The 62,500-nt window shown below is 44.2% G+C and overlaps 3 protein-coding genes across 3 annotated transcripts; all 3 read left to right on the plus strand.

The window, feature by feature from the left end:
• Positions 1–15,677: 15,677 nt before the first annotated feature.
• On the plus strand, positions 15,678–16,586 carry LOC308334338 (UV excision repair protein RAD23 homolog A-like; the record flags this gene model as incomplete). Its single annotated transcript, XM_080791047.1, has 1 exon — positions 15,678–16,586. The coding sequence occupies one exon, from the start codon at positions 15,678–15,680 to the stop codon at positions 16,584–16,586; it is 909 nt and encodes a 302-aa protein (XP_080647173.1).
• Positions 16,587–22,397: 5,811 nt separating this feature from the next.
• Positions 22,398–31,040, plus strand: LOC308324203 (uncharacterized protein). Its single transcript, XM_080776187.1, has 4 exons — positions 22,398–22,519; positions 25,928–26,036; positions 27,695–27,824; positions 29,592–31,040. The coding sequence occupies exons 2-4, from the start codon at positions 25,956–25,958 to the stop codon at positions 30,743–30,745; spliced, it is 1,365 nt and encodes a 454-aa protein (XP_080632313.1). The 5' UTR covers positions 22,398–22,519; positions 25,928–25,955; the 3' UTR covers positions 30,746–31,040.
• Positions 31,041–32,233: 1,193 nt separating this feature from the next.
• Positions 32,234–45,944, plus strand: LOC308328100 (intermediate filament protein ON3). Its single transcript, XM_080781805.1, has 10 exons — positions 32,234–32,764; positions 39,064–39,272; positions 39,738–39,798; positions 39,964–40,059; positions 40,495–40,659; positions 42,037–42,162; positions 43,313–43,456; positions 43,616–43,692; positions 45,636–45,682; positions 45,821–45,944. The coding sequence occupies exons 1-10, from the start codon at positions 32,444–32,446 to the stop codon at positions 45,922–45,924; spliced, it is 1,350 nt and encodes a 449-aa protein (XP_080637931.1). The 5' UTR covers positions 32,234–32,443; the 3' UTR covers positions 45,925–45,944.
• The last annotated feature ends 16,556 nt before the right edge of the window (positions 45,945–62,500 follow it).

Genomic DNA, 62,500 nt, shown 5'->3' on the forward strand with positions numbered 1-62,500 from the left:
TGGTTCCGTAGAGCAGCTAATCTAACTGCTGGTTCCGTATAGAGCAGCTAATCTAACTGATGGTTCCGTATAGAGCAGCTAATATAACTGATGGTTCCGTATAGAGAAGCTATAATTGATAGCTTTTAGCGGCTCTCTGAAAACTCGCAGAGCACATTCTCTGACAACAGCAGCAGCAGCAGCCGATGCAGCAGCACTGAGCTCCAATGAAACGGAATGCGTTGTGTCGCTGTCCTCTTCAGCACCGCTCATACATCACAGCCAGGCGCTGTCCGTTCCAGCACTGCTCATGCACACACACACACAGATATTCTCTCACACACACACACACAGTGCAGAGAGAGAGAGAGAGAGAGAGAGAGAGAGAGTTCTTTCAGGCTGCTTAGAGCAGACTCCAGGCTGCTGCTGCTGCTGTTGCTGATGATGACAAAACATAAGGAGATGCTCTGAAGAGAGGAGGGGCCGTTGGGTGGGGGTGGGGGGTTCGGCGGGGGTGGAGTTGAGGCTATACCTACATGTCTGTCTGTCTGTCTGTCTGTCTGTGGGAATTGCCCTCTGCAATGCATGAGCTAACTTACTGATCGGAATGTGTATGTGTATGTGTATGTGTATGTGTATGTGTATGTGTATGTGTATGTGTATGTGCGTGCGTACTGGTATATTATACCATAGCCTTGTGGAATCATGAAACAAACAACCCATCAACCGGGATATACTGTTACAAATAACCCAACTGTGTTATAGACTAGTGTTACAAAAACCCAACTGTGTTATAGTGTTACAAATAACCCAACTGTGTTATTGTCTCCACCAGGCCGAAGGCATGAGGAGAGAGTATGTTTTGCACTCCGTCCGTGTGTGTGTGTGTGTGTGTGTGTGTGTGTGTGTGTGTGTGTGTGTGTGTGTGTGTGTGTGTGTGTGTGTGTGTGTGTGTGTCCTTCCGTAGGTCCGTCCGTTACCAGCTAATCTCCGGCACCGTTGGCCCGATCCATGCCAAACTTTGCACACGCACTCCCTGGATGCCAATGACGAACCTCTGCCCCAAATATTCCTCAACGGCCTGTTATAGCGCCACCATGAGGCCGATTTAGGCAAAACACATTTCTGTAGATAACTCGTACACATTTTATCCATACATCACACAATTCGGTATACACTATCTCCATAGTCATGTGATCAACACAGATCTGCACAATTTCCCATCTTCCATCCTGATTGGCTAAGATTGGCTTCCAAAGCTCACATGATTGGTCTGTTTCGAACAAAATGCAACAAATAACAAACACAGTGTCCAATTTCCATGAAATTATACACGCACATTTCCACTAAGCCAAGGGCGACATACCACTATTTATTTCCCAAATCAGCCTCATGGTGGCGCTATAACAGGCCAGTTCCTGTTTTTACCTATAACTGCATTGATCTGTATACAACTTATGTATGCGCACTCCCTAGAGGCCATGGGGAAAGAAATCCCTGCATCCCTCCACATCTACCGGTTATAGCGCCACCATGAGGCCGATTTCTGCCAAACACATTGTTTATGTTAGTCGCACAGATTTCATCCAAATCTCACACAAATCGGTACACATGATCTCTGTAGTCATGTGATCAAGACGGGCCTGTTGGATTTCTCAGATTCTACACTGATTACCTAAGATTGCCTTCCAAAGTTTTCAGGAGTAGCCCGTTTTGTACAAAATGCTGCACATGTCCTGCTCATCCCGAATTCTATCCTTTAAGAGATGCTATGGGTGATCTGGCTCTGCATTTCCTCAACAAAATGACAATTGTTGCAAGAAACAAACAAACAAAAAAACATCTTTATATTACTCCTAAACATTTTGCCAAACATGATGATATGATGATAGCCTCATGGAATCATGAAATAAATGACCCAACAACTGTGTTATACTATATAGTGTGTGGAACTACACCTCCTGAATGTTATACAAGTCTGGAACTACACCTCCTGAATGTTATATAAGTCTGGAACTACACCTCCTGAATGTAGAGTCTGGAACTACACCTCCTGAATGTTATATAGAGTCTGGAACTACACCTCCTGAATGTTATGTAGAGTCTGGAACTACACCTCCTGAATGTTATGTAGAGTCTGGAACTACACCTCCTGAATGTTATATAGAGTCTGGAACTACACCTCCTGAATGTTATATAGAGTCTGGAACTACACCTACTGAATGTTATGTAGAGTCTGGAACTACACCTCCTGAATGTTATATAGAGTCTGGAACTACACCTCCTGAATGTTATATAGAGTCTGGAACTACACCTACTGAATGTTATGTAGAGTATGGAACTACACCTCCCCAAATCCAAGGAAGCTCACATTTCCATTCACAAAAACACTGAGGTGAACGAACCTGAGTGTCTAGGTGGAACAGGAACTCCAGAAGTGGAGGTGGAGGTGAAGGGTTAGAAACCGCGTTTGAAACTGCAACACATTGTGCAGAATGTCCAATTTCATGTTTACAAATGTATAAAAGTCTTTAGAAATTATAGCAATTCTACAAGCTCTGCAATGTAATTAGTGCAGGACCACACTATAGTGACTGTAACACTATAGTTTCATAAAAAACACTAGGAGTAACCCAAAACTTTGGCACGCTATTGACTCACAGTTTTGCCGGCACGCACTTGAACCATATGTCAAATTGGCCGGCTTCATCGGAAATGGCGTGCTTGCATTTTTGTTTAATTGATATTAATTCATTACATTTCTCCATTGACATGAATGGGAAAATGCGAAAGCTCACATTGAATTGTTTTTTTCTCTGAGGCCGTAAGGGCTATAGTTACAAAACTTGGAGGGAATTGGTTCATAATAATTACAAAAAAATACTAACATATAATTACATCGGTCGGCCTCATGGTGGCACAGCCCACTTTATGTTTTGCCACGGCCATTTGCATCAGGATAAATCTTCCGCCATTTTGAATTTTCTTCAAAACACACTTTGTGATCCTCCACCTATACAAATCAGAGAGGTCCTCCCTTTGTCCAAATCTCACAAAATTGGTACACATGATCTCTGGACCCATCCGTTTAAAACACCACAGGCAACATTTTGATAGTCCAATGTCCAATCCATCCCAATTTTTAATCACATGTCGCAGGTGGCTTCATCAACAGAGGCAAAAGCAATTCCATTTTCATCCAAAGGGGCGCCGCAAATGCAAAAAATGTAACCGTTTGTTGCAGGAAAATAATTTTTTGGGAGATAAATCCCATTACACATGATCACAGGGGTGACGTGACATTGTAATTGGCTAGAAAAATTTGTGGGAGGGGCCTATATTAGCGATTGAGGCAACCACACTTTGCAATTATTCCAGAATTGCATCTTTCTAGTTGTAACCAATGACTCTACAACTCCTATCTGTAAAAACCTACTATAACAGCCTTTGACATTCCATACCATATGGCTAACAAATGGAAAAACCTTTGTTTTATACTTTAAAGCTAAAATAAATTGAAATGTGAGTTGTTAATGGGGCCTAAATTCCCACACTAACTCCTAACCACATTATTGCTATAGTTTTTGTTTCCAAAACTGCAACCGTAAGAATCGTGGATGTCCACACTATATCTGTCTGGTCAAGCCAGGGTGAACAGAGCCAGCCTCCAATTCTGTCATTCAAAATGTACTTGAGTAAAATTACAAAAGTATTGGCATCAAAATGTACAAAAGTACAGTCATTGTGCAGAATGTCCAATTTCCAACGTTTACAAATATTTAGACAATAGCAGATCTACAAGCTCACAATGCTATTGATTCCCTGACATGCATAATGGGTGACCTTTTTGTAGCGCTTTTCCCAAGTGCTCAAACCGCTTATTTACAATGGTTTATTCATTGGGAGGTGAAGCGGCGAACAGTTCTCACTTCCCACATTCAGATGGTTGGCAAGATCAGTTGCCAGGATTTGAACCGCCGACCCACGGATCATTGGATGTCCTGCTCTACCTCCTGAGCCACAGCCAACACATGAGCTAGAGATTTGTCCACACTGCAGAGACAGTGCAGACACGTGTCTGCTGATGACCGTAAAACTCTTGCCTTTTTGCCACGAACACCAAGTTCAGTGGTTCACAATTAAACATTTACCAATAGACATTAGATGTCTCCTCGGGAACCAAAACTAGTGAAAATAGTAATGCAATCTGAAAGGTTTCGAGATCTGGTTTCAGCACTATTTGGCATGACCCTCTTTCATAAGCAAGTGACTGCATGTATATGTATAAGGGGCAGAAGAATAATTTTCATAAAAGTGCAATTTTCATTGGCTCATAAATGCTTCATATTCAAACATTAAAACAAAAGCGAGACACAATTTGTCAGATATTGGTCCAAAGTTCACGTGTAGCAAGTTCCGTGCATTTTGATAAAAGATTCCGGGAAGAGATAGATTTTAACTGTTCATAAAATTCTAAATGGTGGAAGATCTAAAGTAACCTGACTCCAGTTCACACTCGTTTCAAAAACTACTTCCATCTGGGATCACTGTAACCCAATCGCTTTAGGCGGAACCTTTTTTTTTCAAGCTACTTGGCAGGTGATTGTCAGATCCCGCCATTCGGTTCATCTCTACTGCGTCAGCGATTCCAGATGGAAGCTGTGTTGTGAATCAATACCGCCCCCATCTGGCAGTCAGGTTAGATCTAAAGGTCAGAGGTCAAAAGTCAGAAGACGAAAGTTGAGGCATAAGGATACGCACGGTCAAGCGGTTAATGAGCTATGCCTGTTCAAAGTTTGCATTTCCAATTGAATGCTATAGCTCCACCCTTTGGCCTCTATGGACTTCGCGTCTTCACCGTTTGGCATGGCCCTCTACCATGTTGCCAAGTTTCATGAAAACAGACTGCACGGTTAAGTCAGAACTGCTATTTTTGGCGGAAGGCGAAGAAGGAGAAGAAGAATACAGACAAATACAATAAGGGACCAAGAAGTCCCTCCGGGATTGGTCCCTTAAAGGGACACTTCACCCTTTTTGCAAAAAAATATATGTTAATGACGTTTAGGAGCTTTAGAACACTTTCCTGGGGGTCTTTATGTGTGTAATAGTGGTTTTAGATATTTTAGATTGTAGCAGTGAGCCTGTTGTCTCTGATGTCATGGACACTGGGCTCACTTCCTTCCTGGACTACATGTTGTCTCAGTAAGACAGCTCTCCCCCCTATCCACAAGGAGGAGCAGTGCACCAAAGAATTATGGGAATTGTAGTCCAGGAAGGTAGTGAGACCAGTGTCCATGACATCAGAGACAACAGGCTCACTGCTACAATCTAAAATATCTAAAACCACATATTACACACATAAATACCCCCAGGAAAGTGATCTAAAGCTTCTAAACGTCATTAACATATATTTTTTTGCAAAAAGGGTGAAGTGTCCCTTTAATAACAATAAGACTGCGACCCAACAAGAGCCCCAAATGGCATGATGTTTTTTGCATAGTAGGCTACTGCATATTTTGTGTAATCATTAAATGTTTCGATGAATTGAGAATGAAGGCCCTCAATGGAAACAAGCCTATAGTTTGTCTTGGGTTTAAATCCTCTTCAATCAATCAATCAATCAATCAATGACATAAAAAGCCCACTTTGCAGATAATTTACCCGCCACCATTCTGTGTGATGTTTGAAATTGTACATTTTCAATGGGGTTCATTTCACCCCATGAACCCACTGTAGTGTGGAGCAGTATGGAGACATGGATTTTAGATGGATCCAAGGGACATTTTATGAGCTAGTCTTACTTCAATTATGTTATGAGTAGCCTATACAGTACTGAGAGTAGGCCTATTGCATCCCAGGACCCCCGGTGGGTGACATGATTACATCCTTTCTCAATTTGCATCTCTGATAGTCCATACATCCAAACAGAAAAGTCCTATCTGATTGACATTTGACAGTCCATACTGTACATCCAAACAGAAAAGTCCTATCTGATTGACAGCCCATACATCCAAACAGAAAAGTCCTATCTGATTAACAGTCCATACTGTACATCCAAACAGAAAAGTCCTATCTGATTGACAGCCCATACATCCAAACAGAAAAGTCCTATCTGATTGACAGCCCATACATCCAAACAGAAAGGTCCTATAATCTGAATGCATTAAACATTGAACTCGCTTTGCCACTGGATTTGCCACTCACTTTATGCATGTGCATACCCTTAAAGAAGGTCTACTAGGAGGAGATTTACTACCCGTTGGGTTCCTTCATAGTCATACTCAATTCATCTGAAGAGGACTGTCCCTTATAGGCTATAGGAGGGCTCCATTCTCGCCACCGCTAATCCCTAATCCCTAAACTTCTTTGCTTTTTTTTTTTTTTTTACTATTTTGCTAAACATTTTTGAATAGTTAAAATGGCCAGTCTACAAGCTCACAACGTGTCAATGTGTAGATTGGCTAGTTGAACTACCGATATTCAAAAATGTTTTTCACAATAGTAAAAAAAAGGCAAGATGTTTAGGGATAAGGGGTTTAGCGGTGACAAAAAATGGAACCCCATATCTCTGATTCAAGCTAATACAGGGCTGAGCCCATGCAGGCCACAGAGAGCATCGTGAGAAAACACAAACCATCCTAGATGACACACAGACACACACACACACACACACACACACACACACACACAATGCTTCAGCCGGACGGAACGCATCGACAACATCTTTAAGTCATGCTGATGGACGTGAACTAATAGCCTAATAATCCCCATATCACCACCATGCACCACAGCACCACCACCACACCCGTGGGACAGTATCACTATCACATGACGTGGTGGGGAAGGGAGGGGAGGGGAGGGGGGAGGTGGCTGTCCCGAGGCAACAAATTAGCATGCAGGCCGCTGACATAAAAATATATATACAGTAGGCCTGTGTGTGTGTGTGTGTGTGTGTGTGTGTGTGTGTGTGTGTGTGTGTGTGTGTGTGTGTGTGTGTGTGTGTGTGTGTGTGTGTTGACTGTGTGTTGTGTTTTTGGTGTCTCCGTGTCTAGTTGAAGGGAGGAGACTGTGCTGCAGTTCCTCTCTTCCTTCCAGAACTGAACTGCCAAAACGCTAGACGCAGCTTCCTCTCTCTCTCTCTCTCTCTCTCTCTCCCCCCCCACCCCCCCCCCCTCCCCCTCAGCACCCCTCCCCCCCCCCTCTCTCTCTGTCTCTGTCTCTCTCTCTCTCTCTCTCTCTCTCTCTCTACGCAATCCACTCTATGGAGAGAGGAGGGGAGGGGGGGGAATAATGATCATCCAAATGACGGGGGCGGGCGGCGGGCCGGGTTGGGGGGGGGGGGATTGTGTGGGGGGGGGGGGGGGGGGGAGAGCGCCGTTAGAAATTACCCAAACGAATTACAGATAAATAATAATCCTACGGCCTTCTTCTTGTTTCCGGTCCATGCCGTATATCATCATCACAACACTATAGGGTTATATAGCTAGAGAGTTGATTCATCATCCCAGCACGGCCACGCACAGGAACTTTGGACGTGATCCCCCCCCCTCCTCCTCCATCCCGCGCCCCTCTACCCCCACCCCCCCCACCCATCCCATAGCCTATGCGTATGTACGTGTCACATTGCACTGAAATGTCACTCCACCCATCCATCCCTCCATCCATCCAACCGTGCATCCATCCATCCATCCGTCCGTCCGTCCGTCCATCCGTCCCAGGACAGGACAGAAGGCAGGCAGGCCAACACCCTACACTTACCTGGCATGAACCCCCCCACCCCTCTCTCTCTCTCTCTCCCTCCCCCTTCTCTCTCTATATCTCCATCCACCCCCCCCCCCCCTCTCTCTCTCTCCTCAGCTCCCTCTCTCTCACTATGCACCAATAACACTGAAAACAACACACCGTTTCCACTTCTCCAAAATATGTTTTTTTTCTACCCCCCCAAAATGCATAATACGACCGGTAGGCTATGTCTGTCCGCAAGCCTGTCTGTCTTTCTGCCTGCCCGCCTGTCCGTATGTCTGTCTGCCTGCCTGCCTGCCTCTGCCTTCCTGCCTGCCTGTCTGTCTGTCTGTCTGTCTGTCGGCACTAGCCTACACCGGGCTCTGCGGCAGTTGGGATGCATGCAGGTATACAGAGCCTAGTACACACACACACACACACACACACACACACACACACACGGTATGATGATGACTGCATGCGATGCCACAAACCACACGCAAAAAAAACTCCCCCCCCACCCCGCATCCCACAACGGTCAGATATGACTTACTTGGTGTGGGTTTTTTGGGCGATTAACAGGAATCGCTGGCGGACTGCAGATGCTCTGAGAAGGAGAAAGACTGCAGCTCTGGAGGAGAAAGTGCGGCTGTCGCCATATTGCTTCTGCTATGCTAGTATATCTCCCCCTAGCTGCTGCTTCCAGAGCGGCGGATCGCAGCCTGCCTGCATAATTGATGACCCTCAGCACATTGTTAGGGAGTGTCGGAGAATGCCGAGGCTTCCAATAGCGTATAGCGGAGAGACACACGCGCACACACACACACACACACACACACACACACAAACACACACACACACAGGACAGGACCGCAGCAGCGTAAGCAGAAAAAAAAGAAAGGAATAAGAAAGAAAGAGAGAAAAAAAGAAAGAAAGAAAGAAAGAAAGGGAAAAGGGGAAAAGAAAGAAAGGCACAACAAAGGGAGCCATTATTTATTTGTGATAATTGAGCAACATATAGGCCTAAAGAAACACATAATATATAGCCTAATGATTTATGGTTATTTTTCATTTATATTAACAGTCATTGTATGTTCATCTTTACCAAGCAAATATTAGATTATAGGCCTAAAACACCTCTTCTATAACATTTAACTGTGTTTATACATGTTATTCCTTATAATCTTTTTTTGTGTTTTTGTTCCTTATACATCTGAATTATTATTATTATTATTATTATTATTAAATTAACTTTGTACTTGAAGGAAACCCCCCTGCTAAATGTGTGATGACGGTCCCTAAGCCACATGCACATCCACACAGGAAACACCCCCCCCCCCCCCTCCGCCCCCCCCCCCCCCCCCCCCCCCCCCCCACACACACACTTTTTGGAAAATGAATAGATAGATAGATAGATAGACAGACAGACAGACAGACAGACAGACAGACAGACACGAAATAATTCAGTTTTCTTTTTCTCTTTTTCTTTTTTTCTTTTTTTCCAAAAATGTTACCACTATCACGGTAATCCTTAATCATATTCCATATCATTCAATGGCCCTTGGATAGAAATGAAACAGACTCCATGCTGTCACTTTCAGTTAGTGTCTGTGACCAGCTGATGGTCGTTGACGCTTAATTAATTGATGCATCAAGGAAGGCAATTATGTTTCTGCGCTGTCAATATAGGTCTACATCTATTCTAAGATAGCATACATGTTGTGAAAATGTGTAAAAGAAAAAAAAAGCCTCTTAGATGTAAAAGAAGAAGAAGTATAAAATGTGTAAAAGAAAAAAAAAAGCCTCTTAGATGTAAAAGAAGAAGAAGTATAAAATGTGTAAAAGGAAAAAAAAGCCTCTTATATGTAAAAGAAGCAGAAGTAAAACTAATGATTGAAATCCTTTTTTTCGCATAATGTTCACCTATACTCACAATAGGGATGCTATAGAGTTCATGTATAGGTACTTACGGTATGCTTAGCCTATTGTTAACTTTTTCCTTATAATGACGCTTGATTATTTTTACCTTAAATGTATTAATCTAATCTCTTCCAATATCATGGATGAAAATTGAATATAGTGTTACAAGCAAAAGAAGAGCAGTGATGGGAGCTTAAACAAGAAATGATCACATATGGTGAAAGAAGCGCTGTCTCCGTTGTCAGTACGGGGCAGCGGTGGCCGAACGGTTTGTGGAGCGGTCTTGATATCGGAAGGTCGCTAGTTCGTATCCCCGGACCGGCACGTTAAAATTACCACCGTTGAAGTGCCCTTGAGCAAGGCATTGAACCCCTACCATGAAATGTTATATGAGCAGGGCCTGGCTGTAAACAAGTTCTTGAGCTTAGTCCAGTTACCCTGGGTAAACCTTTTAGTATGATTATTATTTTAGTAACGTGTAGGCCTATGTTTGTGCGGCACAACCTCGCGCCTCGCGGGCGTTGTTTGCGTTCGTTTCCGACGTTCTGTGCGTGGTTCAGTGACTGTTTTTTTTGGGGCATTGCATTGGCTGCGCTGTTTCAGCTGCGTTTGGTGTCAAATGACTGTAGTATGCGCTGTGTCGGTGTGAGCTCTTCCTTCCCCTTCCCATTGGCCAGAGGTAGCTTTGCCGTTGCTTGCTGTCCCATTGGCTAGAAGCAGCCAATCACGACTAGGTGGCGATCTGGTCGTCTATATTTCATGAGCTTTCACTAGTCAGGTTTCACCTGACAGAAAAGTATAGGGTCTGGATTATGACCCATAAAATAATGTCCCCACCTGGTGGACACTCCAGGAAACAGCAACCAGAGTAAATCTGAGGAATCTACTTCACACAACCATATGGACCCTTACAGGTCTGTAACTCTGAGAGTGTTAGGTCTGTAACTCTGAGAGTGTATATACGAATAGAACCAAATGGACCCTTACAGGAATGTAACTACCTTGAGGTAACGCAGAAAGAAACGGGAGGAGGAGTGTGTATTTTTGTGAATGAACGGTGGTGCAGGGATTACACACTGAGAGACTCCTATTGTTCAGAAGACATCGAACTTCTTTCTGTCTCATTTAGACCGTTTTACCTGCCAAGAGAATTTGGTCAGATTTTCGTTACACTGGTCTATATTCATCCCCGTGCGAATATGAAGGCAGCCGCGGGGGTAATATATGAGACAATATCCAAACAGGAGAATATCTCTCCTGACTCGCCCAAGTTCATACTGGGGGACTTCAACGGATGTCCGCTTAAACAGACACTGCCCAATTTCTACCAATACGTGACATGCCCAACAAGACGTGAAAAGACTCTTGATTTATGCTTTGGAAATATAAAGGACGCGTACGGTAGCCACCGAAAAATGGAGCTCGGGAGCTCCGATCATAATGCGGTCCACCTGGTCCCACGTTACAAACAGAGACTCAAAACAAGCAAACCTGAAGTGAAAGACATTCTAAAGTGGAGTGAGGAGTCACTCGACTGTCTTAAGGGGTGTTTTGATTGCACTTTATGGGACATGTTTAACGACACATGTGCTGATCTTGATGAACTTAACTCTGTTGTAACGCAATACATACAGTTTTGTATAAATAGCGTTATACCATCCAAACGGATCAAAGTGTTTCCAAATGACAAACCATGGATGAATAAGGAAATGAAAGAAGCATTATATAGGAAAAAACGTGCTTTTGAACAAGGGGATCTAGTTCAAGTGAAATTAATTCAGAAAGAGATCAAACGGATAACTAGTGAATGTAAACATAACTACAAACTTAAAATTGAGAGGCAAATGAGGGATACCAATGTACGTCAAGCCTGGAAGGGGTTGTATACAATGGTAGGAATAAAGGAAAAGAAAGAGGTCATCAACACTAGTGATGATATGTCTTTTGCCAATGAGCTAAATATCTTTTATGGCAGATTTGATACTTCAGACTTTTCCACTGAACGCAATCTGTTAAGGGAACAATTCAGCAGTAGTGAGTCAATTACTATTACAGAGGAGGAGGTGCGTAGAACCCTCAATAGAATTAACCCACGCAAAGCACCGGGTCCCGATGGGATAAGGGGTTATGTGCTTAAGGAGTGTAGGGAGCAGCTCAGCCCTGTACTGAGACACATGTTCCAGGTATCGCTAGATACACACTATATACCAAAAGCGTGGAAGACCTCGCTTATAGTTCCAGTGCCGAAAATGTCTAATCCCAAAGTCCTTAACGACTATCGGCCAGTTGCCTTGACATCATTGTTAATAAAAAGCTTGGAGCGCATTATCTTAAATAACCTCCTTAATAATGTGCAACATGAAATGGACCCCTTGCAATTTGCATATAGAAAGGGGAGGGGCACTGATGATGCTCTTCTTCTTATGCTTAATAAAATCTACTACCATCTAGATAAACCTCAAAAGAAACGATATGCTCGAGTACTCTTTGTAGACTTCTCCTCTGCGTTTAACACAATGAGACCTCATATTTTGATGAGGAAACTATTTGATATGGGTGTTAACACCAATATCATCAGGTGGGTGGAGTCATTCCTGACTGAGCGGGTACAACAGGTCAAGGTGAATAAAGCAATATCTCTCCCCATTACGACCAACACGGGGGCTCCACAAGGGAGCGTGATTTCACCAGTACTGTTCACGCTGTACACAAGCGACTGTAGGAGTGAGTCAGATAACACCTGTATTGTTAAATTCGCAGACGACACAGCTATTGTTGGTCTGATTGAGGATGATGAGATAAGCTATAGAAGAACAGTGGACGAGTTTGCCGGTTGGTGCAGGAGTAACTCCCTCCAGCTTAATATCAAAAAAACTAAGGAGGTCATATTGGACCTTAGGACTGGTGCCCATGCACACCAGGAAATAGTCATTGGTGGGGATGGGGTAGTGATGGTGGACGAATATAAGTACTTGGGTACAACGATTGATTCCAAGCTGACATGGAATTCCAACACTCATTCCATCTACAAGAAAGGTCAGCAGAGGCTGCATTTTATGCGCAGACTGAGACAGTATAACGTTGAAAAAAATATCATGGCACTCTTTCATCGATCCTTTGTGGAGAGTGCATTGACATTTTGTTTTGTTTCATGGTATGGCTCATTATCACTGGTTAATAAGAACAAACTCCATAAAATCATCAGCGTGTCCAGCAAAATAGCTGGGGTACGATTTGAGAGTATGACCTCAATGTATGAGACCCGGGTACTCAGGAAGGGGAAAGCCATTACTAGGGACAACACACACCCGTTACACAGCCAATACCATCTTTTACCATCAGGGCGACGGTATATGGTACCTTCCCTGCAGGCTAGGGCCTCAAGATCATTTGTTCCCATAAGTATAGGACTTATGAACAAGCAGGCCCCATCTCAGTTCCGTGTGATGTGATGCCTCTTGGAACTATGACTGGTGGCCTTCTGTTGGCACTGTTTCTTTATTGTCTATGTACTGTCTGTGATCTGTTTGTTTGCATGTTTTATGTATATCCTGATGACTGCTGTGCACAAAACAAATTTCCGAAAGGACAAATAAAGTATCTATCTATCTAACTATGAGAGTGTACACATGGAACCAAATGGACCCTTGTCACCCTTACGGGCAGGGGGGCAGTGAAGCCAATAGTGTCTGAAGCCAGTAGGAAATCCTGACTTCCTTAAAGTTCATATAATGGCCTGTTGTGGCGCTGTCATTGGGCCCAAAAAACCGCATAGCTCCATAGAGGTCCATGTATTTGGGCCATAGACTGTAAAAAAAAATATGGACAAAGCGTTCTCCGGGTCTGATATGGAAGATGAAGCCAGTCAGTCCTTTAATTGTAAATCGCCATCTTTCTAGATCCGTTTGGGCCCAGCTGGCCATTGGCTGGCCCAGACAACGAGGCGGGACGTACTTGCCCCCTTCTTCTTCGTTGGTTTTTATTTTGACTCGAACGGGGGGGGGGGGGGGGGGCGTCTCCCGATCATAGACTGTAACGGTAGCCACGCCCCTCAGAACATACGCGACTTTATGGTCATTTTTTAAATAAATGGGACCATAATTTTCTAGTGACTAGTGACTGGAAGCAGAAAGTATTCATGACCATGTTTATTAAGGTAATACAGGCCCAAATGCATGGACCTCTATGGAGATATGGGTTTATTTGAGCCCAATGACAGCGCCACAACAGGACATTATATGAACTTTCAGGAAGTCCCGATTTCCTTAGTGGCTTCACAAATGAATCATACTAGCCTGTCCTAAACAACACGCAGTTATCTGGCGCCATCTACCGGTCAACTACAATAGTCTTCCACAACAATAAAAAGGTGTAGCCTATACTTATCAGTGTTAATTTTGTTGAGTAAGGCCTCGTTGCCGCACGTGCCAAACACCAATCAAGGAAATGTTTGGTCGTTGCTTTTCCAATGGGAGTCACATGGTTTGACCAAACATTTTTGTTTGATGACGGGGGAGGGGCAGAACACCACCAGCAATCAGCAATCAAACACAAATGTTTGATTAAACCATGTGACTCCAATTGGAAAAGCATTGTGGTGGCCCAAAAATAATGACCAAACATTTGTTTGATTGGTGTTTGGTATGTGTGAATGAGGCCTAAAACTAGACTAAGACTAAATAACAATCCCTGATGAAGGCGACCTAATCAGTTACATGTGTGTATTTATTTATTGATTCATTAAAGGAATATTTCACGTTAAAAAAAAAACACTTAATTTCATTGTCTACTCAGGCTTATGTGAATACCCCAGACAGTTTTTAAGTTGCTCAATTCAGTAGACATTTGATATTCATTTTAGCTGCCCCGCCCCCTTACTTTTTAAATTTATTTCTAATATAATTTTTCAATCAATTCTTTCCAGGCTCTATCAGGCTGCTGATGCTCATTTTCATTGTCTCCACCAGGCCGAAGTCTCCACCAGGCCGAAGGCATGGGGAGAGAGTATGTTTTGCACTCCGTGTGTGAGTCTGTCTGTCAGTCTGTGTGTGTGTCCATCCGTCTGTGTACAGCTAATCTCCGGCACCGTTACCCAGTCGATGCCAAATTTTGCACACAGACTCCCAAGTTGCAAACGATGAACCTCTGCCCCAACATTTCCAGAACGGCCTGTTATAGCGCCACCAGGAGGCCGACTTTTATAAAACACATTTTTTTATATTACTCCTCCAGATTCTGTCCAAAAATCCCGCAAATCGTTACACAGTATTTCTATAGTCATGGGTTCAAGACTGATCTGTCCGATATTTCATATTCCATCCTAATTGGCTAACATTGGCTTTCAAAGTTTGCAGGATTGTGTGTGTGTGTGTGTGTGTGTGTGTGTGTGTGTGTGTGTGTGTGTGTGTGTGTGTGTGTGCGTCCGTCCGTCCGTCCGTCTGTTAACAGCTAATCTCTGGCACCGTTAATGTGGTGTTCAAAGTTGAGGTCGGGATCAAAACTGACACCTTTGAGGAAGTTTTTTAGCATCCAGCTTTTGAAGGCAAGGCCGTTGTGTATCTCATACCTTCCTCTTGACAATACAACCTAGATTATCTGTGGGGTTCAGCTCAGGCCAGTTGGCTGGTCAGTTAAACACAGTAATACCATGGTCAGTACACTAGTTGTTAGTAGTTTTGGCACTGTGGGAAATAACATTGGCAGCTATGACAGGAGACGGAAGCTTGTCCAACCATCATGCTAGCTTGGCAACCGTTGGGACAATCGCTTTTGGGTTGCATGGGATTTAGCGAAGGGTCTACAGTTCGAAAAGAGTGCAGCTCCATAATCTCCATGAGACTGACAGATGTCAATGTGGATTCTGGGCCTGAGACTCTGAACACCCCATATATGGACGGTCATCATACATCACCAACCAAGTTGACTCAGATATAAAGTCCAGAACCGGCTCAGCTGGTGCATATACAGTAATTTCAAGAGCACGCAGTATACGTGCAGGGTAGAACCACAGAGTGTTTCTCTGGTGAAAAAAAAAAAAAAAACAACAAGGCAAGAAGATGCAGATCACCTTGAAGACGCTCCAGGAGGAGCAGACGTTTCAAATCGACATCGACTCGGAGGAGACGGTGAAGACCCTGAAGGAGAAGATCGAGCGCGCCAAGGGGAAGGACGCGTTCCCGGTCGACGGGCAGCGGCTGACGTACGCCGACAGGGTGCTAAGCGACGACGCGGCACTGCTCAGGGAGTACAGGATCCACGAGAAGAACGACGCGGTCACGGTCACGGTGGCCTCGACGACGCCACCGTCGGGCCCCGCCAACGATGCGGGTCCGCATCCCAAAGACGACAAGAAAGGCGGAGGAGTGCCTTTCACGGCCGCGGCGCGAACCCGGAGCTCGTCCGGCGCGACGCTGCTGGACGACGCCATTTCGGCCATGGTGATCGGCAGCTCCCACGAGGCCACGGTGGTGGAGCTGATGTCCATGGGCTACGAGAGAGAGAGCGTGGTGGCGGCGCTCCGGGCGAGCTACAACAACCCCGACCGCGCCGTGGAGTACCTGCTGACGGGCATCCCGTTGGACGCGACGGAGGTAGGAGGGGACGGAGGAGGAGGAGGAGGTGTCTCCGATGACCTGGAGGACTCCCGGGGCAGAGGAGGAACAGCGGCCGCTCCCACTCGTGGTGCTGGCGGTCTGAGTCTTTCCGACATGATCACCGGCTCCTCCTCCTCCTCCTCCTCTGCGCAGCAGCAGTGGCGAGGAGGCTACGGCGGCTGCGGCCCAACGCTCAAGCTGCCCGGGCAGCCCACGGCCGCGGAGACGAAGGCGCTGGAGAAGCTGAAGGCGCTGGGCTTCCCCGAGACGATGGTCGTGGAGGCCTACTACGCCTGCGACAAGAACGAGAACATGGCCGCCAACTTCTTGCTGGAGCAGAGCTTTGACGACAGCGGCCACGCCGAGCCGTAAGCTCGTCGCTGTTGTTGTCGTCGTCCTGTCCCTCGATGGGTTCTCTGTGCTCCGTCGAGCCATAAGCTCGCAGAGCACCATAAAGATGTCTGACGTAATCCGATCATATGGTCGCCGTCCATTCTGAATTCCCATGGACGTTTTCTTGTGGGCTCGCTCCAGTGAGCACACACTAGTTCTCTACAGCTACTTGCCATCTCACTATACTTCCACACACTTTGAGCTAGAAATCTAGTTCAAACGTCAAGCTTCATGCAGTTATTTATATAGTATCAATCTTTTTACAATATCTTTTATTTTGTAAAAGTTCTTGCATGAGGAAGGGTCAGATCTTTCCGTCTGTCATGACAACACATTGTGACTGTGGGGTGAGTTTCAGCAGGAACTGCTGTTTTCTAGTTTTAATAAATATCGCAGGAGAGAGGTATAGGGATTGCAGATTAAACTTTCTCGTATATGTCATAGATAGCTTCATATATACTTAATTGTTTGCCATACATTATCTGTTCTACTGATATGTTTGATTCATGTCGATGTGTATTTTTAGTCAGTTAACCCTTTTAAACCATAACTATTGTATTTAGTCAACTTGACCCATGGGCTCGGTACTTGGTCGGCTCTTTTTCCCCCTCTACATCATCATTCAGAAAATAGTGGAATCTACATGTTCACAATGCCCTGTGCTGTGAGGCAATTTTTCAGCCAATGTTCTCCCCATCACACAAATAGTTGTGTTACCCCACCTAAAAGACCACTGTGTCAGAGGACAGCAACACTCCTGACGGTGACTGACCAACCAGAATGCAGGACCACTTGAGGCCCCGCCCCCAGCTGAAGTTAAAGGGCCATACTTTCACCCCTTTTGCAACCAGTGTGCGCATTTCTAATTGTGCTATACTGTTATCTATACTACAAATACTATTAACATTGAGTGACTGCAGTTTCTTCCAGCGGTGAAATGACCCTTTAAGTCAAAGATTGTTCATTTTAGGAAGATAGTTCATCTCGGTTGGAGCCACTAGAGGCCGACATGGTACACATTAGTCCTAGATCCAGTGAGAGAGGTCAATAATATAGACTTTCTCCTGAAAAAGCAGTTTTAGTATGAACATCTTGTGAATATTAATTGTGGCGATCGGGTCCAACATTTAGTTCAGTAACCATGGAGCTAAAGAATATGGTTCAGATGTGTATTTAGTTTTAGTCGTAGTCTTTTGAATAAAATCTCATTTAGTTTTAGTCATCTGAAATGTTCTCCACTATAGTTCCTCCCTAACATTTTAGTTTAGTTTTTGTTTGTTGACGAATATAGTTAGTCTCAGTTTTAGTCATCATAGCTTAGATTTTCTTCATTTTTTTATTTCATTTTCGTAAATGAAGAAATTAAGGTAGTCGACGGACATTTTTCATAATAGTTTTAGTCAACAAAATTAACACGGCTCCCAATCACTCTAAGGGATTGATTGATTAATTGATTGAAGTATTTATCAACAGTTTGTAGAATTACAGTACATTTCAAGCACAACTCGACAACTCGGGACGACGCCATAACGCATTACACTTGTTTACATTAGGGTCCACCATTTTCAATTCATCAGAACATTTAGAGACATACAAATATACACTTATATAGATAAAAATCACACCTGTGTGAAGTGAGGGGCGCTCTTATCATTATAGCCTGATCATACATCATCTCATGAACAACTGAATTGATGTGACTGGTTGGTTAAATTTACGTCATATTTGGCGGACATTTGACCTAATTTATCCTTTCATTGTCAATGTCATAGAGGAGGGGCTAGCGCCCCTCAAAAACAGGAAATCATCATAAAAGGAGGTAAAAACATATACAGTGAGGGAAAAAGGGGGGTTTCAGATTTTACGGGGTCCAGTTTTGAATTGCAGCCGTCCGTAGGTGCCCTCTGAGAGCAGTTTTGGAGGAGTCAAGGGATTTGCATGTCTTAATGACTGTTGATAGGGCGTTCCACATTTTTGTGGCATAGGAGCTAAATTAATTTATTCCCTTGTTAGTGCCGAATCTGGGTTGCACATGGTTTGTTGAACTCCCTCTGGTGTTGGGTGTGGACTTCGTTGACATTAAGAAAGTATTTAGACAGGTACATGGGTGTAGCGAATCTTGTGGACCAGACCCATTGCAATATGCTGTGCTGTCGTCAACCCTAAGCCATTCCAGCCTGTCAAAGTGGGCAGGGGTGAGGTGGGTACGGGGAGTGAGGCCAAGTAGCTTGGCCAGTTTGTTTTGGGAAGTCTGAGCCTTGTTTTAAGGGCCTTTGAGGTGTTGTGGTACCAAGAGGTGCAGGCATAGTCGAAGAATCTTGTTCTTTGGTTGACTTTTTTGATTACGTTGGTGGCCATTTTATCACTGGAAAGATTTGGGAAAGCTCCACCTTGTGCAATTTTTTAAAACGGTTAAAAATGTGACAAATGTCCCAAACATGTGACCAATGATGTGTTTTAAATCTTAGATGTTACAAATGTCTCAAACATGTGACCAATGATACATTTGAAATCTTAATGATTAGAAATGTCTCAAACATGACACATGAAACAATGATTTTAAATCTTAGATATTGTGAATTTGTTAGAAATGTCTCAAACAAGTGACCAATGATGCATACATAAAATCTTAGATGATGTCAAAATAGGTTTTCTATTGGCTACTGGCTAGTAGGTATTAGACTGTAGTAGGTATAAGTTGTTAAATTAGGTATATGGTATGTTTAAGGGGCACCCGGGCACCACTTCTATAAACAGCTTTTGTCCCCACTCGTCTCAAGATTTGACAATGACAATGAACGGAGAAATGATGTCCGAATTCCGCTAAATATGACGTAAATTAAACATCAAAACATTAAAGAGAAACTGTATACCGGTACGTCATATGTAAACGTGTCAAGGCAGACAGAGACGAGGAAACGTGGTATATGATGCCAAAAATCCAGAGTATTTATTTACTCCAAACGTTCAAGGCAAAATTTGTCCAAAACACAAAGTCCCAGTTTCCAAAGCAGAAATAATACTCACTTACTTATAGGTCTTCGGTTGGAGCTGCATGGAGAGGTGGTCAGGCTGGCAGGAGGAGACCAACAATTAGAAGCAGGCCAGTAAAGGAGCGGAATAGGTTCTTAAGTCTTAGAATACAACTGACATAAGCACAGAGGTGTGCACTGGCCGAAGAGGAACTATCACTGAGCACTGCGTGCCGTCACAGCCAGGTATAAGTAGCCAGCCAGGTGATTGCCAGATGGGGACCAGCCAGGTAATCACCATGAGGACACACCTCTCCACAGGTAGAATGCAGCTCCAACCTAAAGGACATAGAAATAACTAGAACTGCACTCTGCCGAGTGCATACTTGCTTGTTGCACACTAGTAGGCCATAAATGGCCTACTAGTGCGCAAGCAGAGCGCGCAAGTACTTTCGACCGCTGGAAAGTATCACATCTCAGTATCTCTGTGAAGGAACGTTTGAAATGTATAATCATTACGTGTAACTATTTGCTACCTAACTACTTTTTTACAGAAAAATGAATCATTGATATGTGATGAAAAAGAAAAGGTATATAAACTGAATTAAAATATATTATACAGTATAATTATTTTATTACTTATTGTAAATTGTCAATTGTTTTAAATGTATTTCATTTTGTACTATAGTGATATTAATACTAAATCATGATCAGAGTAATATGTGTCTCTAACTTCAATTTCTGTAATAATACTTTCAAATTTGTTGAAATATACATGATCTAAAATACTTCCGAAATCTGTAGTTGTAATTTGATTAGCAGTATACCGTGGTTACTTGGTTCCAAAAAGTGAAGCCAAGTTTTTTTCAACCGTAAGTCTGTGCCTGGTTTGCTGGGACCAGTTACAACATTACGTCATCGTTGAGAACTGGGACCAGAGTACATGGTGTGTGTATATGTATGACTAGCTCTCAGTGATGACGTAAGAGATATGGTCATCTGTGTAGTCTGTTCCCAGCAGACCAGGCACAGATTTACAAATTAAAAATCACATTACAACTACATACAGAGTATGTAGTTGTAATTTGATTAGCAGTATACTGTGGTTACTTGGTTCCAAAAAGTGAAGCCAAGTTTTTTTCAACCGTAAGTCTGTGCCTGGTTTGCTGGGACCAGTTACAACATTACGTCATCCTTGAGAGAGTACATGGTGTGTATATGACGTAATGTTGTAACTTGTAACTTGTAACTTGTAACATTACGTCATATACACACCATGTACTCTCTCAAGGATGACGTAATGTTGTAACTGGTCCCAGCAAACCAGGCACAGACTTACGGTTGAAGAAAACTTGGCTTCACTTCGAAGAGACCAAGCGAAACGATTACTTGCGCGCTCTGCTTGCGCAAGTAACAAGTTAGAACAGACAGACATTCAAGGTGCCATTACAAAACGAGCAAATCACAGACAACAGGCATTCTGATTGGCCAGTATGAGATGATGCATGATGATGTATCATCACCAATCACATGGTGGGAGCGCTTGGTCAATGGGGACCACCTTATGTATACCTATATGTAGCAATGTCCACTATAACATAAATTGATGTACGATGACAAGAGCACCCCTCATTTTACATGGGTAAATGCCCAATGTTGTGTGACCGTGTGTACCCCATGATTTTATTGGCTGAGGGCTTAAAAAGTGAAGATAAAAATCACACCCGTGTGAAGTGAGGGGCACTATCATCGTACGTCACCTCATTCTGGCCAATCACAATTTGCGTCCTCACCTTCGTCATCAATGTTTGTGTTTACATGACGTAAAATTTGACGTAATTTGACTATGGTGTAAAATTTACATAGCCAATACGGACAAGTTGTCTCAAGACACTATACATATTGCCTAGAGCCCTAGACTCAGCAAAGGACTGACAGAGAACCCACCCTGAGCAAGCAATGTTAACAAAAAACTCCCCCTTTTTGCATCAGATGCATCAGGCCTGGCGGAGGAGACAATGGTGTAGAGAGGTCATTTGCATAACTAAGTAGAGGGGGCAACCATATATTTGCATACTGGCATTTGCATATCCGTCTGTGCACTGCAGTGTGTTGTGCTACTGTAAGTGGCCCTTTGTGTGGCCCTTTGAAATCAAAACTCGACTATCGGGTAAGGTAAGGTGGTCCATTTAAGGGGGGCATTTTACGGGGGGGGGGTAGTTTTAACCTGCCACAGAGGAGAGGAAGAGAGAGAGAATAGGAGAAAGAGAGCATATACATATCACTATGTTTACAGTACATTACAGTAGCCTACAGCACATTCAATTATGAATAACAAATAAATAGTGCACAGTGACAGAACAGAAGCAGTGAAGAGTTTCACTCAATGCATGGATGAATATCCGTGCAGGAATGAATGCAGTCCACTAGGGGGTACTGTCACACAAGAGAAACAACACAGTAGGCTAGGCCTAGGTGTAGACACTGTAGAGCAGGTATGTTTCTAAAAAGAGTAAATAGAAAGCAGGATTTCTACAGGTTGTCTTACTGCCGAAAACCACCAAAATTACTACCAAAATAATCAAGAGACCTGATATCCTTTACACATATAGCCTACTTTACAATTACGTTTACATAGTTTCATTGTATCCGTAAAACTGACTGTAAGAGCCTATGATCATATGATGCATGTTTGCTTTATAGTAGACTATCATTTGATGACGTGACGTCTTAATTTAAATAAATCCTATAAAATCAGAAACTATTTCGTGAGAATAAATGAATCATCACCTGTAAAAAAGTCCTGTGAAAGATTAGGGAAAAAATGATCGGAGAATCTGTGATCTGCTTGTTGAGCCTCTTTGATAATCGATTGGTCTCCCCTGCAGAGGAAGTAGGGAACAACCCCTCTCGTCTGAGGCTATTTATCTGCACTAAGCGGTGAGTCAAAGCTGTGTTTATTATTATTATTGGTTGATAATAATGTTTGTTTGTGTATTTTATTATTGCTGCTCCCCGTTAGCCACCGTTAGTAGCCTATGTTAACGTTACAACTGCCCTGATAACAGTCATGACGCAATTGCACCCTGTTTTACGCACTTCATTTGTCCATTTACAACGTTAACGTCTACAATACATAAACGCTCACATGCCAAAGTTCTCACCGCAGAGCCACAGATGTTACATAAGTCCTCGGCTTGGGTATAAGAACCAGAATCTTCCTTATTGTTCAATAAAACGCATTTTAATCTGATTGGTGGCCATTTTCTCAGTTCTCTGCCATATGCTTTCAACTACGCTACCCTATCGTCTTACAGGTGTATTGCACTCTGATTACATTATAACTCTATGAGACAATTGGCCACCGATCGGATTAAAATGCTTTTTATTCAACGATAAGGAAGATACGGGTACGTACACCTACCCGAGGACTTATGTAACATCCGTGGCTCTGGGATGAGAACTTTATATTTGACATCTGATCGTTTATGTAGACGTCAATGTTGTAAATGGAGCAAGTGCGTAAAACAGGTTGAAGTTCCGCCATGACGCTCGTGACAGCTCGTGACCCAAATAAACAAGCTACTACTATGTTGTAGCCATTGTAGATCTACGACGTTGTAGTCTAGCTTGTTTGTTTGGGCTTGCTTCCTAGTGGTTCTTGATTGTTAATTGATTGCAAAAGAAAAGCAGTAAAGCACAGATCCATGCAAAAGGGTAAATACAAGAAAGATTGATTGATTGATTGATTGATTGAATTTTGTATTCACAGTTTGTAAATGTGTAGAGAAATAGTTTCCATTGGGGTCGGGTATACAATAATATGCAAAGACATCACATTAAAACAAGCTCTAATCAAAAAGAAGAACGTGTGAAGGCTACAGTAAACAGTTGGGGATTGGGGGCATATTTCTGGTGATAAGCTCAGACTGCAGCTGTAGAATCAGAAATCTTTATTGTCGCAATGTCGCATCATATTACAAGTAAGGTGGGTGAACTTCTTGTTTGTGCAGGCTCATCATTGCAGTTAAAAAGATAAAGAGAGGATAGTGCGTAGGCTACTGTAACTCTACGGTTACTGTACTGTACTTTGCAGTACTGTACTGTACTTTGTAGTACTGTACTGTACTTTGTAGTACTGTACTTGCACAGCAACGCGTGAGCTTGTAGATCTGAGAATATTTGTACTTTACGTGTGTTAGGCTGCGCAACAGTGACATTTGGTGGTGAACAAAAGGTACTTCCGTGCTCAGACATACATACATAAAGACACACACTGCTGCGTGTAGGAGTGGTTAGCAGCACCACTCAAATTAGAGGAACATTTCAATTTAAATTAACCTCTAAATTATCTCTCATGGGCCACATTGGTTTGTTGTACGCTGGTTTATTACAAATTTAAGTTGACAATTATTTGTCACACATTCAATTGCGATTAACGATTTAATTGTTTTTGGCTTCATAATCACAAATCGCACAGGGCAGATATAACAAATGAAATGTACAAAGAGATAACTGACAATGTTATACTTTAAAAAAAGAAAATATAAATAGCGTAAATAGCAGATCTACAAGCTTACAAAACATGTCAGAACCACTGTAGAGGCGCATAACACGCATGATATCTGGGTGGGGCATGTATTTCCAATTTGCATCGTTCCAAGTAGGCCAGTGTGCACCGCTGTAGAGGCCCCATGGGCACCGCTCTAGTTTCTGAAAGTGATGCATTCTCTATGGAGCTGCCAGAGAAGAAAGATTTGTTTTGAAAAAAGAGCAGATCTACAAGCTCACAACACGTCACATGGCGACACTTGTACTGAGATGTACACTAGTAGATGTGATGTAGCTGTGATATTGTAGATTAACTTTGTGTTAATTCCTTCAGTTTTGAAAAGAGCAAAATGGTTAATAGTGTGTTTACAAGTAACAGTGTATTTGCTTATTAACGGCGCATTTTATTTAGATTTTTTATATTTGTATTTATTCATTAAGACTCATACTTCCTTAAATGATTGGTTTAACCTGTTTAAGCAGAAAACATGGACATTGTTGTCGTAACGATAGCGTATTTAACCACCCTAAAAAATGATCGTCAGATATTAAGGAGGAAGATTTCTTTCATGAAAATGTGCTAAAATGTGATTTTTATGAGTACTACACGCCCACCAGTTCATTAAGTATGCCTGGTTTGCCTGGTGAGAAACCCTAAATACAAACGGCACATAACATCATTGCACATAACAACCACACCAAGGGGTCTAATGAAGCACTGTCACCTCATAAACACATGAAAAACTGCAAAGATCACGTCACAAGTATTTGTCACGTACATTGCCTTTTAGTTGATCTGAGCTGACCCCCCCAATCCAACCCTTGATGCTGAGTGCCAAGCAGGGCAGCGTTGGCTCCCATTTATACAGTCTTTGGTATGACCCGGCCGGGTATCGAACCCCGACCTCCCAGTTTCAGGGCGGACACTCTAACCACAAGGTCACTGAGCTGGTCAAAAATGCTAAGTCGTGTACAGTGGCTGACACTGAGGTCATGCCCACTTGCCCGAATAGTAAATCGGCCATTATAAAGTCATTCATTTGAATTATTATTTATTTATTTTAACTTTGTTACACATCCTCAAGCAGAGATGGATTCAATTTCTGAACAAATTGAAAGAATATACAGTTACAGTATATATCCTCCCAAATTTATCGAAATAACCATTTCATGATAATCTAATCTTTTGCAATTTTATCCAATGAGTGTGAGAGAAATTACCGTTACATTTCAACAATTTATTTTCTTTTCACTTTCTAGGACTGTGTGATATATATTTTTTGTCATATCTCAATTTGTATGGCAAATACCTACATAGCTATAGGAATATGATTATGGGTTCACACTTGCCATTTTATATTTTTAGCAACAGTGGAAAAAACGGCACATTATAGGTAAACAGTGCTATTATTTTACATTTCACAGACCAGTGGCAAGCACTCTGGCCACGTTCAGGTGTTTAGATATCTCGTGTTGTGTTTTGGTTGCGTCCCCTCTAAAACTAGCCACGTTCAGGTGTTTAGATATCTCGTGTTGTGTTTTGGTTGCGTCCCCTCTAAAACTAGCCACGTTCAGGTGTTTAGATACCTCGTGTTGTGTTTTGGTTGCGTCCCCTCTAAAACTAGCACTTGCCCGATTGGGCAACCTGAAAGCAAACTCCACCTGCCCGGATGACGGATGTTGTATTTACATGCCGGGGGCCGGGGGGGGGAAACCCTTAGTGTCAACGCCTGGTCTATATGAAGCTGCCAGAGAAAAAGGCAGCAAGCAGTATAATTTGAAGTGTCCTCTTTTCAGGGCGTAACATTGTCAGCTGGTTGACCAGATGGAAGGAGCTGGAGGAGGACATGTCGGCTCCCCCTGTGGCCTGGAGGATCGCAGTGATGGACATCCCGGTGAAACAGAGGTTAGTGGATTCAATGTGATCTCCTTCCCCTTGGAAACCTACAATGAGTTCACACTTGCTATTTTATATTCTTTCGTCTCCACTTATGTGCAACTAAATGTATATCAATGAACCCATTAAAGGCGTAGTGAAATAAAAAATACGTTTTTCACACTTTTAGACCATATCCGTGGTCATCACATGGGCATACCTAACAATCGATGCCAAAAGATAATGGGCAAATTCTCATTTCTGTCCATAAAGTCCATACAAATATTTTTTTTAATTACTTCCTGCGTGATGACATGTAGAGATACTGTTAAGGCAGTCTGTAGGACACAGGCTCAGACGGACAATACATTCATAAATGAGGCAACACAAGAATTCAGAGTTTGGATGTATGAGGATTTTACTCGAGTAAGGAGTAACATAGGATCACAGCCTTTATAGCTTTCACTCCCACAACAGCCAGTCCCCAACATAGCCTCAAGACTTGAGCCTATATCAGTTCAACAAATGGGACAGAAACAGAGTGAAACAAAACAGCACCACAGGGTTTGTGACAGATGAGATAATCTCACAGGAAATGGCTGTACTGCAACCTAGAGAAAAGTTACAAAGATACTCTTTATAAACGGGTTGTTATTCAATGTTTACATACAAATTGCTAGGACATTACACATCAATAAAAGCCAATAAATATGAAGCTCACCAGTTTGATTCCCATGCTTCGTTGTCCTCCTCCACAGCTGGTTTTGATTAAAGAACTGCTCCGTTTTTAATCTCATTCAAGATGACATCCAGCATTTGCTTGTTTTAAATGTAATCATCACGCTAAAATATGTATATACGTTGTGTATAGGTTAGAAATAATCCACTGGCTTTTCCCCACGTCTCTCTGTCACTTTGTTCACGTGCAGGAAGTCACAGACTTTGAGACCCCATAGTCTGGAGGGATCATGTGACGCTCTGATTGGTTCAGAAACTTCAGAGCCAGCGTTTCAAGCTGAAACTTCAAAATAAAATATCCACCATTTCCATTTCCCTATACACCTTTAAGACCTGGATCTCATCTGTGTCTTCTTAGCTTTTATAACCACTTTTAACCATTATTCTATACTTTAGCTATTGAAAAATAGCAGATCTAGTGCCACGCTATGAGTTTGTAGATCTGCTATTTTTGAGAAATCGTGAAAACTTGTGCAAATCTTTGCACAACAAACGTATCTTTGTTTCTGTGAAATCGCTGGAACAAAAAAGGCGTTCCTGCATAACTTCCTGGTTTGATGATGATGTCACACGCGTACCCTCTATACAAACATGTTTCCTACTACGATCGAGGGATACACCCGCAAACCTGCCATAACTTATTAATTAATTGCATACGTTAAGGTCATTAGAAGACATTTTCTAACGCTGATGACTCTCATACTCTACTATCTGGTGTGTGTGTGTGTGTGTGTGTGTGTGTGCTTGTACACAGGTAGGTAGGCGCGCTGCGTGTGCATGTGACGTCATTTAAAATACCTTTAAAATACCATTCCCCCAGGGGGAAAAAACACCATTACACCACTGGACTTTGGTAATCTATACTATAGCTCAGTCTAGTCTAAATCGTGTGTGTGTGTGTGTGTGTGTGTGTGTGTGTGTGTGTGTGTGTGTGTGTGTGTGTGTAACAGATGTCTACCAGTGACATCCATCTATCCGACTCAGCAGCCCTGAGTCCGGACCAGAGCTCTGCTGCCCCCTGGAGGACTGCTGTCTGCATGACTCCCATCTACTGCACTGATGCTGGGAAACAGACAGGCTGTGAGTAACACACATTTCTTTCAGGCCTCATGACATTTAAATAATCCAGGCTTTGTCAAAAGCAGAGTACATCCAAGGGAGGTCTCTGCACACAAGTCAATCAAAGTCGTACGATTTGTCACGCACTGTTACCGCAGTGAAATTTGTTCGCTGCATTTGACCCATCTCTTGGTTGCGTCCCCTACTCCCCTCTAAAACTAGCACTTGCCCGATTTGGCAACCTGAAAGCAAACTCCACCTGCCCGGATGACGGATGTTGTATTTACATGCCAGGGGCCGGGGGGGAAACCCTTAGTGTCAACGCCTGGTCTATGAAGCTGCCAGAGAGAAAGGCAGCAAGCAGTATAATTTGAAGTGTCCTCTTTTCAGGGCGTAACATTGTCAGCTGGTTAACCAGATGGAAGGAGCTATAAAACATTATAGCGTCTAGTACAGCGTAGGTCTTGTCCAACATGTTTCCACACTCGCTCCAGAGGGCCACTATATTTCCACACTCGCTCCAGAGGGCCACTATATTTCCACACTCGCTCCAGAGGACCACTATATTTCCACACTCGCTCCAGAGGGCCACTATATTTCCACACTCACTCCAGAGGACCACTATATTTCCACACTCGCTCCAGAGGGCCACTATATTTCCACACTTACTCCAGAGGACCACTATATTTCCACACTCGCTCCAGAGGGCCACTATATTTCCACACTCACTCCAGAGGACCACTATATTTCCACACTCGCTCCAGAGGGCCACTATATTTCCACACTCACTCCAGAGGACCACTATATTTCCACACTCGCTCCAGAGAGCCACTATATTTCCACACTGGTCGGAATAATGTGTTCCTTCCGCGTGCTACGTCCGGCCGGTGAAAAGAAGCAGCTTGGACTACACATGCATAGAAGGGAGCATGAGGTCACTCCACTGCCCTCCCCAGGTTGGCAGAGGAAATGTAGCACCCAGGATTACATTAGATAATTGACACAAAATGGGTTACAAAATTGTGGGATAAAAATTATATATAAAAAATAAAAAAATAAGTCAGGCGACTTACCCAAGCTCCAAATGGATTTTCTTTTCCCGTGAACACAGCACACCGTCTACGATCGACTGGGGGAGCTAAAAAAAATAAGCTAAAATCAACATGTCCTATTGGATATAACGAAAAGACCTGACGGAAGCTAAACGCACCACGACATGAATCTGGCAGTCAATGAGTTCAAAAAAAAAAAAAAAAACACCTTCTAAATCCTCCAGTTTTCTGAAATAAATATTTTTCACCATTTTTCAAAAATAGCAGACCTATACAAAGCGCAGACCTCATAGCGCGCTATACCGAGTGTCGCGCTTTGAGCTTGTAGATCTGCTATTTTTTTCAATAGCTAAATTACAACATAATGTTTAAAAAACACCAAAAGGGGTTCCCGGCCCCAAAATGGGTTAAACTTAACCCTAAACACACACAGGGGAGCCCAGTGAGGTGAGGCCTAGAACGGAGGAAATGTGGTCACTGTGCCTCTTCTGGCACCCGTCGGAAGGCGTACAGCAGCGTTTTGCGACCCGATGCGTCCCTGCGTGGCTCTGACTCATTTAGGGTAGGTATAATAACCCAATGCCGAAATCAGTAGCTTCACATTGGAAATTTGGAACGGAGGTGTTTTGCTGAGTGGAGAATGATCATATTATTCAATCGGAAGAATAGATTTGATCAAATCAGAGAATACGTTGAGTTGTTTCTCTGCTGACATAACCTCTCTCCTCCTTCTAAGGTCTCTCACTCCTTCCGGTCCAGTGTAAAGAGGTGGTTTCCCCCGAACAGCAGGAGAGGAGGAGTCCCAGTCTGGTCCAGCTGAAACTAGAACCTCTGCAGATTAAACAGGAACAGCAGGAGAGGAGTCCCACTCTGGTCCAGGTGAAACTAGAACTTCCGCATGTTAAAGAGCAACAGGACGAGGAGTTACTTCGAAGACCGGAGAAGACTGCAGGGTCGTCGTTGAAATTAGAAGATGAAGATGATGACGAAAAGGGAGAGACGGAGCCAGTAGCCAGCACCTCAACTGAACACATGAAAACACAAGCTTACATAGAGTACTGGGTACGATCACAACCCACTGGCGATGACCAGCTCCTCTCTTCACACGGTTCTGAATCTGATACTGAAGACAGTGGAGAGCGGGAGGCCATTGAACAGCGGTCCGCTTTAAATACACTGAAATCACACAAGATACAATGTGTGGAAGGACAAATATTGTCGTTGACAAACAAGCCATCCCGGGACCCGAAATCATCGAAACAAACGGCGTCCATCAGTAGTCAGACGGGAAAGAAAAGCTTTTGTTGTACAGAGTGTGGCGAAGTCTGTGGTAGAAAGGGCGATCTGAAAATACACATGAGGACAACTCATACGGAGGTACAGCCCTTTACCTGTACAGTTTGTAACAAAAGCTTTAGGCATGCCGGACATCTAAATACACACATGATTACTCACACAGACGAAAAGCCCTTCGCTTGCACAGTTTGTAGTCAAAGCTTCAAACAAGCTGGAACTCTGAGAACACACATGAGGACTCACACAGGCGAAAATCCCTTTGCTTGTGCAGTTTGTAACAAAACCTTTACCACCAGTGGAAACATGAAGAGACACGTGATGATTCATACCGGCGAGAAGCCCTTTGCCTGTGCAGTTTGTAACAAAAGCTTTACCGACAGTGGGAATGTGACGAAGCACATGAGCATTCATACAGGTGAAAAACCATTTGTTTGCACGGTTTGTTACAAAACCTTTCGACGTGCTGGACATCTGAAATCCCATATGATTATTCATACAGATGAGAAGCCCTTTGCTTGCACAGTTTGTGATCAAAGCTTTAACCGTCCTGAAAATCTGAAGGCACACAAATTGATTCATACAGGTGAAAAGTAGGGGTGTGACGATGTATCGATATGGCAGTATATCGCTGTGATACACTCTGTGTGTGTGTGTGTGTTTGTGTGTGTGTGTCATATCGTCCTCCCAATATCTTGATATTGATTAGTTAGTAGTAGTAGTAGGCTACCCGTTGTAGCAGTCAGTGTTTTACTGCTTGGAGGAGGCAAAATTCTTGCACAAGATTTTGGAATAAATACATAATTCCAGATTTTTGCCTTTTTTATGGTTATCTTTTTCATTTGCCGTTACAGATATCGTGATATAGCATTGATGAAATCTCTTGCAAAATATTGAATATCGCAATATATCGAATATCGTGATATTATTATCATTATTATGGAGGACCTAATATCACCACAGATATCGTATTGTGAGTTACACGTATCGTCCCACCCCTAGTGAGAAGCCCTTTGCTTGTGCCGTTTGTAAACAACATTTTTAGACATTCTGGACATCTGAAAAGACATGAGGATTCATGACTATCCTGTATTAAAATTGCCTAATGGGTCAACGGTGAAGTCCCAGTAACAGTTGTTCTCCAGAACTAAGGTGAACTGTGTGGATTGAAGTTCTCAGTCGCCACGACTGAATTCAGTCTTTGGTATTCCACAGCAACCAGTAGACAGCAATCCATAGAAGCGTCTCTTGTACTGAGAGGAACTCAGACTGCAGAAGCAGTCAACCCACAACACGGGAAGAGTATATATTCTTGTAGGTGCAAGGCTCAAAAATACGAAATTGAAAGAAGGAAATGCCAGCACACAACACATTTCTTTCACATGTTTTATTACCTCTGACGAGTTCAAGGGACGTCCTTTGAGGAAGGCCCACCTGGCCGGAACGCAACCGAGTGTGAATGAGCGAGTGGCCGAGATTTTGGTATTGAGATTTGGCCAGTAACTGATCGTCAGGTGGAGCTGAGCATCACCAGAAATGAGATGGAAGTTAATTTAAAAAAGACAATACCTAGTAAGGATGTTGAGGGGCTATACATGCTTCTCTGGCAAAACATAGCCCATTTTATTTGTGCCTGCGTTCATTTTTGTTTTTGTGCAGCGAATGACATCAAGTAAGAATTGTATAACTATCAGTACACAACTGTCTGCATATTAGTTCCGATGGATTTCAATATGTTTTCAGGAAGTATATTTCAGAATTCTGCAGCACGCTTGGTCTTCAACCAGCCAACATTCTCATCTGGCACCCCCATATCTGCAAAGTGTGATCGAACACTATACAATTGTAAATTGTAATTGTTTCTATTACAGCTCAGAGCTTTTATTCTTTTTAGACTCTCAAATACACACAGGAATCTCACTGTCTTGCGTGCTCACTCACTCACACACATACAAAAAGTCACCCTGCAACACCTACAATATCAGTGTCAACACAACAATGGGGCTGCCATCCGACTCCTCTCCTAGCTGTCCTGCCTCGGGATCCGCCCACCAGACAGAGGCTTTAAATAACGAGTCACGTACTACGGTATCACCTGAGACCTGAAGCCTTTTCTTCTGTGGTTGTCTCTCTATAGTCTCTTCACTGCACTGTGTTCCATTCTATCCTGCTAATCTTTGTCCACTCACTCTCCGTTCACAGCTATTTTAGCGTCGCTTTTTATTCCCTCTCTGGTCTTAAAACATTTGTCGTGTACTTTCTTTCGACTCACACCACGACACAACTCTCTCCACCATGAGTCTGAGTCGCTCCAAGCGGATCAGCTCCAGCAGCTCTGTGCGTAGCAGCGGAGGGGGCGGCGGCGGTCACAGGCTGAGCGGAGGTTTCGGGGGCTTCAGCGGAGCGTCGCTCAGCAGCAGCTCGCTGTACGCGGGCACCAATGGGCACCACGGCCTGGGAGCAGGCCTGGGCTCCTCGCTGGCGTCGCTGTCCGTCAACAAGAGCCTGCTGGCGCCGCTCAACCTGGAGATCGACCCCAACCTGTCGATGTCGCGCACCCACGAGAAGGAGCAGATGAAGAGCCTCAACAACCGCTTTGCTACCTTCATCGACAAGGTTATTATTACCATTATTATTATCAAAAACCCTTCGCTACTTTCGACAATATTTTATTTATTATTTCTGTATTATTATATTTATATTTGTTATTAGAATATTATTGATTATTAATACTATTATTGTTTTTAGTATTATCAACAACAGATAATCCTATGGTGACAGATTTAAACATTTTCTTTGTTTTTTTTTTCTTTGTTTTTTGAGTGGTGCAACCACTCATAGAGAGCTTTGTGTGTCTCTGGCTGTGACCCTGGTTCCCTGGCTGGCTGTGTCCGAGCACGAAAATAGCGTGGATCCCCTTGTGCGTGTGCGTGAGAGAGAGAGAGAGATAGATAGAGGGGAAAGTGTTGACACAGCAATCTGAAATTCATACTTTAATGGTGCATGTTATTAATGTTTGGGCAGCAATTAACGTACAGATGATGTGTGTTGTTCGAACTATGACTCTCAAATACATCTTTTGTGACGTCGCTGAACGAGACACACAGAGGGCATTATGCGTGATAATATTTTGGTCACCGATACCCTCCGTGCTCCGGGGACGGACTCTGCTTTCTCACGGAGTCGCTGACAACTCTCACAAAAGAGCTATTGTTTGTACTGCTCCCCACATCGCCACGGATCCACTGCACGGACCGGAGTCACACAGCCTCTCTGCTACATATAAAACACGGACCGGAGTCACACAGCCTCTCTGCTACATATAAATGGTTCCACTGCACGGCCCGGAGTCACACAATTCAATTCAATTAAATTCAAAGAGCTTTATTGGCATGAGAAAACATACGTTTACATTGCCAAAGCAGAAAGAACAATACAACAATACAGCAATACAATCAAAACAAAAATGATGTACATTTGAAGGTCAGAATCTTCAATAGAGCCTCTGCTACACCTTATAAAGAATAATGCTTACAGAATGTATGAGATGTGGAAGTCAGTAAGATCAGTGTGGAACTGTGGATGTGTGGTTAATATGGTGAAGGTGTGTTGTAGTGCGCAAATCAAACAGTGAGGAGCAACAAACAGAAAGGTGCTGTCATCTGTAGTGGGACAAAGGGAATGGCTGGCAAGCCCTCTTTATAGGGTTTCAGGAGCACTGATCAGGTGCTCCTAATGCACCTAATGAGGAGTCTCAAGTGGGCCAACGCCCACATGATCTGTGGGAGAAACACACAGACAGGGCAGTACACCATATACACAGCATACTGTAGGCCAGGCCAAGGGGCCGTGACAATACATATACACCACTAGACTACACATAAGCATACAATACATTAAGAAAAATAAGTAAATAAAAAAAAGACTGAAATACAGGACCAAAACAGACACAATAAACTAAAGTAAAATAAAAAATATATAAAGGTAATAAGGTTATATCATATTGCATTACATTACAATGTTCTCAAACAGATCGTCACTTGCCATACAAGAATAATTAAACTATTAGACAGCTGTCCTATACACCTGAACATCCTCAGCCGGGAATTCTTGTTTAAAATAGTCCCAACAATGGCTGCCAGACCTTATAGAATGTCTGGGCGGAGCCCCTGGTAGAATATTTGAGCTTCTCAAGTTTTAGGTGTGTCATCACATCTCCGACGCAGCGTCGATGTCATGTCAACACTTAGGACATGAACGCCACATCGGAATTAAATATTTCCAACTGATTTTGATTGTCCATGAGCTATATACACAAAACAACCTTTATGTTTGTCTTTAAGGTGTAATAATGATCATTAGACTTAAACAGACTATGGGCTGTATTTTGCGTGTCTTAAGTACCAGGTCTTATTACCTAACTTGAGTAAACTAAAGACCTGGAGGCGTGATTAATGCCATTTGGCTATTCTGAGTGGCCAAAGAGCATTGATCACGCATCCAGGTCTATATTTTACTCAAGTTAGGTAATAAGACCTGGTACTTAAGACACGCAAAATACAGCCCTATATCTCCAAGGCATCCTCCCAGACAGTCCCCAGTCAGAGTTAGGAGTTTGAATGAATATAATTATGTGCATGGATCTCATTTGTATACTAGCTGTAAGGGGTCTTCATTCAACGGACTAAATGTTTTGGAATAGTTAATTGTAATCCTCTTTCTCACACGTGTGCCAGTGATCGCCCTCTCCACTGTGCCAATGTTGGAACCCGTGCCTAAAGGTTGCCCAGGCCTGGTCTATAGATCACTGCTAAACAAAACTAAAAAAAAATGATTCAACGTTGAAGGTGGTGAAAGTGACATTTTGTTAAAACAAATGTATAGTGTATATTCAAAGCACTTTGCATATATTGTGCTTTACATTCACACATTCATACACCGATGGCGGAGGAAACCATGCAAGGCACCAACCTGCACATCAGGAGCAATTAGGGGTTCAGAGTCTTCCTCAAGGACACTTCGACACTAACTCTGGGGGAGCCTGGATCGAACTGGGAACCTCACAGTTTTCCCATCTCTCCCCATGAGCCACAGTGTGGTTGTTTATTTGGACTTGTTTCTAAAGTGTGGTTGTTTGTTTGATCTTGTTTCTAAAGTTTAGTTGTTTATTTGGTCTTGTTTCTAAAGTGTAGCTGTTCATTTGGTGTAGTTGTTAATTTGGACTTGTTTCTAAAGTGTGGTTGTTTATTTGGTCTTGTTTCTAAAGTGTAGTTGCTTATTTGGGCTTGTTTCTAAAGTGTAGTTGCTTATTTTGACTTGTTTCTAAATGTTGGTTAAGTGTAGTTGTTTAATTTGGTCTTGTTTCTAAAGTGTAGTTGCTTATTTGGGCTTGTTTCTAAAGTGTAGTTGCTTATTTGGGCTTGTTTCTAAAGGGTTGGTTATTTGGTGTACCGGTAGTTGTTTATTTGAGCATGCATTTATTTTGTCAGCATGATCCCGATCATATACATGATGGTTTGACTCGATTGTATAGTATATACGTATAGTTTGACTCGTTTCCTCAGAGATACATATTGTGAAAATAGCCAATCTACAAGCTCACAACACCTCACACTGCCTCTCTCTTATGTAATATTTCATCATATTTGGCCAAATTGGAATTAAAAAGGTCTTTAAAAGTCATTACATTGTAACTTTAGAAATGTTAGATACCTGGGCCTGTATACACACTTATACTGTATGTTGGTTTGTTTATTGAGTGAGCTAAAATGTTTCACATTAATTCATTGAATCGTCTGGGACCCCCCCAAAAAAATAGAAAAATATAATATTAATAATATAATAATAATAATGCTAATAAATACTAATTTGGGACCCTCATCTTGAGAACCCTTGGCATAAGTAACACAAGAAAACAAGTAAAACAAGACACTACTAAAGTTAACATTGCAACAAAACCTTTCACCTCATATCCAAAAGAACATGCTCTGTGTCAGCTATATACTGTTTCACACAGGAAACATGTTTTTGTAGCTTTCACAAACAACAAACAACAACACTAGTATATCTTTCTGGACCTACTTGAAAACCTCTTTCTTCTCCCAACCATTATGTTTGAAAGTGCTACTGCTGACCCCTGTGAGAGATGTGACTGTGTGAATGAGAAGGTCACGGATTGACGACCTCGCCTGAACGCCACACCCACACAACAACACAGCCATTGTTGCGTTGTCTTTGGCTGCGAGGCGCGGGGCAAACCTCTTTTATTTTCCATCTAGGTCAGCTGTTCATTATTCTCTCTTTATTTACCTCAGCTGTTATTATCATATGACTGAGAGCTCTTCCTGTTCTTATACCTCTGAAGTGGCCTGCTTGGTTTTTTACATGTCTGTTGTCAGGTGGAAACCTCATATGTCCAAAACGGTTCACTTTTCAGGATTCAAATTACAAAGCATTAAAAGTTGCAGATGCGCACAAGCTCGAAACGCGGCGTGACTTGGTATTTTGTACGACGCTGTGGCATGGTCAAGTAGGGCGTTAATTTAGGAAAAAAACTAAAGTAGTTTGAAGTTAGAATATGGTGATAAGAGGTTTCTGCCCGACAACAAGGTTATGTGCTTCACTCCTCCTGGCAGTAATTGCTGCTGTATAGTTCCACCTGGCAGGTTGGGTTGTTTGTTGGCCACCAAGTAGTTCCACCTGGCAGGTTGACGGGGACTGCCCCACTATAGAGGGTATACGCACATGGGGATCCGGTGGTAATTCCGACAGAATTAGTCCGACATGCGGGAACAACGGTCGGACTAGCGGTCGAACATGCGCTGCTCCCGTGCTTGCGGTTATGGTTAGGTTAGGGTTCGAGGTAGGTTGTCGGTCGGACCAATAAGTGTCGGAATTAAAGCCTGTACCCAGTTTAACGTGGTTTAATGCAATTAGATTTTTTTTTCCTGTTTGGATGTATGAGCTGTCAATCAGATAGGACCTTTCTGTTTGGATGTATGGGCTGTCAATCAGATAGGACCTTTCTGTTTGGATGTATGGGCTGTCAATCAGATAGGACCTTTCTGTTTGGATGTATGGGCTGTCAATCAGATAGGACTTTCCTCTTTGGATGTATGGGCTGTCAATCAGATAGGACCTTTCTGTTTGGATGTATGGGCCATAGACATGTAAAGGTAGACAGACGCCTCTTCCGGCTCTGGGGCGTCTGTAAGACTGTATCTCAACGGAAGGCGACATGGAGGCAACGGGAGGCGATGCCGACGCGTGATTGACTGTATTGGCAACCTTTCCCGAGATTCCTTGCGAAGCATAGCGGAAAAGAACGGAAGGGGACGTTCGGTGGGCCAATCAGAGGTGCGACTCCCTCTTTCCCAGCAGCACTTCCTCCTCCCATTGGCGACAGGTGTATCCATAGAAAAATTAGGCATTTATATGTTTTAAATATCTATGGTATATGGGGCTGTCAAGGCCAGAAAGTAGTTTTTTTGCCACTCCAGTTCCAGTTCCCGCATAACTTTCGGGTATGATGATGTCACACGCATATCCTCTATATTCCGAGTCCGACATCCCATTAGTCTGACCACGTGGCTTTGTGTGTGAATAAGGATTGTTTCGCTTGAAAAGCGCCTGGATTACATTACGGCAGTGAAGACAACTTCAGCGACGACCTATAGTCACGATTGGCTGCCTCCTAAGCCAATGATGGTCTGAACGGCATAAGAACCCATACTCGGAAAAAACACCACAACGTGGAGCGAGTGGCAACAGAAGCCAATGTTATTATGAGATAACTGTATAGTTAGAGGACAAACATATAACAAAGCCACAGTGAGTGAATTGAACCAACAAATGTCGGAAATGAACGAAAGCGGGCGCTTTTTTGTGCACCTGGCAGTTATACGATCATTTAAAAAAAAGTTAAAATGGGGTCATTATGATGACAGTCAATCCGTGTGTTCCATTTTCCAGCCCCATTATGACACGATTAGGTTTGTAATGTAAGCTGAAGGCGAGCCGGGCGGCACCGGCCCAGCCCGGCCAGGCCCGGCCCGGCCCGGCCCCGGGGGAGATTAATGGCCTGAGAGAACACAACACAACACAACGGAACAGAACACGGCTCTTTGTGTCAGAGTGAGAACACACATCATGGACAGAGAGAGAGAGAGAGAGAGCCCTCCTCCTGGCTACAGGCTGGAAATACAAGCTGTATACTGATGGCCTAGTACAGGCTTGAGGAGGAGAGCCAATTAAGGACTGACTGACTGAGAGGTCCATTCTGATACAAGACCATGCATGTGTAATGAATTGTCACGAATGGAACCGGGCCCGGTGACAATTTAAAATGTGATTAAATTGCAAATTTGAATTGTGATAAAAGCACGTCGTGAAAAAAAGAGAAGAAAACACGAGATCTTTGTAAGAGAAATAATACGAAAGAAATAATAAAACTTGCCCCGGGAAAATGTTTTTTTTTGTTTAAACAAAACTTCAAAGCAGCATTTGAATCGTATATCGTGAGTTGAGTGAATCGTTATACATGCCTGTAAAATGTGTGGATAATATGCATCATTTTTGGCTATTGATTTAAATTAAAACCTTTTCCAAAACATGCGTATATAACATTACACGAAATATGTAACATAAGTCGTTCTTTGCCGAACGGGCTGCGCGTGATTTGCAGCCTAATCCTGAGGGGTAAAACACCAAAAGGGGTTCCGTTCTTTAACCCACCTCTCCTCTGCGTGTGTGTGTGTGTGTGTGTGTGTGTGTGTGTGTGTGTGTGTGTGTGTGTGTGTGTGTGTGTGTGTGTGTGTGTGTGTGTGTGTGTGTGTGTGTGTGTGTGTGTGTGTGTGTGTGTGTGTGTGTGTGTGTGTGTGTGTGTGTGTGTGTGTGTGTGTGTCTCTCTCTCTCAGGTTCGGTTCCTGGAGCAGCAGAACAAGATGCTGGAGACAAAGCTGGACCTCCTCCAGGGCCAGACGGTGAGTCGCTCCAACATAGAGCCTCTGTTTGAGTCCTACCTGGCCGGGCTGAGGAGACAGATGGACCTGGTCAACAATGACAAGACCAAGCTGGACGGAGAGCTGCGAAACATGCAGGGCCTGGTGGAGGACTTTAAACACAAGTATGATCATTATTATTAGTAGTAGTAGTAGTAGTAGTAGTAGGTTCAGGTTCAGGTTTATTTGTCATGTGCATAGATACAGAGTATAAATACAATGAAATGAATTTGTTTTGCTCGGAGCACTCTCAGTCTTACATACACGGGACATAAACAGCATCTATAAGTGCAAGAAAAGACAAAAAAAAAACAGGAAAAGAAAAGTGCAAGTGAATTGACATAAAGTGCAATGCAGTTCAAGGTCAGCTGTTCAGCTGTTGCCTGACTGCCTGGGGGTAGAAACTGTTACTGAGACGGGTGGTACGAGATTTGATTGCTCTGGTAGCGCTTTTTGGAAGGGAGTAGTTTGAACAGGGTATAGTAGTAGTAGTATACAAGGATGACATCATCACATTAACCCTGTAACCTCCTCTACGAGGATGACATCATCATATTAACCCTATTATAAACCTCTCGTCCTCTTGTCAGGTACGAGGACGACATCAACAGAAGAAACAACCTGGAGAATGACTTTGTTATCCTGAAGAAGGTGAGGTCACGCACGCACGCACGCAACGCACACTCTCTGTCTCTTGTTTCCACCCCTTCATTCAGGTCACTACAGTGTTTAATCTCTGACCTAACTTCAACACACCGTGTGACGTGCGTGTGTGTGTGTGTGTGTGTGTGTGTGTGTGTGTGTGTGTTCATTCAGGACGTGGACTCAGCTTACCTAGTGAAGGCTGATCTGGAGGACAAAGTGGGAGCTCTGACTGACGAGATTAACTTCCTACGAAACATCTATGAAGAGGTTATTATTATTTTTTATTACCCTTATTATTATTATTATTATTCAGACACTCAAGTCAAAGTTGCAACAATCGGTATTATCAACCCCCCCCCCCCCCCTCCCCCCATGGGTAATTGGGTAGACAAGAACAAGACACATATCAAGACAGTTAATGAGATTAACTTGAGGCATGCAAACTTGAATGATACATATACTACTTGAATGCATTTTAACATTGAATCAGATTAGAGCTACACGACATTTCTAGTTTACTTTAGAGCCATGCGCACGAGAATCTCAGTTCAACATTCAGGTTACGCGTTTGAGCAATACATAAGCAATGCATTGATATTTAGCTTGAATCAGCAGACATGTATGCATACATGTGTGCAAGGCACAAGTTGGCATCTCGACAGAGTGCATTTCTAGTTATTGTTATTATTATTAATATTCTAGGAGCTCAGAGAGCTTCAGTCGAGCATCAAGGACACCTCGGTGGTGGTGCAGATGGACAACAGCAGGAGTCTGAACATGGAGCAGATCGTCGCTGAAGTCAAAGCTCAGTATGAAGACATCGCTGCTCGCAGCCGAGACGAGGCCGAGAACTGGTACAAGACCAAGGTACAGTGGGTGACCCCTGTGGACCCTGACTTCCCTCACTTGATATAAACATGATAAACAACGATGACAAACAAATAAGACTGTCAGGGAACTTCTAGAGCTTCTGTTTCCAGACATGAAACAGCATATAAAGTGCCCTTGGCAAGAGAGGCCAAGCTTCCTTCAGAGGGTTCAGAACATAGAGTATATAAAGAAGGATAGAGACCGAACTGGAAGCGTTTTGGTTCACGGACCTGGGGTAATTCTTGCCTCAAGCAAATCTACTCAGAATTGAAGGCATTGGCAGGGGCGAAATAATGAATTAATTGATACCTTGGCATGAGATGTGTTTTAAATGGGTTTGGGTTGTCGTCAGATTGGCCTGACCTCAATGACCTCTGTGTGAGAACTGAGGTATATCCCTGAGCTAGGTTTGACCTGACGCTGAAACTGTAGCAGTTTCCGAGGACATTATTACCAAACTGTATGATCTCGGTTAACAATGTAGAACATCATTTATCAATCAATGCACTGAGCCACCTCGTAATGTTACAACTGCAAAAAAAAAACAACAGCGACAATGGACTGGTTTAAAACTACAAGGAAAGCTAGCTTGCCTTCCTGCTGCTTTACAGTCAAAGCCAGATTACAGGTCCTTCCATGTTGACCAGACTCGATGTTTTCCCTAATACATTTCCTCCTCATTGTCTGCACTATGACCACAACCCAGTTACTGAAACTCTGTCACATATTCTGAATGGCTGCTGCCTATGTATACATAAACTCTCTCACAGTTGCTAATTCAAGTGTTGCCCAATAATGAAAATGATGCCTTTTCAGACGTCACAGCTAATACACCAGATGTTGTTGTTGATGATGAGGACAGTAGAGATTAGAGAAGTGAACATTTTGGAAGTGGCATGTGTACATTTGACCACAGTCTGGAAGAGGCATTCCTTACTACGGTGCTTAACGTATTAAGGGTGCTACAGCTTGGTTGGTTACAAATGAAAACAGCTTGTGTTCATATTTATTATAGGCTACAGCTTGGTTTCAAATGTATATAGTGCTTGTGTTCATATATTATAGGCTACAGCTTGGTTACAAATGTATGTTGTAATGTAATGTAATGTAGTAATTGTGTTCATATTTGGAAGCCTCAGTAATGTCCATGAATCACTTGTGATTGCAGGCCTGCAGATTACAGGAATGCCCAAGCCGGGAGCTGATCAGACATTGACTACATTCTGTTCAGTGTCTGTAATAATTCACAGTCTCGTGTGTGTGTGTGTGTGTGTGTGTGTGTGTGTGTGTGTGTGTGTGTGTGTGTGTGTGTGTGTGTGTGTGTGTGTGTGTGTGTGTGTGTGTGTGTGTGTGTGTGTGTGTGTGTGCCTGCAGTTTGACCAGATGGCGGTGCAGGCCAGTCAGTTTGGAGACGAGCTGCGCATGGCCAAGGTAGAGATCGCTGAGGTCACCAGGCTGATCAGCAGGATTCAGAGTGAGATTGATTCTGTCAAAGCACATGTACGTGTACACACACACACACACACACACACAATTAGCTCAGTTCGCATTTTATGACCCTCAACCGATGTTCTGTGAGCTTGTAGATCAGTATGTTATTTCTGCTTGGAAACCATTGAACATTTTTCACAGAGTCAAAAGTTATTCAAAACACCAAAGTCTGAATGTACACATCCCAACTGGGTCGCGTGTTTACCCCCATTCTGAATTCCCCACATTTCTTATATCGCTTCAAATAAGAATATAAAGTGATCGAAAAATGAACAAATGATCCTACCGGTTTGTCTCATATGGATATCAAGAATCAACTGACGGCGAGAAACAAATAGCAAGTAACATTAAAATAATATAAAAGCACATAGAACAACTTTAAAATAACAGCCAAAACAAGTCAGCGAATCAGGCAGAACAGTGAGTATACATGAATAACACGGAGATTTCAAAAACTGGACTAATTGAAACCTTTTATTTATTCTCGAAAAGAGCATCGAGGTTCTCCCTCATTTGCAATACTGACGAGATCACACATATATATATAAAACAATTTAAGATGGATATAAAACACAAATCAAATCTACACGTAAGGCATAGAAACATAATATACAGGCAGGCGGTTACATATTGAGGTAGGGAGGTTCAGAAGCAGGTTATTCATATGATATTGGGGTACCAATTATGTTCAGTGTTTGCTGTAGAGTGTTCCATGAAGTAGGGCCGTCGAAGCAGAAAGCAGATTTTCCCAGTTCATACTGTACAGATGGGACCTCTAGTGTAAGCCATTCACTTGAACGGGTCTGACTAAAAGCAAGAGTGAAGAAATACTTTAGGTATTTCTTGAGCTGTCCTATAAAGCTATACCTACAGAGGTTGCCTGTCTTATAGGCGTAATGGGAGTTTATTCCAAGCCGTTGGCCCGTAGAAGCAGAAAGCTTCTTCAACAGCTTCTTCGCCGTGTTTTTTTCATAATAGACACTTTGCACTTTTAGCTTCTTTTTATTTTATTTTTTTAGTGTCGCTAGCCCCGCCTCATGTGCACAGCTTTGTGTGTATGTCCGTATGAGCACGGTAAAAGTTTGGAACCACTGCTCTAACATTCCTCCACAACGTGGGAACCTTTTTTTTATATAAAGTCTATAACGTCCTTCCACAGCGTGGGAACCTGGAGAACCAGCTGGCGGAGTCAGAGGAGAGAGGAGAGCTGGCGGTGAAGGAGGCCAGAGCCAGGACCAGAGACCTGGATGATGCTCTGCAGAGAGCCAAGCAGGACATGGCAAGACAGCTACGGGAGTACCAGGTATGACTGACTGACAGACAGACAGACAGACAGACAGACAGACAGACAGACAGACAGACAGACTGTTCATAATCAAATGGTGATGAATGAACTCTCAATCTTCTTCTACCCCCCCCCCCCCCCCCCCCCCCCCTCCTCCTCCTCCTCCTCCTACTCCAGGAACTGATGAACGTGAAGCTGGCTCTGGACATTGAGATCGCCACCTACAGGAAGCTGCTGGAAGGAGAGGAGGACAGGTGAGAGGAGAGGAGGAGCGAACTATAACTAGACTAGACTAATAATCTGTCATTGCAAAAAATAAGTATTGCCCTCGGCAGATTTGGAATACCCCGGTATATTACCTATTATTACTAGTACACCCAAACACATCTCTCTGTCACCAAAATGGTGAGTATAGCTTATCATCTAAAACTGGAGTAGCCTATGGATAAATGACTGTTCAGAATCTATTCTACACCTTGGTTAGGCTGCAGATAAACAACATAGCCAACGCTAAATGTATGCTTATCAACAACGGATACATATCGGTTAAAGTCAGCTTTATTTGCCGATACTGATATTGACCGGCAAATATGTGCATGGCCGATGTATCGGTGCGTCCCCGTGGACATAAAAAAATATATACAGGATATAAAGTTTGTTTACAGAGACAACCTGAGACAAAAATGTTGGAGAACCAATGCTCTTCTACACTATACAGTATTGACCGTAAGAATTCAGAATTCAACTATTCAGAGTGAATAGTTGTCTCGTCTGGCTTGGAGAGGCTAGGAGAGTGGTGATTATATGTAGACTACAGAGACTATAGATAGTGGTGCTTATATTGTATATATTCACTAGAATAGTGGTGATTATTATACACCAGTAAGACGCCTTAAGGGCGAGAAGCGACCGCAGGAACTAAAGCATGAAAACTTACAAGCAAAGGCTCTTCAATGCACACGTGAGGAGGAAAAATTACAGGTGTAGTTACATAAAGCATCTGTAGGAGGTGTAAAAGAGCAAGTTTTTGCCGTTATACAGGCAAGAGAGTAACAGAATTTCATGTGTGCTGCATGGACATCAATTGAGCTGATCTATCACAACTGAACTGGCTTTACACTAATTACTTGTTAATTGTGTGTGTGTGTGTGTGTGTGTGTGTGTGTGTGTGTGTGTGTGTGTGTGTGTGTGTGTGTGTGTGTGTGTGTGTGTGTGTGTGTGTGTGTGTGTGTGTGTGTGTGTGTGTGTGCGCGCACAACACCATCTTAATGGTTGCGATATGCTACAGTTACTGCAGTGCTACTTCCCAGCATCACAGCTACTTCCCTGGGTAAATAAAGAATAAAAAATAAACAAACACAATTAAGGCCAACTTATTCGTTGCATATGGCTTTTGAAGCCAAGTCTCACCTCACGTAGCCAGACAACATCACGTGGATATTATCTTCTTAGCGTTAGGATTCTTCCCAAGGGGCGGTTACAAAAACATTAAAACTGACTATTGTTTAGACCGTACGTGCCACCAGCTGGCTCATGACGTAATACAAGATGGCCATGGTCTGCATAAGGTCTAGATGGCAGCTTCATCTGGCTACGTGAGGCTAAGCCGAGTTTGTTTAGAGCAGTTATGACGTCAATCGTTTGCCAGCCAATTAAGTCTATGGACTTTAATGTTTGCTTAGGGCACTAACGTCATGTAAAGCCCAAACCACACCAAAGGGTCGGGGCGGGACAAAACGATTTTTGAGGGGCACCCCTCTTATACACAGGTTTAATGTTTGTCTTTGAACTAAACATTCAAAGAACTAAAGTTCAATGTTTGTTTTGTAAACGCATTGACAATGAAGGGAAAATGTACGTCACAATGTGTCATTTATGTCACATTGTCTCTTTATTGTGAATTGTTTGATGTTTGTGTTTGCACAGTTTGTCTTACATCACCATTACATCACCTAATCAACATGAGTCAGACTTTAATATATTAGCGCCCCTCACTTCACACGGGTGCGATTTTTAAGGTAAACCACACCAATGCAATGCCATGCATCTCAATGAGTTGCATTGGTGTGGTTTACCTTAAAAAAAAACAAAAAAACGTTTTGTCCCGACCCGACCCTTTTGTGTTGTTTGGGCTCAAGACGTCATGTGTCTGACATAAATACAGGGGGCGCCCTACTCACTTCTTTTGTTCTTTCAGACTGGGACATCAGTCCATCCTCAGCATCCAGCCAGTCAACTGCTACAGTAAGTAGTACAGCAGTAAGTACAATGTCTTTGTTTCCTGTGATAACATGGATTACAAAAATTGTGGCATCAAAATTTGACTAAAATATAAAACGTACGATCTCTCTCCCTCTCTCTCTCTCTCTCTCTCTCTCCCAGGTACTAAGGCTAATGGTTACCATGGTAACAGCAGCTCTCCGGCTCCTAAGCTGCTGATCAAGACGACAGAGACCCGAGACCACTCTAGATTCAGCTTCCACTGAGAGCACACACACACACACACACACACACACACACACACACACACACACACACACACACACCGTTTCAGAAGGTATCATGGTGCAGGTTTAAGTAGAATAATTAAACAGAGATATTAGACATAGATCTAGATGCAAAATGTTCTCCCATTTCATTTAGTCAATGGAATAGTATACTTTTTTCTCTCATAAGGACAGGACCACGACTTCACATAATAGTCCCCCTTTGTTTTAATAATCATTATACAAATTCCTAATTTCCTCCATCCTTGTCGGGGGGGCCATACGTTAGTCGGGCGATCAGTGGTGCAGAATATAGGCTCCAGAAAAGAAAATAATGGATTTGAGGTTAATTGGCTGGTAGGTCATGTTGGAGAGAGAGAGAGCGTGAGAGAGAGAGAGACAGAAAGAGAGAGAGAGAGAGACAGAGAGAGAGGCCAAATTTAAATGCCCAAAATCTCAGTCACTCCACCATGGCGGTGTTAGGGTGAAATTGGTGACCTAGCTGCCAAAATATGTGACCATCCATGTGGACTTCACATAACGTATAGCTCCTTTTAATGCGTGGCCACAATGATTTACGTTCGGACACTGACTGACGTTATGTGATGTCTACACTATACACACGATTGTCACGTAGGTCACATATATCACCGTATCACCGCCATGCAGGAGCGTGAGTGAGCGAGTGGTCGATATTTTGGGGTATTGGAACTCAGCTGGAGAGACAGAGGGCTGGAGCATTGGCAGTAGTAGATGCTGTCCGCATGTATAGAAGTGGAAAGAGTTCTGCATGTAAATCTCAGTTACAGTACGTCCATCTTTTGATCAAGCTGACCTGCATGCCCATTCATAGATAAACTCTCGTTTTTGTACTTTTATAACGTTTATACTCCAAACCTGTACACGTGCATAGTGCATAGTTTTTATGTACATTTATGTTTGAGATTCATAGTCTTTGAGGCAGTGTGGGGATTGTTTGTTCTTATGTCGGGCAGAAACACTGTATCACCATATTTTAACCTTTTAACCTTTCAGTAGTGGTTTTGTTCCTCGTAATTGAATGCCCGGCCTACGCTGTCATACATACTACGCTGTCACTCCAAAGGTTTTGCTATGTTTTATATTTGGAGCAACCGTTATGAACATATTGAGGTTTCTAGCCCAACAGCGACGATAATTATGTAAAGATATTCATCTTGGAGCCATATAGTTTGAGAAATGTTTTTTAGACGTTTTTATGAAGACTTCATATTATTATAGAGCACAGAAGTCCTGACGTCACTCGTTCATCCCTAAGGTCGCGGCAGTTTTTTCCTCTATGGAAAATCGTCTCATATAAGAATTGTGGTCCGCATCTCTGCGATATTGTTGGGGAGGTGGCTTTTTTTATGCCTTTATTGATAGTTCGGTAGACAGCATTGTGACAGGGGAAACGGGGAGAGAGATGGGGGTGACACGCAGCAAAGGTTGTCGGGATCGGGACTCGAACCCGTGACACGCTGCCAGGATTACCAGCCTAGGTCCCCGGACCGCTATAGGCCAGCCCGGGCCATTTCTGCCAAAAGAGTAACTAATTCGGCGACGACAGATGATTCTATGGAACTATATGAGCTATTAGTCTACTGCACACATGATGTTTCCTTGTTATCTTTCTGTAGATTGCTTTAGTCCCAACAGCCATGCTGACAGCGCGAACACACACATGGTCAGCTGGCCGGTTAATGAGCTCATGTTATCTCGTAGTTTAGACGCTGTGTAATATCTTGGTAAATGTAGAAAGTTTGTTTAATAAAGTGTATCATAATAAGTAAACTGCTGCAGTGTTGTTACTCGACCTCGTGTTGTTGATACTCTGTTTAGTTAAGTTTTGTTTATCATGAGCAGTGGTGGAAAGTAACAAAGTACATTTACTCAAGTACTGTAAGTACAATTTTGAATTTGATGTATTTGTATAGCCTACAAAACATACATAAACCACTTCAGCCCTAGCCTGATTATCAGACTGTAGCTTTCCACTAAGAGAGTGGGCGGGTCTTTGGGCTGGATCCAGGCTACCCTATATTACATTATACATTACATTACATTGAGCTTTTTTCATTTGAAAATTGTGAGCTTGTAGATCGGCTATTTTCAAACAAAATTGTGAAATGGGGACATTCTGTACTTTTACTTTTGGTACTTAAATTACACAGTACTAATTTGAGACTCTTTGTGTTGTGTAGAATAGGTCGGGGCCCATTTGTAGGTCATGGACAATTGTTTTTATGTTTTTGAGGGGCGCTAGCCCCTCCTATGCCCAGCTTTCCACGTTTGTGTGAACACAAACAATGTCTTTGTATTGTATTGTATTGTATAGCAGTGATACTCAACCTCAGGCCCGCGGGCCACATCAGGCCCGGGGACCATTATGACTGGCCCACCAATGAAAATCTAAAAAAAAAGAAGAAAAAAAATCTGGAAAATGAAATAAAAATTAATAAATCTGAATGAAGTTATCTTTAATTACATTATTATAAGTAATACTATTAGTTTATTACTCGAACGAAAATAAAAGCTTGGGGGGGGGGGGGGGGGGAGATGCAATGCAAATGAAAGACATATACTGTGTATCCCTATTCCCTGACATAATTTTATAGCTAAACGGACAGAATTCTATTTTATTTGAATGATGAAACCCAGCTGCCATTAATAGTTGGAAATGGAAATGGAAATTGCGGTAATTGCGGAAATGGTGGAAATGGAAATTGCGGAAATTGCGGAAAAGCGGAAATGGAAATTGCGGAAATTGCGGAAATTGTAATTGCGGAAATTGTGGAAATGTTGGAAATGGAAATTGCGGAAATGGAAATTGAGGAAATTGCGGAAATGGAAATTGCGGAAATTGATACATTGATACATTTTGCGAAAATAAAGCAATTGAAAGAGAGAAGTTATCAAGTATCATTAATGTCGTAATTTTATCTACTGGCCCCTGGCCCCTTGCCATTTTTGTAATGTGGCCCACAGGTAAATCTATTTGAGTATCCCTGTTGTATAGTATAGTATTGAAAATAGAACAAAACAGCATATCTGCAGGTTCATTGCGCAGTGTTGTGAGCATGTAGATTTGCTGTTTTCACTACTTTTGTACCAATTCTACTACAAATGCAAGTTTCTACAACACCAGTGTTGGGACTCTGTATGGCCACAAGATGGCGGCCTAACACCGGTTTGCCACAGGGACAGATCAGTGTTGTCACTGATTCCACATTGAATCATGTTTGTCAATTTAAAGGTAGAGGTAGGCTATTAAAGCGATATTTTTTTGTGTTTTGTTTAAACTACAGCGGTGCTCGGCGTGGGGCCTCTAGAGTGGTGCCCGTTGGGCACTGGCCTACTAACGATGCAAGTTAGAAATGCATGCCTCACCCATATTATGTCTGTGTCCTTTTTATGCCCATATATGGAGTTCTTTGTCAGGCATGGCCAAATATAGAGTCTATGCAGACGTCAGAATGATGTCTGGTCCTTAAGACTATGGACCAGAGCTATCAATACACCATATCAAAACTGAAGAAACACAAAAATAAAAAAAAACAACCTCTGGACCTTACCAACTGCAACTGGGGTCAGACTCAAATTATCTTTTTGAATTTGTATCCCATTGGTGACGATTTTGACCAGCCAAGATGTCCTCACTACTTAAATCCTTTTGCCACATGGGGGCAGTATTTGAAAGGTGTATCAGTGAAATGTATATTGGCAAGCATGACTACACTTGCAACAACCTGTTGTGTAAAACTGATAAAGAATATTTTGCTTTGGTCTCATAAATAGTTTACTGGACTTTTTTATAAAAACGATTCTGTAGAGAAGAAACTATTATAGGGCCATGTCTTCAGACTTATTGGTGCTCTCTCTCTCTCTTTCTCTCTCTCTCTCTCTCTCTCTCTCTCTCTCTCTCTCTCTCTCTCTCTCCCTCCCTCCCTCTCTCCAGTTCATGGTTCATTCCCCCGGCTGTAACCAACACTTGTGTTCCTGCAGCTGCTAATTGATAACAGATGAGCTCTCCCTATTGGCTCGACTCAGTGGCCAATATTGAGCCAATCAGAAGCTGAAGTTTCACCGCTAATGAGTAGCTATACCCTTTCCTGTGGCTTTCTGCACGACTGTAATTAGGAACAAAAATATATCAGTGGACGCACCGCATCATTTCTAATACGCAACGCTCCCGTGCCCTGATAAAGTGTCGGTCTCACTGCAGGAATAGTGTTATAGCGTGGAGCACAGATGAGCTGTTAAAAGCCTGAGTTATACACTGTCACTGCTGTGTCGCTCGCCCAAAATAACACATTTATTTACCCGGCTATAGCAATAGGCTTAAGGCAAAGAGGAGCAGCTTTACCCCATCCACCCTAAGTGCATATTGCATACTAAACACAATACACACTCGCGTGTGTGTGCGTGTGTGTGCTCGTGTGCGTGTGTGTGGGTGTGTAGTGCGTGTGCGTGCACACTGTGCACTGCATAGCACTGAATATGATCTCTGAGCCTGAATTCAATCACATCCATGTGTATTCAGCAAGTGTGTCGATCGGCATGCATGCATATGGGCGCGTGCGCGTGCGCGTGCGTGTGTGTGCGTGTGTGTGTGTGTGCCCGTGCCTGTGTGTGTGTGTGTGTGTGTGTGTGCCCGTGCGTGCGCGCGTGTCTGTTTTTTTCCCCCATCTGCGAGGATGGAGTGCAAGCCATTTATCTCAGTTATCCAGACAGTGTCAGTGCTCCATCTGTGAAAACAGTAAACACTCTGACTCATTCCTCCAACACTGCTCTAAGTGACTGTCATCGATACCAGGCTTGGGACCGAGCATGCATGCATGCACACACACGCAGGCACATACACTCTAGTGGAGAATGTATACATGCAACACATTATAGACGCAGTGCGTCTGTGGTTTCCAAAACTTTTCAGCCCGTGACCCAAAACAGAAATCAGATATTCGCCCCGGGACCCAAACTACAGAAGATAGGCGATCTATACAAGCTTGTAGATCAAAATTCATGGAATTTCTTACATATTCTTCTTTTCATTTCTTCATGACATGACTGGGGGAGAAAAGAATCCTTGGATTGTGTTATTAATTCATGAAACGTTTAGCTGTTTTGGGAACGTTTTTTGAAAATGTTTTGAAATAATAAAAAAAACTAATTTAGGAAACAAAATGTGTCTGCGACCCACAAATGGGTTAGGTCAAAGGTCACGACCCACTGTTTGGGATACAAAGGATGTTCGCCGGGTGTGCACGCACCGCATACGTCCACAGCCAGCCAGCCACACACACACACACCAGAGATACAGTGTACACACACACACGCACGCACGCACAGACTTACGCACGCACGCGGCTACAGTTACAGTTTGTTTCCCAGTCACAACCATGACAGAGACATGGCAACCACGGATGATTGTTGTTTCAAAGACCTGAAAGACTCTGACCCCTGCGTCAGTGTTGACTTTGCATGCCTCGCAAGGGCAACCCCCCCCCCCCAAAAAAAAAAGAATGGGGCCCAGTTGAAGTGGCTACGAAGGACAGGTGAATACAGACAAGAAGAGGCCATTGCAGGACGCACAGTATATACTGTGAGGACATGATCTGTGTTATAGAAACCAGGGTATATATTATAGGCATCCTAATTAGCTCATTTAGGCCCGACGTCGAAATTCAAAGAATGTCTTCTAAATCTAAAGACAGTTTTCTGAAATACCCATGTTTCTATATATATCAGTGGTGCTCAAAATGTCATGTCAAGGACTTATTATATAATTATGTAATTGGCCATACCGACCCCCATATGAAAATATGTTATTGCAGAAGCAAAGATTTGAGTTAAAAACGTTCGCTCTGAAAGAATACATTATTCAAAGATTTGCGACACTTTTTTTTCTTCTCTAAAAATAGCAGACCTACAAGCTCGTAGCGCGGCACTCGGTGCCTAGAGTATAGTATAGCTAAAGTATAACATAATGCTTAAAACACCAAAATATATATAAACACACCAGCAAATGATGTCCCTTCTGTATGGAAATTACTGCACATAATGTTAAGCGGAGGCAGAGTGGTGAACCCAAAATGCAGAGTCACAGGAAACGGTGTCTAATTCAAAGTATTTAATAAATCAAAATATCTTACAAAGAAGATGAAACTCTGGAATCCCGGCATAAATCTTACAACAGTAGATTTCAGGAAACAGGACAAAAACTCACACTAGAGCAGCACGTAGGAATCAAATCAGAAATGTCCAAACTGTCAAAAACCAGGAACAACAGGAAAACCAGGAACATGCATCTGCTACAACAAAATAATGAACTGACACTGAATGTTTGTCATGAGTCCAGTCTTATAGGGGGAAGGTTGATTGAGGAATAGTTCACAGGTGGAATGACGAGGGAGTTAGAAGCAGGTGAGTGAATGGGATGAAAATGAGGGAGTGGCCAGGGAGGAGACATGGTCTGTGGAGTGACAGATCATGACAGTACCCCCCCTCTCAAGGGACGGATCCCAGACGTCCCAAAACCTCAATGAGGAACGAGCAGGGTGGGTGGAGGGGGCCTGGAGGAGGGAAACTGAGGCAGGGCCAAGGGGATCTTCAGGTGGGCGGCCAGGACGACGGCCAGAGGCAAGTCTGGTGATCTCAGGGGGACGTCCAGGAGGATGGGCGGTGGCAGAACGAGCGCCATCGGGGGGACGGCCAGGACGCTGGGATGAGGCAGTGTCACCATCGGGAGGGCGGCCCGGAGGTCGTGACGTGGAGGCTGAGGAGGTGCAGTCAGGAGGGCGGCCTGGAGGCCGAGACGAGGCGGAGGACCGTGGAAGCGGAGCCGGGTATGCTGCAGGAGCTGGACGTGATGCTGCAGGCGGAGCAACAGGAGATGCTGCAGGCTCTGGGGCTGAAGCTGCAGACTCAGGAGGGAGGGCTGCAGACTCAGGAGACGACGCTGCAGACTCAGAAGCTGGGACCCAAGAGGCGAGCTGCAGCGGCGGGGCCTCAGAGGCAAGCTGCAGCGGCGGGGCCTCAGAGGCAAGCTGCAGCGGCGGGGCCTCAGAGGCAAGCTGCAGCGGCGGGGCCTCAGAGGCAAGCTGCAGCGGCGGGGCCTCAGAGGCGAGCTGCAGCGGCGGGGCCTCGGAGGCGAGCTGCAGCGGCGGGGCCTCGGAGGCGAGCTGCAGCGGCGGGGCCTCGGAGGCGAGCTGCAGCGGCGGGGCCTCAGAAAACGCTGCAGACGACGGGACCGCAGAGGAAGCTGCAGGTGGAGGCGACGCCGGGAATGCTGCAGGCTGAGGCGACGCCGGAGATGCTGCAGGTGGGACTGCAGGCGGAGGCGGAGCTGCAGGCGGGACTGCAGGCGGAGGCGGAGCTGCAGGCGGGACTGCAGGCGGAGGCGGAGCTGCAGGTGGGACTGCAGGCGGAGGCGGAGCTGCAGGCGGGACTGCAGGCGGAGGCGGAGCTGCAGGTGGGACTGCAGGCGGAGGCGGGACTGCAGGCGGAGCTGCAGGCGGGACTGCAGGCGGAGCTGCAGGTGGAACTGCAGGTGGAGGAGGCAGAGCTGCAGGTGGAACTGCAGGCAGAGGTGGAGCTGCAGGTGGGACTGCAGGTGGAGGAGGCAGAGCTGCAGGTGGGACTGCAGGCAGAGGCGGAGCTGCAGGTGGAACTGCAGGTGGAGGCGGAGCTGCAGGTGGTACTGCAGGCAGAGGCGGAGCTGCAGGTGGAACTGCAGGTGGAGGAGGCAGAGCTGCAGGTGGAACTGCAGGCAGAGGTGGAGCTGCAGGTGGAACTGCAGGTGGAGGAGGCAGAGCTGCAGGTGGAACTGCAGGCAGAGGTGGAGCTGCAGGTGGGACTGCAGGTGGAGGAGGCAGAGCTGCAGGTGGGACTGCAGGCAGAGGCGGGGCTGCAGGCAGGACTGCAGGCGGAGAACAGGAGGAGGATGCTGCAGACTCTGGAGACGGGACCCCAGAGGACGCTGCACACCCAGGAGACGAGGATGTTGGGACCCCAGAGAACACTGCACACCCAGGGGATGAGGAGGGTGCTGCAGATTCTGGAGATGGAGAGCCAGCAGACAGCAGCTGACGGAAGCAGCCGAACAAAAAGCCCAGGGCCAGAGCTTCCATAACGTCAGGCTGACGCCGGTCACCACTGAAGTTGACTGCCAAGGACTCTGGCAGGTCACCGGCTGAAAGGACTGTTGAGGGTGCAGAGGGCGCAGGCAGGACACCTAGGGAGATGGCCTGCAAGGGCTCTGGCAGGTCAGCAGGAGGTACAGTCGGTGAGGGTGCAGAGGGCGCAGGCAGGTCACCAATGGAGGCCGCCGGGAAGGGCTCGTGGACGCCGGGCAGCACAGCATTCAGTGGAGTGCTGGGCAGGCTGGGTGGTGGAGGAGACAAAGTCACTGGGAGCGAGGAACAGGGGTCAGGTAGCTGAAAAACACCCCCGGGGTCCCGCTGCCGTAGTGCAGGCCCGTGACGGGGCTGCACCGCTGCAGGCGGGAGTGCAGCAGGGCGTGAAGGGGCTACAGGCGGGACTGCAGCAGGACGTGACAGGGCTACAGGCGGGACTGCAGCAGGACGGGACAGGGCTACAGGCGGGACTGCAGCAGGACGTGACAGGGCTACAGGCGGGACTGCAGCAGGATGTGACGGGGCTGTCCGGGTGGGCTTGGTGGCTGGGAGACCCCGGGAGACATCCCCCCGCTTGTTGACACAACGGGGACCTCCCCGAGCCAGGCGGGTGCCATAATACGGATTTGTGGCATGAAGTTGTTCTGAAAGAACTTCTTCACTGCCTCGAAAATGGGGAAAAAAATCCATATAGTGGTTCTTCTGCTGATTAGCATCAGGGGCAGGGCTAGTGGGATGCAAACTCAACACTCCAACCCTAATGGAGTGGGTAGATGGCTGAGGAGTATGTGGTAGTGAGCTGGTTTCAAAGTTCTTAAGCCTCCCACAAACTACCACAAAATGGGGAACAAAATGGCTCACCCATGGCCTCTCTGTAAACCACTGCTGCTGGATTGAAATCTCCCTTCGAATTTCAGCACGCAGGTTAGGAGGAGAGGCCACCAGACGATTCACCACACTTTCAAAAATCAACACCTTCTTTGTTAAAAGTAGTAACTCTGCTGGGTTCATGATTATGGTCAGTTCATTCTGTTAAGCGGAGGCAGAGTGGTGAACCCGTGGTGAACCGGCAGGACTGCAGGCGGAGAACAGGAGGAGGATGCTGCAGACTCTGGAGACGGGACCCCAGAGGACGCTGCACACCCAGGAGACGAGGATGTTGGGACCCCAGAGAACACTGCACACCCAGGGGATGAGGAGGGTGCTGCAGATTCTGGAGATGGAGAGCCAGCAGACAGCAGCTGACGGAAGCAGCCGAACAAAAAGCCCAGGGCCAGAGCTTCCATAACGTCAGGCTGACGCCGGTCACCACTGAAGTTGACTGCCAAGGACTCTGGCAGGTCACCGGCTGAAAGGACTGTTGAGGGTGCAGAGGGCGCAGGCAGGACACCTAGGGAGATGGCCTGCAAGGGCTCTGGCAGGTCAGCAGGAGGTACAGTCGGTGAGGGTGCAGAGGGCGCAGGCAGGTCACCAATGGAGGCCGCCGGGAAGGGCTCGTGGACGCCGGGCAGCACAGCATTCAGTGGAGTGCTGGGCAGGCTGGGTGGTGGAGGAGACAAAGTCACTGGGAGCGAGGAACAGGGGTCAGGTAGCTGAAAAACACCCCCGGGGTCCCGCTGCCGTAGTGCAGGCCCGTGACGGGGCTGCACCGCTGCAGGCGGGAGTGCAGCAGGGCGTGAAGGGGCTACAGGCGGGACTGCAGCAGGACGTGACAGGGCTACAGGCGGGACTGCAGCAGGACGGGACAGGGCTACAGGCGGGACTGCAGCAGGACGTGACAGGGCTACAGGCGGGACTGCAGCAGGATGTGACGGGGCTGTCCGGGTGGGCTTGGTGGCTGGGAGACCCCGGGAGACATCCCCCCGCTTGTTGACACAACGGGGACCTCCCCGAGCCAGGCGGGTGCCATAATACGGATTTGTGGCATGAAGTTGTTCTGAAAGAACTTCTTCACTGCCTCGAAAATGGGGAAAAAAATCCATATAGTGGTTCTTCTGCTGATTAGCATCAGGGGCAGGGCTAGTGGGATGCAAACTCAACACTCCAACCCTAATGGAGTGGGTAGATGGCTGAGGAGTATGTGGTAGTGAGCTGGTTTCAAAGTTCTTAAGCCTCCCACAAACTACCACAAAATGGGGAACAAAATGGCTCACCCATGGCCTCTCTGTAAACCACTGCTGCTGGATTGAAATCTCCCTTCGAATTTCAGCACGCAGGTTAGGAGGAGAGGCCACCAGACGATTCACCACACTTTCAAAAATCAACACCTTCTTTGTTAAAAGTAGTAACTCTGCTGGGTTCATGATTATGGTCAGTTCATTCTGTTAAGCGGAGGCAGAGTGGTGAACCCAAAATGCAGAGTCACAGGAAACGGTGTCTAATTCAAAGTATTTAATAAATCAAAATATCTTACAAAGAAGATGAAACTCTGGAATCCCGGCATAAATCTTACAACAGTAGATTTCAGGAAACAGGACAAAAACTCACACTAGAGCAGCACGTAGGAATCAAATCAGAAATGTCCAAACTGTCAAAAACCAGGAACAACAGGAAAACCAGGAACATGCATCTGCTACAACAAAATAATGAACTGACACTGAATGTTTGTCATGAGTCCAGTCTTATAGGGGGAAGGTTGATTGAGGAATAGTTCACAGGTGGAATGACGAGGGAGTTAGAAGCAGGTGAGTGAATGGGATGAAAATGAGGGAGTGGCCAGGGAGGAGACATGGTCTGTGGAGTGACAGATCATGACACATAATTCTACATTCATTCAAACTCCTATAACTCATTATGTATATAAACCATGCTTTACATTTATACATTGTTTTAGCAGTGGTGGAAAGGCTCACTCACATTTTTCACATTTTTTTTAAAAGTATCAATACTTGCAATGTAGAAATACTTTTAAGTAAAAGTACCAAAGTATTGGTATCAAAATGTAGGCTATACTTAAAGTATACCAAAAGTAGAAAGTATACTCAGAAATGTCCCATATTTCACAAGTTTTCAAATGCCTAAAATGTACAAAGATCTTCAACAAGCTCGGAGCTTGTTGATGGGCTACTTTCGAATGGCCGATATGTAGTTAATGTAGGTATGTATTGTAATAAGAGTCAAAATCTACAAAGTAACTGACGCTTTAAAATGATTGCAGTGGAGTAAAAGAAAAGCACTGATCTGAAAAAAGAGATCGATCTGATCTGAGATGTAGTGGAGTAGAAGTGAAAGTGCTGGAAATTGGAACCACTCAAGTAAAGTATGAGGCCTATAGAACTATACCTCAAAATTGTACTTAAGTAGGCCTATACACTTATACAGTAGCCTAATTAAAGTAAACTTACTTTGTTACTTTCCACCACTGGGGAGCACAGTGTGAGGACAGGATCTGTGGTATAAATAAAGCATACTTTTTTTTTTACAGCAGAGCAGTAGTGGACATACTAGTAAATATACGTATAGTGGACATATACGGCAGAGATCCCGCCATAACTCAGTCTCTAAACCCCCCCCTCCCGCTGACAGTACCAACATTATCCCCCAGGTGAACGCACGTGGTCCTGTCTGCGCTCTGATCTATGGCATAATGAATGAGAGAGACCAAGGGAGGCAAGAGAGAAGAATTGTATAGGTAGTATAGTCTGAAAACCCACCTCTTCAGACTCCACCACTTGCCCTATAGCCTAGCCCCTTAGATAGCACTTTATGTAGACTTAGATAGTATTTTAGACAGACTTATAGCTTGTTACGTAGACAGCACTATAGAATTGCATTTTATGTAGTCATGTAGCACTTTATAGTAGCCAACACATGTATATTGTATATATAATATAGTATAGTAGGCTATGTATAGTTGACATAGATACTCCACTGTTACGTTCTTAGTTTATACATGATTCATGATAACTACTTTTTATATATGTGATGTGATGTATGCCATGCTTTTGTTTTTGCTAAATGTAAATCGCTCTGGATTAAGAGCGCCTGCTAAATGCCTAAATTGTAAACTGTACAGAGGGAGGGAGAGGGACAGTGAGAGAGAGAGAGAGAGAGAGAGAGAGAGAGAGAGAGAGAGAGAGAGAGAGAGAGAAATGAGAATCACCGAGCTATGGTATAGAGTCCAAGATGAATGAGGGAGGGGTGAAAAAAACAAGGCAGAAAAACAGACCCCCTCGTCCCCCCTCTCTGGACTATTGCGTGGCAGGCGGATATGACCGAGTGTAACTATAGCACGCTTTTCATTTTATCAATTTGTAACTCAAACCTCATCCTTCTCTCTTTATTTTCATTCCTCCCCTTTTTTTCCCCTGTCCTCGCTCCAAGTTCTCCTCCTCACTCACTCTTTCTCTCTCTCTCTCTCTCTCTCTCTCATTCTCTCTCTCTCTCTATCTCTCTCTCCCACCCTGCCAACCCCTCCTCATCATTCTTCCTCTTTGTCCTCCTTATATTCCCCGCCTGCGTCTCTCTCTCAACAGAACCTCTCCACCCACAACGTGTCCTGTTCTTAATCACGTAATATATACTATATAATCATACAGAGGAACAACGCGATCCACAAGCTCAACAACACGTCACGAATCTCGCAAACGTGAGCTTGTAGATCTTGTAATAGTAGACGTGTGTGAGACGGTAACAAGTCGTGAGCTCGAACTTTGTTGCGCAGTTCAGTTGGGCAAGTCATATCATGCGGAAGTGCCGCCCGCCTAATACGCCCGTGCTCAGCGGGGCCGCGATACGTCACTGACCCTCACCCGACCCCTGCGTTTTCAACCCAGCTCCACGTGGTTATACGCTTTCCGTGATGCGATGGCCCGAGAATATTCACGTTCAGTAAGACATTCACGGAGAAACAATAACACAGAACAACAACAACAACAACAACACAACCGGGCCCAGCATGGAAAACACACGGTCAGTGGGCAAAGAAAATGATGTGTGTTTGTCTCCCTCGGATCGCACTGCGACACAGAGATGTGGCGACACAGACGCGAGGCGTTCGACACGCTCGAACACGCTGCTAGTTTTGGAAAATTGTTCAGCTACAGTGTATAATGTCATGCTCAACAGGGACAGCTATAGTGACCGTGTTTCATTAAACTACTTAAAGTTTGACACGTCTAATAGGGTTTAAAGTCTTAACTTCATTGACCGGGGTCCCACCAGGGGCTCTATATACTTGGTCCCCTGGCTTTTGTCCCCCTCAGTCTACACCAAATGTCATAATATATGCAGGCCAAAACGTCCAACGTCAAAACAAACAAACATTTCCATTGCATTGCTCACAATGTGTTGTGACGTGTTTGAAGAATGCTCGCCTATTATGACAGAATTTGAGGTTAAGGAGAGCCTAGAGCGCCACAGACAAGTGTGTGTGTGACAATAAACACACACTTTTGGGCCGAGCAAATAATTAGAAAGAACACCACAAAAAAGTTGTTGTAGTACCCTGCCCTTTTTCCATCTTTCTAATTATTTGTTCGGCCCAAAATATTGTGTTTATTCTCATGATTTGTCAGCAGCCGAGTTGGCTTTGTCCGAGTCTATAAAGGTCTTTAAATAAATACTTTCTTTGAAACGTCTATGGGGAAAAAAATGAATGGGAAATTCTCTTCCGGGCTGCTCGTCCGAACTGCGACGCTCTATCGTCCAGGTGGAGGAATTAAGTCAGCCTAGAAGTTCTCTTTCACCATAAATAATTTCACACAACACCACCATGCACGACCACTGAACTGCGAGTGACTGTTCTAGCTCAATTCAATGCGTATAGCCAACACCATTCTGTTTCCGTGCTTGACTGCTGCATGCTCTCAAGAAAAATAAGGAACGTCGAGGCGCTCTTTGATACGAGGGGTTCGAGAGCAGGTGTGTGGAGGCTTTAATCACTCCGTCTTTGCTGTGAAGCCACACGCTCATGTTGATAGAGTTGTGTGTGTGTGTGTGTGTGTGTGTGTGTGGAGCTCGTCGTGATTTCAACCGGCATGTCTCATATACGTTTCCTGCCAATTTGCCCCCAGGTTGCAGATGGCATACTGTTACATCCCATGGCTATTACTTCTATCAAACAATCATCGAGAGCGTATTACACCAGAGGCTGAGTCCCAACTTGCAGACGAGATTTGAAACGGGAACTGTTTTGATATGCATGGAAACCTATGAACAAATCTCCAGGAGACCTGAAAATATGTCTCTCCCCCCCCGCCTCCCCCGTCCCACAATGCTTTGATGTTGACGTGAGAGAGAGTATTTAATCTCAGGTCAGATCAGACTATAAAGAAGCATTGTGAAATGAGCTCGTGCACTCTTTTCAAATGCCTTGCCCCGTTCCTTCGGAGAACGGTTTGATGTAAGGTTATAGTCCTGTTTGCACGACATGCTGTTTGGTCTAGGCCTACTCTTTGAATGAGAGTGAGTGTGTACTCTCTCTCACACACACACACACACACACGTGCACACACACACACACACACACACACACACACACACACACACACACACACACACACACACACACACACACAGAGGTCATACCATTGGAGTGAAGCGTTTCTCCCAACAAATCTTATTTTTCTTTCTTTCTTTCTTTCAGCAGCTACAGTAACACTCCCACTACCTTTTCTCCCACTCACTCCACTGAGTCCACTCCCTCATACATTGCACACTTTCTCTGTCTCTCACCACCTCTCTCTCTCTCTCTCTCTCTCTCTCTCTCTCTCTCTCTCTCTCTCTCTCTCTCGACCTGTTGAGTGTCACAAATTGGTGCTACATTCGTGTTTCGACCTCAGCGAGACATTCAGGCTCAATCCCTCCGGTGTTATCTATCATCCTCTATTGGTCCATCCATCACCTAGCTGGGACACTATTGGTTCATTCATCACTTTAGCCAATGGGGCCCTGTGGCTGCACACATAGGCCCTATAGGAATGTACACAGGCTCTGAGACTATTATGCAGTATATTGTCATTTGGTCATGGTTTTGTCTTTGTTTCTCATCTTGTTCCGACAACAGTGCGATGGCTCCACTCCGCCTATAATCACTGGTTGCCTGAAGCCCACCAACATAAACAACAACCTGCACCTCCTCACTGGAGCTGATGTCAGACAGCCGAGTAAAAATGACAAACACTTTTAGTGATCGTCAACCTCTGGCCCCAAAGACTGAAGTCAAGGAGAATTAGTAGCCTCGGAAACCCAGACGTTTTTATTTCCAGGGAGAAAAAAAAAGTCTAAGTCTGAGTCCACTTCAATTCGGCATAGAGTAGCGCAAACATTGCTCACTCTCTGCTGATTTCACCTTTGTTAAATTGACACACACACAACACACACACACACACACTCCTCTCTCTCTCTCTGTCGCTCTAAGTAATTAGTCTCATGTCGCACAGCTGCGCATAGTTTCTCCCGGTGGATTCTGCCGGGAGCTGCCTATATATGCCATAAAAAGCATAGGTGAGTTCCAGGCTAAGGAGAAGTATAGCTCGGGAAGAACATCCCCCCTTCTAAAGACTTCTTCTCCCCTGGCTCAGAAACACTGTGGGTCCTCCAGTGGAAGATATTCGACCGCACATGGGAACAGGAATGGGAATGGATGTTCAAGACATAACGGCTACACAGTATTATGGTTAGATGAATATTTATAAAACTGGCCCGACCACTTGCCGGGGCCACAGGTGCAGCAGACCATACCATCCAGTGCTAGCTAGCTGTGCCGTGACTGCTCTCTTCTAAACCCAACTCATGTAGCTCAAAAGACCTTGCAGAGTTCAATAAACAAGAGAAAAGCAAAAGACTGTGTAAATAAACGGGAAACATTGTAACACATGATTCTGTCCCCGGAGCTAATATTGTAAACGATGGCGATGAGCACAGCATTTTGCATGCACAATGCCAACAGGCCAGAGATGTATACCTAGAGATGTAAACATACCGGTAGTTTAATATACTTTGACTAATTTAATAATGGAACTGCAGGGCAGCTCTGATAGGGCAGTCACGTGCAGTAGGGGAAAAGAAACACACATACATTTAGTTATAAGTATTTGTATTTGACTTGAGTAATTATGTCCAATTTCCAATACTTTTAATTCTACTCCACTACGTCTCAGAGGCAAATATTGTAGTACTTTTACTCCACTGCATTTATTTGAAAACTTTAGTTACTTTGGACTATTGTTACTTTAACTATTATCACAATGCGTTGTGATGAGCTTGTAGATCTTTTTTCAAAATATTTTCATATCATTTTGAAAACTTGAAACCACACACTCTACATAGTGAGTACTTTATACCTTTTGGTACTTCAAGTTGGCTACATTTTGATGCCAAAACCTTTGTACATTTAGAATTCTGGACGGAGTATAGTTCTACATTAACACACTCAGGGAACTACGAACCAACAGGAACACAACGCAAACACTGGACTTAAA

The sequence above is a fragment of the Protomyctophum bolini genome, assembly GCF_963924005.1.
Source record: "Protomyctophum bolini genome assembly, chromosome: 2".
NCBI classification, from domain to species: Eukaryota; Metazoa; Chordata; class Actinopteri; order Myctophiformes; family Myctophidae; genus Protomyctophum; species Protomyctophum bolini.

Excerpts from the sequence above, each read along its gene's own strand:
- LOC308324203 (XM_080776187.1), top strand. The coding sequence starts at position 25,956 with ATGGAAGGAGCTGGAGGAGGACATGTCGGCTCCCCCTGTGGCCTGGAG. Across the intron at positions 26,037-27,694 it reads GACATCCCGGTGAAACAGAG|ATGTCTACCAGTGACATCCA; the intron begins GTTAGTGGATTC and ends TGTGTGTAACAG. Across the intron at positions 27,825-29,591 it reads TGCTGGGAAACAGACAGGCT|GTCTCTCACTCCTTCCGGTC; the intron begins GTGAGTAACACA and ends CCTCCTTCTAAG.
- LOC308328100 (XM_080781805.1), top strand. The coding sequence starts at position 32,444 with ATGAGTCTGAGTCGCTCCAAGCGGATCAGCTCCAGCAGCTCTGTGCGT. Across the intron at positions 39,273-39,737 it reads GTGGAGGACTTTAAACACAA|GTACGAGGACGACATCAACA; the intron begins GTATGATCATTA and ends TCCTCTTGTCAG. Across the intron at positions 43,693-45,635 it reads CTGGAAGGAGAGGAGGACAG|ACTGGGACATCAGTCCATCC; the intron begins GTGAGAGGAGAG and ends TTGTTCTTTCAG.